Consider the following 72,089-nt stretch of genomic DNA (forward strand, 5'->3'; position numbering starts at 1 on the left):
TCAAACTACCACTGGCATTTTTCACAGAACTAGAACAAAAAATTTCACAATTTGTATGGAAACACAAAAGACCCCGAATAGCCAAAGCAATCTTGAGAACGAAAAATGGAGCTGGAGGAATCAGGCTCCCTGACTTCAGACTATACTACAAAGCTACAGTAATCAAGACAGTATGGTACTGGCACAAAAACAGAAAGATAGATCAATGGAACAGGATAGAAAGCCCAGAGATAAACCCACGGACATATGGTCACCTTATCTTTGATAAAGGAGGCAGGAATGTACAGTGGAGAAAGGACAGTCTCTTCAATAAGTGGTGCTGGGAAAACTGGATAGGGACATGTAAAAGTATGAGATTAGATCACTCCCTAACACCATACACAAAAATAAGCTCAAAATGGATTAAAGACCTAAATGTAAGGCCAGACACTATCAAACTCTTAGAGGAAAACATAGGCAGAACACTCTATGACATAAATCACAGCAAGATCCTTTTTGACCCACCTCCTAGAGAAATGGAAATAAAGACAAAAATAAACACATGGGACCTAATGAAACTGAAAAGCTTTTGCACAGCAAAGGAAACCATAAACAAGACCAAAAGACAACCCTCAGAATGGGAGAAAATATTTGCAAATGAAGCAACTGACAAAGGATTAATCTCCAAAATTTATAAGCAGCTCATGCAGCTCAATAGCAAAAAAACAAACAACCCAATCCAAAAATGGGCAGAAGACCTAAATAGACATTTCTCCACAGAAGATATACAGACTGCCAACAAACACATGAAAGGATGCTCAACATCTTTACTCATTAGAGAAATGCAAATCAAAACTACAATGAGATATCATCTCACACCAGTCAGAATGGCCATCATCAAAAAATCTAGAAACAATAAATGCTGGAGAGGGTGTGGAAAAAAGGGAACACTCTTGCACTGCTGGTGGGAATGTGAATTGGTACAGCCGCTATGGAGAACGGTATGGAGGTTCCTTAAAAAACTACAAATAGAACTACCATATGACCCAGCAATCCCACTACTAGGCATATACCCTGAGAAAACCATAATTCAAAAAGAGACATGTACCAAAATGTTCATAGCAGCCCTATTTACAATAGCCCGGAGATGGAAACAACCTAAGTGTCCATCATCGGATGAATGGATAAAGAAGATGTGGCACATATATACAATGGAATATTACTCAGCCATAAAAAGAAATGAAATTGAGCTATTTGTAATGAGGTGGATAGACCTAGAGTCTGTCATACAGAGTGAAGTAAGTCAGAAAGAGAAAGACAAATACTGTATGCTAACACATATATATGGAATTTAAGAAAAAAAAATGTCATGAAGAACATAGGGGTAAGACAGGAATAAAGACACAGACCTACTAGAGAATGGACTTGAGGATATGGGGAGGGGGATGGGTAAGATGTGACAAAGTGAAAGAGCGGCATGGACATATATACACTACCAAACGTAAGGTAGATAGCTAGTGGGAAGCAGCCGCATAGCACAGGGAGATCAGCTCGGTGCTTTGTGACCGCCTGGAGGGGTGGGATAGGGAGGGTGGGAGGGAGACGCAAAAGGGAGGGGATATGGAAACATATGTATATGTATAACTGATTAAATTTGTTATAAAGCAAAAAATTAAAAAGAAAAAAACTGGATTCTGCAAAAAAAAAAAGAAAGAGAGAGGCATATTATAGGTAATGTAATTATTTGAAAGTAAAGTTATAAAACAGTAAAAAAAAACAAAAACAAAAACAAATGTGCACCCTCCAGTGCCATATAGTGGGTAGTCAACTGATGGTATTTCTTAATATCCATAGTAACAATGCCTTAAGTTTATAAAGCACCAATATCTTTTGAAATGCACCAATATCTGTGAAATGCACCAATATCTTTTATATTTACTATTTTATTTAATGCAAATTCCAGTAGGTCAAAGCTGGGTATATGATTCTTATTTTACAGCTAAGGAAACAGACTCAGATAAGTTAAGAAGTTGCACCAAGTCACAGAGCAGGTATCTGTTAGTGCCTCTGAGGGCTGGCACCAGCTCTTCTATCTCTCAATTGACTCTTTTTTTAAAAAAATTTATTTATTTTTGGCTGCACTGGGTCTTCATTGCTGTACGTAGGCTTTCTCTAGTCGTTGCAAGTGGGGGCTACTCTTTGTTGTGGTGATCGGGCTTCTCACTGCGGTGGCTTCTCTTGTTGCAGAGCACGGGCTCTAGGTGCACAGGCTTCAGTAGTTGTGGCACGTGGGCTTAGTAGTTGTGGCTCACAGGCTCTAGAGCACAGGCTCAGTAGTTGTGGTGCACGGGCTTAGTTGCTCTGCGGCATGTGGGATCTTCCTGGACCAGGGCTTGAACCCATGTGCCCTGCATTGGCAGGCGGATTCTTAACCATTGCACCACCAGGGAAGCTTTCAATTGACTCTTCTTGCTATGCCTCAGCTGCCCTCATTTTTTTGGTAATGTTTGAAAGATATATAAGTGAATGAATGAATGTTGGCCGGGGTAATGTGCCATGCCTCCAGATTGGAGAGGGTATCTTGGCAAGAAGACCCAGACAGAACATCCATCAGGGCCTCCTTGACAAATCCAGGAGTGGATTTTTGGTGTGGGATTGCCATTACAAATGTAGCAGGGAAAACTCAATTTATATTGCACTCCTATGTGCAAATAATCTGTATTTCAATTTTTTTCTATAATTGATTTCATCTTATGGGTCCATAAGTAGCAGGAACCACTACATTAAGTTCAATCTGTTAAGTGCAATTAACTGATCACCTCTAAGAGTCCTGTCTTTCAGGTGCCTCTTCTTCAAGCTCCTCTCCGGGTTGGCCTCCAGAGGTATGGGGAAGGGCCCTTAAATGTGACTTTATGGAGAATGAAATGGGAGGAGTCTCTCAGATTCATGTCTGGGAAGCTATATTGTCTTCTGGCTTCCCTGGTCTCTATGGTAACTTCCCTGTCAACCTAGCCATTTCTTACCCTACTGGCTCCCTCAGTTAACAATCTCCTGGCTTCTTCTCCTTCAGCACAGGCAGGGCACTGTGGTCTTCTCTGTTTTCAGGGCCTCCCCCGGTCATGTTGGTGATGATGGCTTGGGTTACAGAAAGAAGTTCAGAGGTCTGGGAAGGGGCTGGGTGCCTATCAGTTTAGTCCATGGATAGAGTCTGTATCCCTAAGTGTTCAATTCAAGATAGACCTCAGACTATTTCTACTGTCAGACCTAAGAGAGCACCTTCTACTCAACATCCCATTCCTCCTTATCACATCTCTTTCCAAACTAGCTTGCATTGAGTGTGCAGAGTTGAAGGGGAGGAGAAATGATGAAAATTCTTCTGGTTAGTCAAGGGATTTAGAGGGAGTAGCCAGTTCTTCTTGAAAGGGGATTTGATTAGCATCCTAAGAAGTCATCTTAAGGAGGTTGCAGTGTCAGTGGACTCAACCTTCTGCAAAAAGGAATATAAACCTCTCTGCACACCACTCAGCTTCTCAGAATGTGCCCTATATAGGTGAGGTGGTCTCTCTGAGTTAGGCAAACAGTGAGGGCCTTTGTCTCAGGATATTGGCTGTATATTGGCTGGGAAGGAACGTCTAGTTTTGACCCAGAGTTGTGAATCTCAAAGTCTCTTGACCTACCCCAGGGAAATGTTTTGCAAATTCAGAGGCAGAGTGAGTGTACTATGAGAAATTAGAGTAATTAAAATAAAAATGAATACTTATTGAATATCTATGATATACTGACACCATTCTAGACACTGGGGAAAAAGTCAATGGAATGGGAGTTGGGGGTGTTAGGAGAAGAAAAAATACAGACAAAAATATCCAACTCCATGAGGCTTATATTCAGAATGGTTGTCAGACAATAAATAAAATAATGAAATGAAATTTATAGTATGTTAACTGGTGACAAATGTTGCAGAAAAATAAAGCGGTAAAGGAGGATGGGAGGGCTTGCAATTTAAGTTGGTTTGGTCAGAAAACATCTCACTGAGGAGATGACATTTGAGCAAAAACTTGAAGGAGGTGAAGAAGTGAGCCACATGGATATCTGGAAGAGAATTCCAGGTAGAAGTTAGGGCTGTTTCAGGGATATGTTGAAGGAGCCGGAAGGAAGTCAGTGGGGCTCCGAAGTAATGAGTCAAGAGAATAAAAATGGAAAATTAGGTTAGAGGGATAAAGGGTTAGGGCCATGATCATGGAAAGGGCTTTTGGTTGTATTTCAGGTGAGAAGGAAGCCACTGAGTTCTTGAGCAGAAGAGTGACTTGTTCTGATTTCTTTGCTTAAAGAATCACTTGGTCACAGTGCTGAGATCCTACTCTACTACTCTAGGTAAGAAGGTGGAAGCAGAAAAACCAATTAGGAGACTGTCATAATAATCCTGGTGAGAGAGTTATTAGTATCTTGAACCAGAGTGGTAGCAAGGAAAGGAGTGAGAAATAATTGGATATGAATGGAGTATTTTGTAGTAGAACCAATAATATTGATTAATGGATTGGATGTGGGGTGAAAGAGAAGGAAGAAAATCAGGATGACTTCAACATTTTTGGCTTGAGTAACTAGAAAAATGAAAATACTGTTACTCTGTGGAAGTATGTAGATGGATCAGGTTAAGAGGGGATGATCAAGAGTTTGTTTTGGGACATACTAATTTTGAGATGCCTATAAAATATCCAAGAATATTTGTTGAGTAGATGTTTGGAGTCTGTGTTTGGGAAGAGGTCTGCTTGACATATCAAGTTAGGAGTCATCTACATATGATAATGAAATTAGATGAGCTTATCAAGGGAGTGAGTGTAGACAGAAACAAAACTTAACACAGCAGAATCCTTCCCCAGCATTCCAGACCTTTAAATCAAACTTTCTACTGGATACCTCCACTTAGGTATCCTGCAGGCATCTCAAATTTGACATGTCCAAAACTCAGTGCATGTTTTGAGCCCTTCCAAAGCTTGCTAAGTAATCGCAGTGCTAATACTTAGTTCAGTTTATTTTAATAGCAATATTCTTGAGCTCTTATTATGTGTCTGGCATTTTGCTAAGCACTTCACATGCATTATTTAATTTAACTCTCACAATGTCATCTGGAGTAGATATTACTGTTTTCTTTCTATTAAAGATAAAGAAAAATGAGGTTAGAAGGTTTGAATAAATTGCCCAGGGATACACAACTACTTAAGTGGTGAAGTTTGGTGGAGATCCCAGCTCTCTTGAATCCAGAACTCCTATTAATAACCACCAAGTCTTATAGTATCTTAATATTCAGGAAGAATAAATCTGTAGATTTTTATGAATCCTCAAATGCATGACTTATCACACTGTTTTGGATCATGGGGTCCTTTGAAAAATATAATGCAAGCTATAAACAATTCTCTTAGAAATATGCACATATGCAAAGAGATCTGATATTTTGTATTCAGTTTCAAGATTTCAAAGGCACCTTAAAATCCATCTAAAAACTATCACCACTTAAAGATCAAAGACCTCTGAAAAAGAGTTTTTGCATTATGTGCCTCACATTTTCCCTTAGAAACTGCAATAAACACTTATTGAAAAAATTGACTCTTAGACTTTGTTTTATTTACTTTATAGGGTATAGTTTCGTATAGGTCATAAATCAATACATATACCTTATTTCAAACCTCATTCCTACCTCTAGTCCTATCTACTTCTTCTCACCTGCCAGTGCCTCATATTTGTAACAACTTCTCTTACTTTCTTAAGTCTCTATCCAGAGTCTCTTTAATACAAACATAACTATGAATGTATTTGTTAGTCCCCCACCCATTTCTTTCTTATATAAAGGTAACATAATTTGCCATTTGTTCTTCACTTTGCTTTCATTGATATATACTGGGCATCTTTCCATATCACTACATAGAGAGCTTCTTCATTCATTTTTTATTGCAATATATTCCATTATTCTCACACTGATGGACACTTGGGTATTTTCTACTACAAACAGTACTTCAGCAAATAACCGACAAAAGTAATTTTATACACTTGCAGGAATATCTGTCAGATAAAGTCCCAGAAGTGAAATACCATAGTCAAAGAGTAAATGCATTTACAATTTTGATAGATATTACAAAATTTCACTCCTTAGATACTGAAACATTCTGCATACTCACCAGCAATGTAAGCAAGTGTCTGCTTCTCCACAGCTTCCCCAGAAGCTGGTATAGTGTTAAACTTTTGAATTTTTGCCAGTTGAACAGGTGAGAAATGTTATTTCAATATAGTCTTAATTTTCATTTTTCATTTTATGAGAGGTATGAGAACCTTTCATATGTTTAGGGCCGCATTTATATTTCATTTTCTGAGAACTTTCTGTTCTCCATTTTTCAACTGAGGTTTGGTTCCCTTGGAAATTAATAATTGTATAAATATATGACTAAAGTGATCTGTAAAGTTACTAAGATAAATACTACTAAAATTCATTCTACATGGCATTATTCAGGCTTCTTTTTCTTTCTTTCGTTTTTTTTTTTTTTTTTTTTTTGGTACAGCCAACATGCCTGCAGTAAGTTCTTATTGTTACCCTCAGTGCCGGGGGGTTTTCCTGATGGTGGGACAAATCCAGCTTAAGAATAAAGCCTGCAGCATAGCTCCCCTAAAGATGAGTTATTCAACCCTAACCTGCTAACCCCAGAAGCTCATTTTTCCTTGAGTATCTTTGTGTGCCAAAGCATTTCATCTAATACAGGTATATTTTGTCTGTGTTGAGTGTTTATTCTGCTCCACACCTTTTCGACAATGAGCCTTTTCAGCTTTTCAATTTAGAAAAAAATACAAACAATGTTCTTTCTTGGATTAAATTTGCATTAAGTAAGGAAAAACAATTCTTAAAATTCTTCCACCAACCCTTACTCAAGGGTAAACTTTGTTTCGGCAGGTTCACTAGTACCTTTACCATTTATGATTTAAGAATGTGTATTTGCACGGTGTTGACTTTGTCCTGAAGTACATTCTTACCAAGAGGCATTTGTTTCCTGTGTTTATCTTCTCATGACAAGTCGACCACCTTTTCAGCTTTCACTACGGTTGTCTCTCTCACTTGATGAGTAATTTTTTCCCTGGTGAAGTTATTTCACTTACTGAAATAGTTCTGTTAAATACCTCTGTTTCTGTCTAGAGAGTACTTGGACTCATTCACGGTGGAGATGTGACCTATTACTAAATTTGATATTCTGCTTTTGCATTCAAGCAAACTTTTGCTTTCAGTCTGAGAACTCTTACTTTCTCAGATTCTTCACTTCCATCTCCAATACTAGAAGTTGGCTTTCTTTATAGGGGCCTTAAAAAAAAATCATATCTATCTCTCCCCCAAAAAGAGGTATATCTCTTTACATGAGTTACATTATTCAAGATGAACATAAAACAACAAAGCTTCATAAATTATGTGCAGAAGGCTAGGCTCTCTCAGGAGAACCCTCACACAGACAGTGTGATAAAAATTCAGGATACAAGACAATAAAGGTGGCCGCATAGAGTAAGCCTGGCAAGATTGCCTGAGGACCTTGATACCTGTGGGGAGTATGGGTCTGAAGGCCATAAACCTCAAAATACAATGGGTTCATCCTCACAAACCCTCAAATGGCAGCAGGTCTTTTACTTCTATAAACTTCCATCATTCCCGTACTGACACAAAGATGAATTTCATGTTAATCATTTAGGGTTTATACTTGTACCAGGAACATCCTTGTCAGGATATTTCTAACCGGGAGGGTAGAAGCTGCAAATGAACCACAAATTCACACAGCAGAAAATTTTAATTGCAGTAATGAACCTCTTAGGGCGTGGATTGAGATCCAGAGGGGTGCTGCTCCTTCATGAGTCTCCTGCTGCCATTTGCCATTTTGATAGGTCAATGATGCCTTTTTATTTTAAGGCAATTTCGTTTTAACACCTTTTTCATGTGTTAATAGGCATTCATACATCTTTTGTGAACAGCTTGCTTTTTCGGATTTTTTTTAACATCTTTATTGGAGTATAATTGCTTTCCAATGGTGTGTTAGTTTCTGCTTTATAACAAAGTGAATCAGCTATACATACACACATATATCCCCATATCTCCTCTCTTGCTGTCACCCTCCCATCCTCCCTATCCCACCCCTCTAGGTGGTCACAAAGCACCAAGCTGATCTCCCTGTGCTATGTGGCTGCTTCCCACTAGCTACCTATTTTACATTTGGTAGCATATATAAGTCCATGCCTTTTATAAAAAAAATTTCAGATCTTCAAAGGAAGGAAGTGTGGTTTTCGCATTTACCGATGGCCTATCAAATTCAAATTCAAAGTGAATATTCTCCCTCTGTCCTCTCTCTCATTTTCTAGCACTTACAACTTCCAGGAGCCACTCAGTTTTCTACTTTAGAAGGATTTTGCTTTTCATTTCAGCCATCCCATCTCTGACCTCTTTTCTCCTTCCGTACTTCTCCTGTCTGATTCCTGCCTTCTTCATGATGAGCTCCTTACAGGATGTATCATCTCTGGTCCCAGTTCCCTGGAAAGGGTCGTTCATCCTTCACTGGTGGTTTTGTTTGTTTGTTTGTTTTTTTGGCTCCGAGGATCTACTCACACCACTTCTGACTTCTCTTTTATATTTGCAAATAGGCTATGGCTAAATGCTTTGCTTGGGCTGGGGAGCTGAGGAGAGAAGGTTGTAAACCTACATACAATGACTGTTTTTGTCTGTGAGACTCTCATCCTGATCAATCTCTGTACATTCCTGTGGAGGGATGTCCAATACCTAGCTTGCTTCTCTACATCCCCCTTATGGCTCCCTGTGTCTCACAGGGAGGGAGCCAGGGACGTGCAGCCTCCAGCCTGCACCCCGGCTGGCTGTGGGGCTGTGGTGGTGTTTACTCATCTCCACTTGCTGGGGCCCTCCTTAAGTTTCATTCCTCACTTCTCCATCCTATTATGCATGAGATTTGCTTCCCTGTGTTCCCAAGTCATGTCTAGATTCAATTAACAATTGGGTCTTGACAATATGATAACTATAATCGGCACTGCTCTATGATATACAGGAAAATTGCTAAGAGAGTGAATTCTAAAAGTTCTCATCACAAGAAGAAAATTTTCTTTCTTTTCCCTTGTCTTCTTTCTTTTAATGCTACTGTATCTATGTGAGATGATGGCTGTTAGTTGAAACTATTGTGGTCACCATTTCACAGTATATGTAAATCAAATCATCAGGCTGTACACCTTGAAGTTATACAGTGATTTATGCCAATTACTTCTCAATAAAACTGGGAAAAAAACAATTGGCTCTTGGTAGAGGGATAATTCTCAACATTATTTAATAAATCCTCACTGTATATTGTGCAATCAGAAAGTCAGGTCACTTGCCTATGAGCTTCTAAGCATTACTCTAATGTGGTTGGAGAAGGGTGTACTGTAGTGGTTTTTCAAGTCAGGACCTGAATTGCTAACTTGTCATTTGAATCCTAGTTACTGCCCACCCTGATAAACACTGTTTCTATGACAGAGAGTCAGTCTTTCAGAGAAGCAGCAGTTTTAATGGATTTGAATCCATCAACAGCCCTTAGGAAAGGGCCTTGCAAACAAACCACAGACAGAAACGTTTCTGGACATGTATATGTTTGTACTGTCTGCTTTATGTTCTACCCTTGACTCACAATCCTTTCCATTTCAACGGCTGGCAAGTGCACCATGTGAAGTCCTTTAATCTGAGCAGAAAACAATTTATACCAGGGGCTCCAAAGCTTATAGGTGGCTAACCCCAAGAGTATCCAGCCTCAACTTGATTGGCAGGAAGAAAGCATTGATTCTCCCTTTTGTGTCTGATAACTATGTCATTATCGAGGCTGGAGGGAAGATCTACCTCCAGCAGCATAGATGAGAGTGGTCAGCCAGGAGACGGATGTACTTTTTGGATGTACTTAGTGGCAACCAAGTCTGGCCCCAGGAGGAAAAGCAGGTACCAGGCTCAAGTTGTATCCAGTGGCCAAGACTTCAGGGATCTTCTGAGCCCCAACAAGGGCTGAAAGGGAAATGTTTGAATAGGGAGAAGGTAGGGATGAGTCATGGGGATGGAGCCAAAAGATGTTTCCCGTCATTATTTTAACACTTCATTTTTTTTTTATTTTTTATTTTTCTTTATAACAAATTTAATCAGTTATACATATACATATGTTTCCATATCCCCTCCCTTTTGCGTCTCCCTCCCACCCTCCCTATCCCACCCCTCCAGGCCGTCACAAAGCACCGAGCTGATCTCCCTGTGCTATGCGGCTGCTTCCCACTAGCTATCTACCTTACGTTTGGTAGTGTATATATGTCCATGCCGCTCTTTCACTTTGTCACAGCTTACCCTTCCCCCTCCCCATACCTTTAAGTCCATTCTCTAGTAGGTCTGTGTCTTTATTCCTGTCTTACCCCTATGTTCTTCATGACATTTTTTTTCTTAAATTCCATATATATGTGTTAGCATACAGTATTTGCCTTTCTCTTTCTGACTTACTTCACTCTGTATGACAGACTCTAGGTCTATCCACCTCATTACAAATAGCTCAATTTCATTTCTTTTTATGGCTGAGTAATATTCCATTGTATATATGTGCCACATCTTCTTTATCCATTCATCCGATGATGGACACTTAGGTTGTTTCCATCTCCGGGCTATTGTAAATAGGGCTGCTATGAACATTTTGGTACATGTCTCTTTTTGAATTATGGTTTTCTCAGGGTATATGCCCAGTAGTGGGATTGCTGGGTCATATGGTAGTTCTATTTGTAGTTTTTTAAGGAACCTCCATACCGTTCTCCATAGCGGCTGTACCAATTCACATTCCCACCAGCAGTGCAAGAGTGTTCCCTTTTTTCCACACCCTCTCCAGCATTTATTGTTTCTAGATTTTTTGAGATGGCCATTCTGACTGGTGTGAGATGATATCTCATTGTAGTTTTGATTTGCATTTCTCTAATGAGTAAAGATGTTGAGCATCCTTTCATGTGTTTGTTGGCAGTCTGTATATCTTCTGTGGAGAAATGTCTATTTAGGTCTTCTGCCCATTTTTGGATTGGGTTGTTTGTTTTTTTGTTATTGAGCTGCCTGAGCTGCTTATAAATTTTGGAGATTAATCATTTGTCAGTTGCTTCATTTGCAAATATTTTCTCCCATTCTGAGGGTTGTCTTTTGGTCTTGTTTATGGTTTCCTTTGCTGTGCAAAAGCTTTTCAGTTTCATTAGGTCCCATGTGTTTATTTTTGTCTTTATTTCCATTTCTCTAGGAGGTGGGTCAAAAAGGATCTTGCTGTGATTTATGTCATAGAGTGTTCTGCCTATGTTTTCCTCTAAGAGTTTGATAGTGTCTGGCCTTACATTTAGGTCTTTAATCCATTTTGAGCTTATTTTTGTAACACTTCATTTTTAATTGTCCTCTCCTGGTTTGAGGAAGTGCAGGTTATATATGTAAGTACAGAATTAATCTCAGCTGAGCTGTTGCAACTGTATGCTTATTTCAGGGATACCTGGAGCCAAGGTGCTGATCCTGGCTAATCCAGAATGAAATCCACTAGCTAGTGATAAATATTCCTGTGCCAGGGTTTTAGAGAGACATGGTGGGCAGTCTGTGTTAGTTTATTAATGTTGTTCATAAAAAAAAAAACAGATAAATGGTTTGCACCCAGTTTCTGTTATGTTCTCTTGGTTTCTTCTGTTGCTCTTGGTCATGCAGCCTAATTTTGGCCAGCCAGCCTACTCCTTGGACAAGGCTGCGGCTTTCCTGAGTCCGGGTTATCTTGTATGCATCTTGGTAGTTCATGATTCAAATACAAAGAGCATTCTGTGCCCTTGAGGACCTTGGGAGCTGTGTCTGGAAGTCTTGGACCTCGCTGTGCTTTCTTTTTCCTCCTATATTGGAGTCTCATGAAGCATTTCAATTATTCAACCCTGTGTAATTGAAGCTTTATGTTAGTTTTGTAGTCACTCTGGGATATGATACAGTAAGTAGTCTATACATATTTTCAGCTCATGTCTCAAGCAAATCTTAGGTCTAACTGGATGAGGTCAGATGGGCCATTGATGGTCAGCCCTTGAGTAGCCTAAATATCTGACTCTCTGGTCTCCTCTTCCTTTTATACTCCTTTCTCCTCATCCCCCTCAGAATATAATTCCCTCATATTTTTTCCTAACATTCTTCCATTGAAACCTTCAGTGGATTGTTCCTAGAAACCTTCTTAATTCTCCCCTAACCTGTCCCCACTAAATAAAACTAGTTTTCAGTCCTCTGCAGCAGCAAGAGCATGTTTGCATAAAACTGCTATGACACATCACATCCTTTTAAATCCCTGTATCTCCTGATAGACTGTGAAATTTGTGAAGCCAGCAATCCTTTCTTATTCATCTGCATGAATTCCACCGACTTAGCAAGTCTCTTATAGAAGTAAGCACTCATTGAATGATGCACGATCAAAGAAATCGATGAATTAACAAATCACTCTTTAGAGAGAAAAGAGTTCTTTCACTTAGAAGAGTTACTGAGTGTAGACTGGCTGGTAACGAATCTCCCAGGTGTATTTGCATTCCCAATGTAGCAGGTGAATAAAGCCTTAAGCTAAAGTAATGCTATTTAAATCATGCCAAATCAGATATCGCCAGACTGTAGGTGAGTCAACTGGGTGGGTGTTTGCATATCTTCTTAAGCAGTGGGTGCCAGGAACTTTCACAGAGGCTTCAAATAATGCCATGTGGAGTCTTGTGACTGTGAACCCACCTTGGAACCTGGAAAGATCAGTGAACATTCATCTAGTTTAAGTTGGGGTCAATTTTACCCCCAGTAAAATCTCAATATTATTTTTACTGAGGTCATTTAGCCTGGCACCAATGTCCCCTCTGGTCAGCCTGGAACTTTGCCACCAAATAGTTACATGATCATGAGTCACATTGCTTTTGTGAGACCTTCATTTCCTTTTTGTAAAATAAGAAGTTGCATTCTATAATCTCTGGAGTGCCCTTCCGCTAAATATTTTATGTGACCATGGCTAAATCAATTACCCAAATACACTTGACTAGAAAGGCAAGTACTTTATGTGAAATCAGTGAGATAATCACCTTTCATTGTCTTGACAAATGAAAGAAAGTAGCTGTGTCACGGAGGGTTAAGAAGTCACCTTTGAATTGGAAAAAAAATGTGTGATTATAACAGATTTTTAGTTGTCAGTTTATTTGGCCTAAAACCGTATTATACCAAATTTGCTTCTCTTTGAAATCAGCTTTACCAGTTGATACCATCTAACCGTCTGCCCAAATGGCTGGGAAAGAGACTGATTGGCAAGTTAATAGCCATCATAAAGTCTGTGATGTAGTCAGGTGACCATTTATTTCCATCTCTGCAGAGGATGAAAATAAGAGTGTATGTATAAGTAAGCTGAATATTCACCAAAGCAGATTCGTTAATGTTTGAAAGTTAAGTCCACGGACATGAAGTGTCAAGAGAGGAAGCTGAGTGATTGCCCAAAGATCTTACAAAAATGTTTACTTTGGACAGTTCTAGTCCTGGATCTAGTTAGGTTGTCAAGTACAGAATTTTGGTGTCAAGGATAATTGGATTGATGGTTCTGACTTGAACCAAAGACTGTCACAAAAAGATGATACCTAAAAGCCTCCCAAAACTCACAAAAGGATGATACATGAAAGTAGAGTACTCGCTTATGATTTTATCACTAGGTATGCAGGTTCCGCAGACAGCAAAAGTCACATGGCCTTATTCATTCAGGCTCCCTGGAGAATATCTACATTTGTATGTGTGTGTGCATGTGTGTGTGTGTGGGGGGAACATATGCTAGTTTGGAGTTTGCTTGGTGGATATGGAAATGGTTAAGGGAGTTGTAGCTAAAATTTGAATATTTAGCAGCATCTGGTTAAGCTGCCATAAGAATGATAACCCTGAGTTCCTTACCCCATATAATACATTTGGGTAGGAAATTTCACCTTTAGCCTCTGTTTTTAGAGGGTTATGTGTGTGTGTGTGTGTGTGTGGTTGTATTACTGTCCAACTCCTTTCCTAATGAATGTACTCTCTCTTTAGATAAAGTAATCATTTAATCTTATTTCTGTCCAGTGTAACAGATTAGATTTTTCAAAAGTGACTTTGGATATTTTTTTTGTCCTTAATTGTTTTCCACTCACTTATAGTTTTACTCTCAGAATGGGCAACCCTAATTTCCTTCTATTGCCAATATTGTAGTTTTTGGAGGGGAGGATCTGTGGAGGTACAAGTGAGGAGTTTTAATGTTACCCCCATAAACTACTATAAAACACGTATTTTTTTACTTGATAAATACGAGAATAACTTAATGGCTAAATCTTAGAGGCAACGATGCTCTTTAAGTTCTTAAAGGGTTGTTTTTGCATCGGCAAATCAATTAATTACCAATAAAGATTTTAGGAACAAACTTGTGACAGATTCTGTTCTGAGTTGGTAGCAGAGCTCATAATTAGGGATATCTGAAGCTTAATCAGGCAAAGGAGAAACTGTGGTGTGGTCAGGATACTAATGGTGGAGTTGGACGTTCTGTTGTGTTTTTGATTAGGGAGAGGAAAAACATTTCTTGAAAAGACTGGAAATACAGCTGATCTCTTTGTATGTGGATATACTGCCACCTGTTGGTCTTTTCTTGTCATTGACCAGGTTTTGAAGGCTGTTTCAGTGGATTATTTTTTGTTGAAATATAATTGACCTACAATATTATATTACCTTCTGATATACAAATAGTGATTTGACATTTAAATACATTAAGTGATCACCATGTTAAGCCTACTTGCCATCCGTCGCCATACAAAGTTATTACAATATTATATTGACTGTAGTCCCTATGGTGTACATTACAGCCCAGTGATATATTTATTTTATAACTGGAAGTTTGCACCTCTTAATACCCTTCAGCTATTTTTCCCAGTCGACCACCCTCCTCTTCTCTGGTAACCATGAGTTTGTTCTCTCTATATATGAGTCTGTTTTGGTTTTGTTATGCTTGTTTGTTTGTTTTTTTAGATTCCCCATATAAGTGAAATCACATGGTATTTGTCTTTCTCTGTTTGAATTATTTCATTTAGCATAAAACCTACTAGATCCATCCATGATGTTGCAAATGGCAAGATTTCATTATTTTTTATGACTGAGAAATATTCCATTATATATATATATATATATATATATATATATATATATATATATATATATATATGGTTTTCTCAATTGGAAATTAGCCAAAAAATTGATCATGATAATCAAATATTCATTGTATTTACAAAATGACATTTATTAAATATTTATTTTTATTGAAATATAGTTGATATACAATATCATGCTAGTTTCAGACATACTGCATATTGACTGACATTTGCATGCTTTATGAAATGATCACCATGATAGTCTAGTAACCATCTGCCCCTATACAAAGTTATTCCAATATTATTGGCCATACTCCTTATGCTGTATATTACATCCCATGGCCTATTTATTATAAAACTGGAGGTTTGTACCTCTTAATCTCCCTCACCTATTTCACCCACGTCCACATTACCCCCGTCACTTCTAGAAACCACCTTTTTGTTCTCTATATTCATTTTGGTTTGTTTGTTTTGGTTAGATTCCACATATAAGTGAAATCATGCTGCATTTGTCTTTGTCTGTCTTATTTCACTTAGCATAATACTCTTTAGATCCATCCATGTTTTCACAAATGGCAGAATTTTGTTTTGTTGATTACTGTTTTGCTTACTGTAGCTTTGTAGTATAGTCTGAAGTCAGGGAGCCTGATTCCTCCAGTTCTGTTTTTCTTTCTCAAGGTTATTTTGGCTATTTGGGGTCTTTTGTGTCTCCATACAAATTTTAAGATTTTTTGGTTCTAGTTCTGTGAAACATGCCATTGGTAATTTGATAGAGATTGCACTGAATCTGTAGATTGCCTTGGGGAGTATAGTCATTTTGACAATATTGATTCTTCCAATCCAAGAACATGGTATATGTGTGTAGCATTTCTGTAGAAACTCTTTTTTTTAATTGAATTATAGTTGATTTACAATCTGTGCTGTACAGCAAAGTGACTCAGTCATACACATATATACATTCTTTTTTTATATTCTTTTCCACTATGGTTTATTCCAGGATATTGAATATAGTTCCCTGTGGTATACAGTAGGACGTTGTTGTTTATCCATTCTAAGTGTAATAGTTTGCATCTACTAACCCCAAACTCCCAGTCCATCCCTCTCCCTCCCCCACTCCCCCTTGGCAACTACAAGTCTGTTCTCTATGAGTCTGTTTCTGTTTTGTAAATGGGTTCATTTGTGCCATATTTTAGATTCTACAGATAAGTGACATAATATGGTATTCGTCTTTCTCTTTCTGACTTAACTTCACTTAGTATGATAATCTCCAGTTGCATCCATGTTGCTGCAAATGGCATTATTTCATTCTTTTTTATGGCTGAGTAATATTCCATTGTATATATGTACCACACCTTCTTTATCCATTCATTTGTCAATGGACGTTTAGGTTGTTTCCACGTTTTGGCTACTGTGAACAGTACTGCTATGAATGTGGGGTGCATATTTTTTTGAATTATATTTTTTTCTGGGTATATTCCCAGGAGTGGGATTGCTGGATCATATGGTAATTCTATGTTTATTTTTCTGAGGAACCTCCATACTGTTTTCCATAGTGGCTGTACCAGCTTACATTCCCACCAATGGTGTAGGAGTGTTCCCTTTTCTCCATACCCTCTCCAGCATTTGTTATTTGTAGACTTTTTAATGATGGCCATTCTGACCAGTGTGAGGTGGTACCTCATTGTAGTTTTGATTTGCATTTCTCTAATAATTAGCAATATTGAACATCTTTTCAGGTGCCTACTGGCCATCTGTATGTCTTCTTTGGAGAAATGTCTATTAAGGTCTTCTGCCCATTTTTTGATTGGGTGGTTTTTGTTGTTGTTGTTGAGTATTATGAGCTGTTTGTATATTTTGTAGACTAAGCCCTTGTCTGTCACATCATTTGCAAATATTTTCTCCCATTCCGTAGGTTGTCTTTTTTTTTTTTATGGTTTCCTTTGCTGTGCAAAAGCTTGTAAGTTTGATTAGGTTCCATTTGTTTATTTTGTTTTTATTTCTAAGAACATGGTATATGTCTCCATCTGTTTGTATCATCTTTGATTTCTTTCATCAGTGTCTTATAGTCTTCTGAGTACAGGTCTTTTGCCTCCTTAAGTAGGTTTATTCCTAGGTATTTTATTCTTTTTGATGTGATGGTAAATGAGATTGTTTCTTTAATTTCTCTTTCTCATCTTTTGTTGTTAGTGTATAGAAATGCAACAGATTTCTATGTACTTATTTTGTATCCTGCAACTTTACCAAATTAATTGATGAGCTCTAGTAGTTTTCTGGTAGCATTTTTAGGATTTTCTGTGTATAGCATCATGTCATCTGCAAACAGTGACAGTTTTTCTTCTTCCTTTTGAACTCAAATTCCTTTTATTTCTTTTTCTTCTCTGATTGCTGTGGCTAGGACTTCCAAGACTATGTTGAATAAAAGTGGTGAGAGTGGACATCTTGTGTCCTTGTGTCTTGTTCCTGATCTTAGAAGAAATGCTTTCAGCTTTTCACCATTGTATATGTTGTTAGCTGTGAGTTTGTCATATATGGCCTTTATTATGTTGAGGTATGTTCTCTCTATGCCCACTTTCTGGAGAGTTTTTATCATAAACGGATGTTAAATTTTACCAAAAGCTTTTTTCTGCATCAATTGAGATGATCATTTAGTTTTTATTTTTCAATTTGTTAATGTGGTGTGTCACATTTACTGATTTGCAGATGTTGAAAAATCCTTGCATCCCTGGTGTAAATTCCACTTGATCATGGTGTATGATCCTTTTAATGTATTGTTAGATTCAGTTTGCTAGTATTTTTGTTGAGGATTTTTGCATCTATGTTCGTCAGTGATATTGGCCTGTAATTTTCTTTTTTTGTGATATCTTTGTCTGATTTTTGTACCAAGGTGGTGGTCAACTCATAGAATGAGATCAAAAGTGTTCCTTCCTCTGCAATTTTTTGAAATAGTTTCAGAAGGATAGGTCTTAACTCTTCTCTAAATGTTTGGTATAGTATAACTTTTTAATGCCCTGTTTGTGTCTTCATATTTAAAGTAGGTTTTTCTTAGGAGCTGTATTGTTGATCTTGGTTTAGTCACAATAATAAAAATTTTACCTCTTAAATGGTGCTATTTAGAACATTTACACTTAGAGTGATTATTGATGTGCTTGGGCTTAAATCTACCATCTTACTTTTTGTGTTCTTTTTGCCCCATCGGTTCTTTGTTCATTTTTGCCTCATTTTCTCATTTCTTTGAATCAGTATTTAATGAAAATCTACTCCTGAGGGGTGTTCCTTTTGTTTTGTTTTGTTTTGTTTTTTTGGCACATCTGGCATATTGGGTGGTGGAAAAGTAGTGGGAAGAGAAATCCTCAAATAAAGAGCAGGTCGTGGCAGTTAAGGTTGGCTGGTGTGTACTGAAATTGTACAAGTGAGGCACAAGAAAGAGAGTCTGCCATGCTAACCAATGTAACAATGAGAAACAGTGTATGCACTACACTTTCTGTAGTGCCTGAAATTTAACTAAGATACGATTTTAAAGGCAATCTCATGATGTGGTAGGAGTGTCCAATGAGTAAGTGACTAAGGCTCCTTTTAAATTATTGTTTCAGTTCAGAAGAAACTACAAATATGACTCAAATAAACAGCTGGGAATAATAAGATATGGCATTATAGTTTAATTTGTCATGTCAGCAGCACCAGCTTTATAACTGCTACTTGGCTGCATACCAGATTAGATACTGGACAAAAATGGGATTACAGAGCAAAGAATTGAAGATGGTGACGTAATGTGGGAAATCGATAATCAGAGGCACTGCAAGCTAGGACCATCTCTACTAACACCTGTATTATTCCTGTTGAAATACATATACATATTTAGAAAAGTAAATTTCTTGCTTTATGGCTGGTGGCTTACCTGTTACATTTATTTTTGGTAAAGCTGTAGGAAGAAAGTAAAATTATAAGGTTTAGAGTGAAGACATGGGTAAAATAGTAAATATGGATGTAATTCCTTAGATCATGCATATTATACATACTATTCTTATTCTGCTTTTGCAATTAATAAATATATAAATATATTTTCATCTGATTAAATATTACTTCCAACATGATTTTTAGTGTTTGTTCTTTTCCAGTTATAAAGGATGATTGCACATAGCACAAACTTTAAATTGCATAACAGCAAATGTAAAAAAAAATGTTAAGTTTCCCATCCACTTCAAACAGATTCTTATGAAGATATTTTTTATCAAGGGATTTTTCTCTGCATATAAAAGCAGGCTCATATGTACGTTTGTGTGCTTTTATAAATAACATAAATGAAAGCAGACCTTTTACACATATCTACTCCTTCCTTTTTTAAGTCAAATAATCTATAGGATATTGTGTCACATCAATACACATAGCTCTAACTCATTTTAAAAACGATTTAACCTGTCCCTTGTTGATACTAAATTATTTTCATCTTTTGTTATTATAACTGATTATGCTGCAACAGTAAATAAGTTTTGTTTTAGCTGTGCCATTTCATTTTAAAAGCTTTCTGCTTTTAATACTTCTTTTTAAAGATATTTTACTTTATGGTATGAATTTTTCATGTTTTGGGCATAGTAAAGTATGTGAATTTCTTCTGGTAATTTGAAAATTTTACAATTCATTTTTATCCTTTCTGATATTTACCTTTAAAATTGCATGTTTTGAACTCCTATTTCTTGGATTATTACCTTAAGACCATATTGGTATGAAACATATTAATATTAGTACATTTACATTTCTTCTTATTTTCTTTCCATAGCCTGATTTTGATAGATTATATTATTCTGTAACATCTTACAGAAAACCGTAACGAACTTTCTGGTCAACCCAATATTATCCTTAATGCCCCTAGTGGCAAATTTTCTATGTCTTAGAATATACTTACATATAAAATGGTATATGTCACACTTAAGCAATGTTTAATAATTCCCTACACCAAGAGGAGGAGATTGGTGGGCTAAGAGTATCTGTGAAGTCCCCTCTTCTTTTATTTCAAGTTTGTGAAGTTTGATTATATTACTTTAGTATTAGTCTTTATTGATTAAATTATTATTGTCATACCACCATTTCCTATAAACACAGAGTTTTCCAGTCTTGGTTCCATCTATAAGGGTATTCAATGCAATGAATGTAGTGTGGAATGCTATTGTGGAGAATTCTGAGAACAGTTTGAGTTTTGTCCTCTACAATTAAGAAAAAAAATGAAGTCCACACATTTTACCAGAAAAAAACATGAGTTATTTAATTCATACTTCTTTCTTAAAACATTTTGTGTACTTTTACTCCATAGAAATCTTCTTATGTTTTGAAAGTTTTTTTTACATGTTATATCTCTCTTCTTTAGAGATACCAATTATTTGTATGTTAGATCTTCCTTTATGCATATTAATCATTTTCTTTCTAAACACTTTGAAGTTGTAGTTTATTTAAAATTTTAAAAAATTTCTCAAATGTCTTCCATGATTATTTTCAGTAGGGTCTATGCTCCTATTTTGTTTTGTTTCATGTGACTGAAAATTCACATATAATTTTCTTTCTTGGGCTCAGCCAGCTTACTTCCTATTACCTGATATAATTTTGCTATTTCTTTTTTCAACCTTGCTATTCCACAGAGTGGTTGTTACTATTTTTTTAATGTGACAAACAAGAATTTTCCCATAATTTTTAATTAATTGATTACTTTATGTTATTTTTCTTATTCCTTTCTTTGGTAGGTTTAATGTACTGTCATTTTCTTTTTAAAAAAAAATCTGTTTTCATTGTGTTCTCATTGCTTTCAAATGATTTTAAGAAAAATAACAGATAGAAATACTTTTCCCCTGGTATCTTTGATCAAAAGTATATGGCATAAGTTTAATTGCTAAACATTAACCATTATGAATTATATAGACTTTATGGGTTTGTTTCCATGAATTCAACAAATATGTACACAACACAATTATTGACAGCCTTCTGAGATAGATACTTAAGAGGGGTCATAAATGAGCTATGAAGTGTTATGAGGTTCATATCTGCCCTACTTGTGGGGATAAATAATTAGAATTCTCAGAGAAGGTGGTGATTTCGAGAGTTCACCCAATCTCGGCAGACTCTACACTTTCTTCTCTCTCTTGCACCCCTTCTATCCGAAACAACCTCCTTGCCTCTGTTCCTGCATCCCTGCTTCTGTTCATCTCATTAGCACTGCCTGGCGTGCCTTTCCTCTTAACTTCAGTTTAGCTAAATTATACTTGTCTTTTCAGACCAATTTCTTCTTTGAAAATTTCCTCATTTACTCCAGCTTATGGTGATCTGTCCTTCCTTTGGAGTCCAGTGACTGTTTTTTAAAATTTTTTCCTAGAGATAAGCAAGTGCTACTTTGAACTGGTGTTTTATTTTTATATCAGATACTGTCTCCTCAACTGTGCTACAGATGCCTTATAATACTAAATAACATTAATGAACATTGATTCTATGCTGGACACTCTTCTTAATACTTTAAATGTATTACTTCATTAAATCCAACATCTTTGTGAGCTAGAAACCATTTTTCTTTATTTTAGAGATTAAGAGAATGAGGCACAGAGAGATTTAAAAATTTGCTCAAACTGACACAGCCAGTAGGTGATGGGATTAAGATTTACACTCAGGCAATGTGGTTCCAGAACCAGGCAGCAAACTACATCCTCCCAGCTGGTGCTGGGTTCTCAATGCACCCCTCCCCACTGATAGAAAAGAGAGCTCTCTTCTGGCAAATAGAATCCCAAAGGCAGAAAAAAACCTACATTGTTTTCTTAGGAATCTTCTTTTTGAGGAAAGACACAGTTAGGAAAAAAACACTTGGTCCAAATGCCACCAAGATCATGTTAACTTTGTCCGTCCAGGTGTAAGCTCTTGGGGTTTTAGTTCCTTGGGGACCTGGCTCTAAACCACTGAAAACTCCCAAGAAAAAGTCCCTTATTCTGTGCAGTATGTGAATCAGTGTTCAGGTCAGAGTATCTCTTTATGCCCAGAATGTTCAAGATGAAGGATTTGTCTTCTTCACCAAGTACCTAGAAAGTCATGCCTCTTAGAAAAGTTTGCCACCAAGAGGGAAGTTGAATGTTCCACCCTTATATATAGAAAATGATTATTTCCTTGAAGCAGCTAAACAATCTACATAAAGAATACCCTTAAAGAAGTGAGTACATTGCATTTTGGATAATATGAAGTTTTTGAAATATGATGGAGAAACTTCAGGCTGAGTTTGAACTTTGGTAATATAACACTTCCAGCCCAGGTTCTCTAAAGAGAGCAAACTAGCATTTTGTTCGCATTATTATGAGACAAAGCAACTGTTTTTTGTGACTTTTTCCGAACTGATTTTCTTGTTTATTTTTTTATAATATAGAGGTACTGCAAAGTCCATAGGAATTCTAAGCTCACAGAATGTTAGCTATGGAAGTGGCATAGATACCATCTTCCTTGTTTTATAGAGGACTGAAAATTACTTACAGTCAAATAAATAAATAGTGGTTTAACTAAAATCTGAAGCAGTCTCTCCAGCCCCCTACATCTATACACCTATATTGGCATATTTGGATGGACATAAATAAAAGCATTTATGCAATGGAAAATGCTCCTAATCTAAGCCTAGAATTGTCTTTGTGACTGCTGAAAATACACTCCACATAGCATTAGCAAATAATCATAATGATAATCACAAAGCAAAGGATAGTCACTTTCATTTTCCATTTATCAAGCTCCATATATAATGATTATATAATTCAAGAGTAGTATATTGCTTTTGTTTTACTGAAAGAGGACATTAATTGCAGTGACAATAAATGTTATTTAAAATAAGGTATTTTTCATATAAATTATCCTACATAGTGATCTTCTCTTAGGAATTTTAAACAGCTTGGTTTCTAATTCCTTGATTAATGAGTTAGAAAGTAACATATTCTTGAATGTGTTCCCTGCAAAAACGTGTTATGCATTTGGTATGTTACATATATTATTACTATAATTTTATTGCCTGACAGATTTCAAGATAAGTGCCCTAAAAAGAAGTTTATACGAAATATGAGATATCATATAAAATAATTCTTCATTATTTTGGTGCAAAAGATGCTTAATTTTCTATACAATTTACATGACAAGCTGCTGTCCGACATTTGCCAGATCACTTGATCTTATAAGTACAGCCTCCCCATTCCTTCCATGGCATCATATTCTTTTTTTTTTTTTTTTGTGGTACGCGGGCCTCTCACTGTTGTGGCGTCTCCCGTTGCGGAGCACAGGTTCCGGACGCGCAGGCTCAGCGGCCATGGCTCACGGGCCTAGCCGCTCCGCGGCATGTGGGATCTTCCCGGACCAGGGCACGAACCTGTGTCCCCTGCATCGGCAGGTGGACTTTCAACCACTGCGCCACCAGGGAAGCCCCATCATGTTCTTTTATATGAGTAACTTCTTTGTCATTTGTGTATATTATCCTTCTCACATCTTTTTATAAATGGGAGTAGGGAATATACTGATAAACGCATATGTGAATTGTATCTTAATAACATTAGGATGGTTCTGATCACTCAGTAAGATCAACAACTCCCCTGTTTAGCCCTTCCCCAGATGTCATATGTTAAGATCTGAGTATCTCATTGATTTTATAGTATTCCCAGTAGAGGTCCCCTAGCCAGGGTTTTAAATCCAATTATTCAGTAAAATGAAGCATGGAGAGTAATTCATATATAAACTTATAACTTGAAAGAGTTTTCAACAATAGAGTTGGATTCTTTATGGGAGAAAATAGAGATTAAGGATGAACTGCCCAAGTTTACACAGGAACTTTACACAAACTGCCCCAACCTAGTATCTAGGAATATTATTTTCTAGCTCCACAGTATTTCTATAACTGTCTCTTATAGACCTGTTTAAGATAATCTGTTATTGGCTTAAAATATTATTTGTAACTATTTTTTAAACATCTTTATTGGAGTATAATTGTTTTACAATGGTGTGTTAGTTTCTGCTTTATAACAAAGTGAATCAGCTATACATATATATATATCCCCATATCTCCTCCCTCTTGCATCTTCCTCCCTCCCACCCTCCCTATCCCACCCCTCTAGGTCATCACAAAGCATCGAGCTGATCTCCCTGTGCTATGTAGCAGCTTCCCACTAGCTATCTGTTTTACATTTGGTAGTGTATATAAGTCCATGCCACTCTCTCACTTCGTCCCAGGTCTTAATGATAGTTTTTTCATCATAAAATTCTTTCTTTCTTACAACAGATTACAGATGACCAATGGAAGATCAGAATCAAACAGCAGTGACTGACTTTCTTTTCTTGGGCCTCACGGATCATCTCTATCAGCAGATTGTCCTCTTTGTCATTCTCCTCCTTGTCTATCTTGCCACAGTGGGGGGGCAATTTGGGGATGATCATTCTCATATGGGTGGATCCCAGACTCCACACACCTATGTACTTTTTTCTTAGCCATTTGTCCTTTGTGGACATGTGTTCCTCTTCTTCCATTGCCCCCAAGACGCTGTGTGATATCTTTGCAAAGAAAAAGGACATCTCTTTGATGGGTTGTGCTGCACAGATGTGGTTCTTTGGTCTTTTTGTGGCAACCGAATGTTTCCTCCTGGCTTCCATGGCCTATGATCGGTATATGGCCATCTGTAAGCCCTTGTTGTACACACTTGTTATGTCCCAGAGGGTCTGTGTACAGCTGGTTATAGGCCCTTATGCAGTGGCTCTTATAAGCACCATGACTCATACAACTCTCACTTTTTGCTTACCCTTCTGTGGTCCAAATATTATCAATCACTTTTTCTGTGATATTTCACCACTGCTTTCCCTAGCGTGTGCAGACACCTGGACCAATAAGTTGGTGCTTTTCATCTTGGCTGGAGCAATAGGAGTACTCAGTGGCCTGATCATCACGGTCTCCTATGTTTGCATCCTGATGGCCATCCTGAGGATCCAGACTGCTGATGGGAAGAGGAAGGCTTTTTTTACCTGTTCTTCTCACCTGGTAGCTGTCTCCATCCTTTATGGGACTCTTTTCTTCATTTATGTCCGACCTAGCTCAGGTTCCTCCCTACTCATTAATAAAGTGATTTCTCTCTTTTACACTGTGGTGATCCCCATGTTGAACCCCCTCATCTACAGCTTGAGGAACAAGGAGGTGAAAAATGCATTCAGTAGGAAGTTTGAAAGGAAAAATTGTCTAGTAAGTAGGTAAAGTAGAACTCTACTTGTGTTGTACCATAGCTGTTGGTGCAGAATGTTTAGTAAAAGGAACATTAGACTGGAAATCAGAAGCTTCATGTGAGTCTTGTCTCTGTCTGTTCAAGATGATTTAAAAAACAGAACAGTTCTTAAATAATTTTCTCCTCCAGTCTTGTTCTCTGTGACATGAGAGGGGTTTCAAAATAATATACAGATGGATTGAGAATATAAATGTGAAAATATACTAGAAGAAACTTAATATTTGTACAGTAGTGGATGTGTGAATACTGTTTAAACTGGACATGAAAACTAAAAGTTATAATGGAAAATTTAATGTACCACAATCAGTGTTAAAGGGCAAATAATAAAACAAGAGAAAATATTTATGCACATGTGCCAAGTGATGGGATAATTTCCCTAATGTTCAAAGAACAGGCTAAAATTCAGAATCAGAAAACAATAGATAAATAAGCAAACAAAGAAAGAGGCAATTCTCAAATATGGGAATGCAAATTGCCAAAAATATATGGAGAAAACATTCAACGTCATGATTGTCCAAGTATATGAAATGAAATTAAAATGCAATGCCAAGCCTTTCAATGCAGATGTAACATTGATTGTTTTAATGACGATGAAGTTCTTAGTTGGCTATGCCAGACTCATTATTTCTTGTTGATAGTATGAATTGCTCCATTTCCACAAAGCAATTTGGTAGTTTCCATTTAAAATGATAAATTTTATGGCATTTGAACTAGAAATCCCTCCATTAGCAATCTAGACTACAGAAATATAAATGCCAATGCTTAAGATTCCCTACATTTCGGTGTTATGTGTAGTGACAATGAAAAATAAAATAAATAACCTGAATATCCATCACTGAGAGAAAAGTGAACTTTTTTCCATGTAATATTGTGCAGCAAATGAAGACTGAATTAGATATTGCTGGATTGAATTGGAGAGAACTATTGTATACGGGCTACTGTTAGTTGAGGGAAAAAATCACATTGAAGATCAATGTGTAGCACTGGCCATTAAGAAAAAGGGCAAAACCTATATAATGAATAAGATGCAAGTGCAAGTGTAAATGAGCATCGAGAGAACTATAAAGGATATATATGTGCCTGCTGACAATGATATTTCAATGGGAATGGCGTTAGAAGTAGGAAAGGTGAGGTTTTATTCATACACATTTTAATTGTAGCTCATTCATGCTCTCTGATCTTGCTTGGGCTTGATCTAGATGTACCATTTTCATCTTTGAAATATTTTAAATTAATATTTTTGTTCATCTCATATGAATGTAAACTGTTTCAGATCATCTTTTCTGATCAGAATGGAAAAGCATACGTTCCTCAAATCACTGACTGTGTATCATGTCCAGAACTGGAGATCCATTAAATGATCCCACAAAGGAATAAGACTGCTGGTGGGACTGCTTTTGGAATTTGAAACAGTCTACAGGCATTCTTTTCTTTTATTGAAGTATAGTTGATTTACAATGTTGTGTTAGTTTCAGGTGTACAGCAAAGTGACTCAGTTATATTTGTATATACATATACATATAGATGTAATCTTTTTCAGATTCTTTTTCATTATAGGTTGTTATGAGATATTGAATATAGTTCCCTGTGCTATATGGTAGGTCCTTGTTGTTTAGCTGTTTTATATTTGGTAGTGTGTATATGTTAATCCCAAACTCCTAATTTATTCCCCCCACCCCATTTTCCCCTTTGGTAACCATAAGTTTATTTTCTATGTCTGTGAGTCTATTTCTGGTTTGTAAATATGTTCATTTATATCTTTTTATTTTTTTGGATTCCACATATAAGTGATATCATAAGATATTTGTCTTTCTCTGACTTACTTCACTTCATGTGATAATCTCTAGGTCCAACCATGTTGCTGCAAATGCAATATTTCATTCTTTTTTATGGCTGAGTAATATTCCATTATATATGTAAATACCACATCTTCTTCATCCATTCATCTGTCAATGGACATTTAGGTTGCTTCCATGTCTTGGCTATTGTAAACAGTGCTGCAATGAACATTGAAGTGCATGTATCTTTTTGAATTATGGTGTTCTCTGGGTATATGCCCAGGAGTGGGATTGCAGGATCTTATGGTAAGTCTATTTTTAGTTTTTTAAGGAATCTCTGTAATGTTCTTATAGTGGATGTACTAATTTATATTCCCACCAACAGTGTGTGTGGGGGAGTCCTTTTTCTCCACACCCTCTCCAGCATTTATTATTTGTAGCCTTTTTAATGATGGCCATTCTGACTGGTGTGAGGTGATACCTCATTGCAGTTTTGTCTTGCATTTCTCTAATAATTAACAATGTTGAGTATTTTTTTTCATGTGCCTGTTGGCCACGTGTATGTCCTCTTTGGAGAAATGTTTATTTAGGTCTTCTGCCCATGTTTTGACTGCGTTATTTGGGGGGGGGTTGATATATTAAGCTGTATGAGATGTTTGTATATTTTGGAAATTAATTAATCCCTTGTCGGTCACATAATTTGCAAATATTTTCTCCCATTCCGTAGGTGGTCTTTTCATTTTGTTTATGGTTTCCTTTGCCATGCAAAATCTTTTAAGTGTAATTAGGGCCCAATTGTTTATTTTTGCTTTTATTCCCATTACTCTAGGAGACAGATTGAAAAAAATATTGCGGCAATTTATGTCAAAACGTGTTCTGCCTATGTTTTTCTCTAGGAGTTTTAGAATATCCGGTCTTACATTTAGGTCTGTAATTCATTTTGAGTTTATTTGTGTGTATGGTGTTAGAGAATGTTCTAATTTCATTCTTTTACATGTAGCTGTCCAGTTATAGGCATTCTTTAAAAGTCATCTGGTTTCTGGAGGGGCTAGACTGCTGAATTAAATGGATAAATAATGTGACTACTTTTTATGCATCATTTATGTCTTTGGTGGAGGTATTAATTTCTGGATTCAAGTGTCCTAGACTCCTATCATCTCCATTGACTCTAGGAAGGCTAGATCCATAATGGAACTTTATGCCACTGAGCTTCTCATGAAACTGGAGTCCCTTCCACTAGTGCTTTTCTTTATTGCTTTAGTGGAAGGTGTGTCCTCTCAGAAAACAGTCACCTGATACCTTCTCTAGTCTTATATGCTTGAGTTAGAAATTGTCTGGCCTGAGTGTTGTTTTCTCATTCTTTAGCATATTAGTGGCATTTAACAACAACCAACTTCATTGTCCAATAGTTACCACTGCTCCCCATATTTCTCACATGCTAGAGATAATTGCAGAAACCAATGCACATTTTTTAACTGTACTCCACCCCAATTCACTTCAGGTGAGTTTTAGTAATTGCAATCCTTGGGCATGCTAATGGTTATGACCACCCCCTTCCACCAGCAATGTACTCTTGTTGCCGTCTGTCTGGTGAGTGGTCTGATTCCAGAATCCCAGCCGAAGAACCTGCCAAATTCACTGGTCAAACAAGTTACTAAGGTAAGCCTACATTCAAAGATGGGGGAAAAAACTCAATTTTTCAATAGAGGAAGAGCATGCATTTATAAGAAAGGAGGTAATTAATTATGGCATATACAAGATAATCTAACAAAAGTTGTTAGAATTACAAAACCTAAATGAAATTTAGTACATATATTATAAACAAACAAAAACCTTAATATGGTGTTTAATATGGTGAAAGCTTGGATTTTATAATAGTTAATTTGCCACTGCTTTATCTGAATAATTTCAATAATCTGAATTAACTCAATCTATTTACATATATAGTTCAATGAATTTATAATACAAAGAGATATGGGAAACAATTCCCAATAAAATTTTGGAAATCATAATTCAAAAAGATATCATTTGGAAATGGCTTGCCCTAAGAAATTTTAGCCCTCATTTACCTCTTGAAGTCAGGAGAGAACTCCGCTAAGAACAGATCCAACCTCACTAAGACTTGAACTTGTATACAGTCCAGTAGACTGGCTACAAGTCTAAAGGTCAATCCACTTAAGAAATCTGGACCTCAACTATTCATCAGGGAAATGCAAATCACAACCACTATGAGATATCACCTCACATTTGTCATAATGGCTCTGATCAAAAAAGACAACAAATAACAAGTGTTGGCAAGGATGTGGAGAAAGGGAAACACTTGTTTACTGTCGGTGGGATTGTAGCATGGTGCCGTGCTATGGAAAACAGTATGGAGTTTCCTGAAAAAATTAAAAATAGAACTGCCATATGATCCAACAGTTTCACTTCCGGGTATTTACCTGAAGAAAACAAAAACTCTAATATGAAAAGACATATGCACACCAGTATTTATTGCAGCATTATTTACAGTAGCCAACATATGAAAGCGACTTACTTACCCATCAATAGATGAGTGGATAAAGAAGATGTGATATGCACATATATGTGTGTCTATACACAAGGAATTTGGAGATGATCTTGCAATTAAAGCAAATCTGGATGGTTTCAGCCATAAAAAATGAAATTGTCACCATTTGTGACAACATGCATGGATTTGGAGGGTATTATGCTAAGTGAAATAAGTCAGAGAAAGAGAAATACTGCATGATCTCGCTTATACGTGGAAACAAAAAACAAAATGAGCTAACAATATGAAAACAGACTCAGAGATACAGAGAACAAATGGGTGGTTGCCAGAAGGGAGGGGTTGGGGGGAGTGGGCAAAATAGATGAAGGGGATTAAGAGGTACAAACCTCCAGTTATATAATAAATTAGTCATGGGGATGTCATATACAGCATAAGGAATATGCTCAGTAATACTGTAATAACTTTGTATGGGACCAGATGGTTACTAGACTTATTATCATGATGATCATTTCATAATGTATGCAAATGTCAAATTACTATGTCGTACATCTGAACCTAACATAATATTGTACATCAACTATATTTCAATTAAAAAGATCTTCAACTTCCTCATGAAAAAAAAAGAATAAATTTTAGAGGCAAGTTCTTTTACAAAGGCAAAGAGTTAATGACCACCAATTTCTTATTTGCCAAGCCTGGTCTTCTCCTGGGAAGATAACAGAACCCTGAAGAAGCACTAGTGAGTCTGTGCCCTCAAAGCAAGGTTGACCCTTCAGTAGTCTGTAGTTTCACACCCTAAGTTTCTCTGAGCACTTCATTACTATTATTTTTTTTATTTTTATTTTATTTTGGAGTATATTGATTAACAATGTTGTGTTAGTTTCATGTGTAGAGCAAAGCGATTCAGTTATACATATACATGTGTCTATTCTTTTTCAAATTCTTTTCCCATTTAAGTTATTACAGAATATTGAGCAGAGTTCCCTATGTAATACAGTATGTCCCTGTTGGTTATCTATTTTAAATATAATGCTGTGTACGTTTCAATCCCAGACTCCCAATCCATCCTTCCCCCCATCCCTCTGGTAACCATAAGGTTCATTCTCTAAGTCTGTGGGTCTATTTCTGTTTTGTAAATAAGTTCATTTGTATCTTGTTTTTTTAAATTCCCCATATAAGTGATACCATATGATACTTGTCTTTCTCTTTCTGACTTACTTCACTTAGTATGACAGTCTCCAGGTTCATCCATGTTGCTGCAAATGGCATTATTTCATTCTTTTTAATGGCTGAGTAATATTCCGTTGTATATATGTAACACATCTTCTTTATCCATTCATCTGATGATGGACATTTAGGTTGCTTCTGTGTCTTGGTTATTGTAAGCAGTGCTGCAATGAAAAAATTAATCCACTCTCTGAATCTAAGCATTCTATCAAAAATGTGAAAGTCCTTCACTTAACAGTGCAAAACTTGGTATCAAGGGACAAGACTACAAAATTTTAGACTTTCCTTGTAACAGTGAGAAAAAAAATTCTCTGTTATCATTTCTATCTTAATGTCATAAGCTTATATGGCAGAAAAAGACCTGGTTTGTTTCTAGAGGTTTAACATGGAAATTTCTAACAAGAAATCTGTAAAATTCACTCTCCTCAAAAAATGTCTGTAAGGAATTTGGAGAGGATCTTGCAATTAAAGCAAATCTGGATGGTTTCAGGCATTCAATTTCTCCAACAATTAGGAAAATAGTAGAGTAACCACAAAGGCATAACACAAACTAAATAATAACTTAGAGTCTTGACACACGAGAGATGAATTATCATTTTATTTGTTTATATGGAATACTGAATCACCGTGTAAGGATTTCATTTCAGTACATAAATAATTCCAACATAGACATGCATGAATTAGTAAAGAAAGCGTCTGAATGCAGACTAAATCCCTCCCAGAACATTCTTGAGTGAGCATGTTATCACACTAAAATATGTTAAACAATTATTAAATTGATTTTTCGTATGGTTTGATGTTTTGTTTTCTCAGCCATCAACAAATTGATAGTAGAAAATTAGCAGATAAAAAGAGTTTTAAATATTATTAACAAGAAATGATAGCCTGAGAGCAAAGGAAAGAGTGCAGAATTAACAAAAGCAAATATAAGTCAAGGGTTGGAGGGACGAGTTGTTGACGTTATTTCAGTGATAACTAGTGATGACAAGAGACATTGGGTAATATAGAGAAATCTTTTGCTAATGTGGGTTTATTTTGCCATGATAGTTAAAAATTTGATCATTTATCTGCAAAAGATGATGTTTGATTATGCAGAAATATGATGTGCTTATGAAGTGGAGTTCCAAATCCATCAAAACATCAGTTTAATTTCTTAATCACCGTAATGTGCCTCCTTAAGTTCAGAGACTTGATAAACTTTTAAAGGTGTGTGTGTGTGTGTGTGTATGTGTGTGTGCGTGTGCACAGATGAATGAAGTACCAGATGTAGGGTAACTCTTGAGGCATTTTGGAGACATATAGAGAGAGATTCTCATTTCTCCAAATCAGGCAGAAAAACTTAGTTAATTCTATAGTATTAAGAGGAGGAACTGTGCTTTTGTTTTATTTTTCCTTGAAAAGAGACTTTAATATAAACCTCTTTAATGAACTCTCCCAGACATTGTTACAAAATGACCCCTGGAAAAGATGTAACCCTCAGTACTGCCTTTACTGTGCATGAATCATTGAGTAGTAACCAAAGGAGTGGGACAATCATCTTTAAATATTTATTGAAAGGAATTGAAGATTAATTTGATGAGGTGTTTTTAAAAGAAAATGTGTGCTTTTAGTGTTTCTCTCCAAAAAGATTGTATGCTTTTTGAGAGAAGAGATTGTTTAGTAATATTTTTGCTCTCCACAACATGTAGCAAATGTATTACATACGCAATGTGTAAGTAAGTGTTTTCTTTGCTTTTTGTTTGCTTTTGAAAGCACAGTGATGAATTCATTAAGGTCAAGGATTCTAACTTACTCAAGTTTATACCTTTCTTTGGTATTTGGACAGTCCTATGCATATTAGCACTCAAAAAGCATTAGTGTAGTTGAAAATTCTATTTCTGAAATTCTCTCAAAAACATCGATTATGTATATATTAAAAAAGGCTTAGTGATTAACAGATTTCCTTTCAAATGATTTTTTTCCTTCATGGTTAGGATATAGAAATGAGTGTACACAGATTTATACTTTGTTTATATGATTTTGTATCTTTGGAGTCAGCTAGTTAGGCCCTCTCATATATTGTACATCACAAACAAATTTCCTATAAAGATAATCAGTCTCCAGTCTTGGCAGTAGCTGAAGATGATTTATGCAAAGTGATCTGTGTATGCATATGTATATATTCCGTTTTAAATTTTTAATTTTCTTCTTTGATCTGTATTCCTGGTGTCTGACTCCTTCAAACTTCATTTTACAATGGAATATTTTACACTGTAAATTATTGTAAGTGACAGCTTACAAAACAATATGCATTATTTTAGGGACACACTGAGCCTACTGTTTTATCTCATCACTCATTCCTTTAATTAAGCCTACATGAGAATTTTCTTCCTTCTAAGCACAGTGTCTGATTCTGCTTGGTTGCTGTCATTTTTTCACCATCATGATTGAGAATTATTAAACTGATTATACTTCCCTTTCTTTCTTTTTCTACCTGTAATTTTCATTCATGCATTATAACTACAATGCTCAAATTTTTATAATTGTGTGAAACATTATGGCTGTTGAATCTTATTTATATTTACCCTGGTTCTAATTGTATGTATTATTTTTATTTTCATTTGCATTGAATATGTATTCTTCTGTAGATAAATTCAATACATTATATTTATTTAGTATGAATAATTATGTATCTAATTTTTATTTTTATATTTTAATGTTTCCTTGCTAGTCTCTAAGAGGAAAACTGTGCCACACATTTCTTTTTAATCATAAGAGGTAGAAATATATTTTATTTGTTCAGTTATGATTAAATGTCCCATATAATTAAATTTCCCTGTACATTTTTCAATATGCTCTTCATATTTATCCCTCTTGCACTTTCTATCATTCTAGAATAAAGAAAAAAGAAAAAGAAAACTATATATATATATGTATAGCATAGTTATAACTGTAATGAATTAGGGAATGAAACTATATCATCATTAAATCAAGAGAGATTTAAAAACTCTCTGATCAGGTTTTGGATTCTGTTATGACACAGTAAATGGTATAAGAATAGCCTGAAATCATAAATAACACAAAACATGAACAAAATGAGTTTCAATGTTAGAAAATATTAAGCATGAAAAACTTGTTCTTGGTAATTTTGCAGTCACCATGGTTTTTGAGGGCCATGTACATTGAAAATTACCATTAGTCTCTCATTTGACTTAACTCCCAAGGTTACCTATTGTCAACTAGGTTTGTGCTGGCTTTTTAATCTGCAAATAAGCCTGTGTCAATGAAAAATTAACTGGTTGCTCTAAGAAGGAAATGGAAAATTTTATTCAATCCAGGTTGAGGATTATAACCTGGGAACAACCCCTCATAAAGCTCCAAGAAATGTTCTCCCCATTAGAGGTCAAAGGACAGTTATTTAAATTTTGGAAACAGAGGGCTGAACATTAAATGACATATTATTGGCAGTGTACACAATTCAGATCAAAGCAAGTAATGTGTCATGGGTCATCATGGCCCCATATAAAATCAAGAAGGACTGTTATATTTTAAGGAGTTGTCTTGCTGATGCTGGGATAACGTTGTTCTTTATGGTTGAGTAGGTACTTCTGATGATGGGGGAGGTTTTGTCAATGCATAATGCAGATACATAAGGCAGAGTAAAGGGGAGAGAGGAGGTCAAAGCCCAGAGAAAAACTTTTTTGATTAAATTTTTCTCGTCTTGCCATAAAACATGAATTTTATTTCACATCTGTTTTAGCAGCACTTCGTTTTGATGGTCGAGTTGCCCTTCCAAAGTTCATACAATACATACAAAAGTAACTCCATTATCCACACCAACAAATTACCTCCTGAAATTCTGGAGTATGAGTAGGTTTTCCTGTAAGAGTCACTTTTAAATCTACATGAAAATTGGTTTAATTATCATGAATTAATGAAAAATTCACAAGAATATTTTAATCTGATTCGAAGTTAATCCCTTTTTAGAGATTTCCTTTGGTCCCTCATCTTGGATAAACAAGCCTCGATAAAATACTTAAGATCTGATGAACACTCCTAGAGGGAAGTTGGTTATGGGGTATCAGTCAATGGACAATACATGAAATTATGGGTTTTATAAAAGGATAGTATAACATTGGTCATATTACATTATGAAATTATAGTTACAAAATGAGAATGGATACTGAATATGCTGTGTGATAATAATTATGCAAATCTAGAGGCATACAAATAAACATTCCATGAACAAAAAAATTTGGAGAAATTCATTTAAATGTTATACAACAGTGGGCTTCCCTGGTGGCGCAGTGGTTGAGAGTCCGCCTGCCGATGCAGGGGACACGGGTTCGTGCCCCGGTCTCTGAAGATCCCACATGCCGCAAAGCGGCTGGGCCCGTGAACCATGGCCGCTGAGCCTGCGCGTCTGGAGCCTGTGCTTCACAACGGGAGAGGCCACAACAGTGAGAGGCCCGCGTACCGCACACACACAAAAAAATGTTACAACAGTTTTGAATTATTTTTGTATCATTCTTTGAATTTTGTTATATTTTAATTTTCTTTCTAATGAACATTTTTACCCTATAATAGTGTCATACATTTAAATATAAAAGTTTCACTGTGAAAAATGCGCCATTCCATCCCTGATGGTTTCAGTCATAGACTAATTAAGTATTTCTCTAGAAATAGTTTCTCTACCACCCCAGGTATCAATTTAGAGCATCACAAAGGAAGACTAAACAATTAGGCTCTTCATTGTGTGGCTTCTAAGGGAAAAGACAACTAGCTTCTCAAAACCTAGCATAACTGCATTTAGCCCCTGAACTTTTTTCCTTGGAGACATGCCAAGCAATCCTCCTTGGAAACTGGTCCACAGGGATGACCAAATGTTGCATTATTATCAATCCCCAGTATATGAGGTACTCAAATTATCAGGGTGAAAGGCAAGGCATACTCTGCTCTGCTTACATATGTACCCAGAAGATCCCTGAAACTCTTTTTAGACATAACTTCCTGGCAAATTTTACAGTTAATCAGGAGCTGAAGAAAATTTCGATGTTGATTTATTTTTCCCTCAGAATAAAATAAAATGAGTGCTCTAAAATTTAAAAAGAACTTATTTCAAAGAAAATTATATTATACTACAGAATATTATGTTACATAAATCGTCTTCATATTTTATTTGTGAGCAAAATTTGAGGTTGACATACTTATAAACAAATAATATTGGAAGAAAGAGTTTTTTTCACCAACATTGGCTCCCGGTAAGTGTTATTCTCAAAATTAAAAGGTTTTAGTTAAGATCAAATAAAACCGAGACATTATCAGAAGAATATGCATATAGATATCATTTAGACCGTGCCCTAATTAATGCCAGGATTTGTGAAACCTGAAATATAGAGTTGATGTAATCAGGGCCTGCAATCAATGTGCATGTTTTAGCAATATAATTTTAGAAGAAATTTAATTTTGAATGGCCAAGTTTGGAAAACATCATAACTTTGGAAATTAATACTAATATATGGTCTATAATTTTAATACACCCTACTAAAGTCCACTAAGGTTGAAATTTATTTTTCATTAGTATTAAATATTGATTTAAAAGAACAGTACATGGTGCATTAAAACTCTTCTTCTATCATTGTTTTTGTATATCATTTTTTTCCTCAGGTTTGCTGCAATTAATTACAAATGGGAACATAGTATTATGAACATGCTCTATGGAGTCAATCTAAATTGGTAGAATTACAGAGCCAATATTTAATAGCTCTGAATAAGTTACCTAAATTTTCTGTGCCCTTTTTCTCATCTAAAAAAAATAGTGGCTAACAGTACTACATATGGTCTAATAATCTCATGGGGATTAAATGCATTAATAACAGGAAGCATTTAGAACAGTGTTAGGCTTATTCTAATTATTTAATATATTAGCTTTTATTATATTATATCCAAATGTCAATTTATACCTATTTCTATATTTGGCAATCAAATTAAGATTTTTCTCTTCATACACTGTACAGCCCTCATTATCCGCACTTCCTGGAAACATTAAGCTAATATAAATATATCATGTCATTCACAGAAACAAAAAATCTTTTTGAAGTAATTCCTGCTCGGTGTTAAATTTGATTTCTCAACAGTTTAGAGCATTTGAAAAGTATGAGTAGAAGGAATAGCACACATGTGTCTGACTTCATCCTCATGGGATTGACGGATTCTGAAGAGATCCAGTTGGTCCTCTTTACGCTATTTCTCCTGATATACCTGATTACTGTGTTGCTGAATGCAGGGATGATGTTGATAATCCACCTGGATCTGCAGCTTCACATCCCCATGTATTTTTTCCTCAGTCACCTGTCATTTCTTGACCTCAGTTACTCAACTGTCATCACCCCTAAAACCTTACAAAACTTACTGACTTCCACCAAGTGTATTTCATACCTGAACTGCTTCACCCAGATGTATTTCTTTGTCTTCCTTGGTGCCACTGAATGTTTTCTTCTCTCTTCAATGGCTTATGATCGCTATGTAGCTATCTGCAATCCTCTGCATTACCCAGTTGTTATGTCCACAAGACGCTGCTTCTCCCTAGTCTTTGGTTCCTATTTGATTGGCTTTATGGACGCCTTTGTCAATGTGCTTTGCATGAACAGATTGCACTTCTGCAACTCAAATATAATCTATCACTTTTTCTGTGATGCACCCCCAGTTTTAGCCCTGTCCTGCACTGACACACATGACACTGAAATCACGATATCCATTTTCGCTGGCTCCACCCTAATGGTATCTCTTCTCACAATATCTGTGTCATATGTGTCCATCCTGTCTACTATCCTGAAAATTACTTCCACTTCAGGGAAGCAAAAAGCCTTCTCTACTTGTGCTTCCCGTCTGCTAGGAGTTACCATCTTTTATAGCACTCTGACTTTTACTTATTTAAAACCAAGTAAGTCCTACTCCTTGGGAAAAGATCAAGTGGCTTCTGTTTTTTATACTGTTGTCATCCCCATGCTGAATCCACTCGTTTATAGTCTTAGAAACAAAGAAGTAAAAAATGCTCTCATTAGAATTATGCCAAAGAGAAAGGGCTCCAGGCAATTAAAATAACAGTGATACTAAAGTTTAAGTTCATCTTTTTTCTTTTTTTTTCTTCCCTGTAGTGTATTTCTTTGGTCTCTTTCCAGAAACAGTTGAATCCTTTTTCTTCCTTTCTTTCTTTCTTCATTCCTTTCTTTCTTCCTACCTTCCTTTCTTTCTTTCTTTCCTTCCTTCCTTCCTTCCTTCCTTCCTTCCTTCCTTCCTTCTTTCTTTCTTTCTTTCTTTCTTTCTTTCTTTCTTTCTTTCTTTCTTTTCTTTCTTTCTTCTGTTGAACCATTCTTTGCTTGACCAAATATGATCTTGGGCATTTCTAAGAATATGCTTTTAGAAGTCCACATTGTATTTGGAAACCATGAAACATGTTCAATCTATGGTCTAAATATATGTGGTTTTAAAGGCAACTGATTTGCAAATGAAAAATATAGTTGTCACCTTTTAAACTATATCATACACATTCCCATGCATAATCCACTTCAGAGAATTTTATGATGGAAAAGAGTTCCCTTCTGGGAACAATGATAACACTTTTAGAAATCATCGCATTCATTTTGTGGAGAAGCAATATAGCAGAATGATCATAAGTACTTACTTTGGAAACAAACATTCCAGGATGTAGACTCCAGATCTGCTACCCTTCCAGCTGTATAACCCGTTAAAATCACTGAAACTTTAAGCCTCCAGTTTCCTCAACTGCACAAAATAATAAGTACAGGTCCATGGAGTTACTGTAAAGATTAAACCAGATAATAGATGTAAACCATTTAAGGAAGTACTAATAAATGCTGGCCATTATCATTAGAACACTCACATTCCTGAGTATTATTGCACAATGTCTTTTCTTAAAGAATATTCACTTGTGTTTTATAAATTACTTTTGGCTGATTTAAAGGACAAACACACAAACAGCTAAGGAAAAACTCAGCACTTCACAATTTTGGATTTAGAATGGCATATGTTAATATTGGATAAATTTTGAAAAATACTGAAAATTTAAGGAAATAGAAATGCCCTAACAGTTAACAGCTTTGTGTGTGTTCATCTAGATTGATAGTTATGTATGTATAAGCATATGTTATATACATAAGCAATATTTCTGTCATTTCCTACGTACTTTTTTGCAGCTTTCAGTATACACTTGCAAGTTTAACCTTTGATTATTCCCTTGTCATTGGAATCTAAGATGAATGTGTTTTTGGTACATGGGAAAAATCGAGACTCTCATACTGTAATGCCTTGGACATGAAATGTTTGTAAATTCATCAAGTTAAAGATCTGCATGAAGTGATATCACTTTGGTGGCTATCTGAAAACATTAAAAATCCTACCATTCTTTGATGTGTCAACAAGCTTCAGTATATTGCTTTTTTGTTGAAGTTCTGTGTATTTAAAAAAATCATTGCCTTTCTCCTGATTTCTATAGGTTTGTTTTGATCATTGAAAATAAATTCTTGAATTAAATGCTTGACTCACGTGTTTTAAAATTTGTAGCAGAGACAAGTTGTAAAGCTACAAAGTTACAATGAATTCAGATTTTGTGGCAACCCATACACTTTAGTCAGGTAGAGAGCTAAAATATCCTTTCTTTTTAATCTTATCTCACTTTCTTTTCCTATCTCACTTTCTTATCTCACTCTCACTACCTTTCTTGTAAGTATTTTGAAGCAAGTTATTAGGTAAATACAAATTTAGGATCATTTTTCCTTCCTATTTAAGTTCACCACCAACCATACCAAAGGCCGGTCTTCAGCCATAGAAGGTGATGTTGTGTATATGGTGAGATTGGAAGGGAGTCCTCTATTATGAGGTCCTTCCAGAAAACCAAATGATTAATTCCAGCAAGTACTGCTCCCAACTAGACCAACTGAAAGCAGCACTCGAAGAAAAGTGTCCAGAATTAGTCAACAGAAAACACAAAATTTTCCATCAGGATAATGCAAGACCGTGTGTTTCTTTGATGACAAGGCAAAAACTGTTGCAGTTTGCTGGGAAGTTCTGATTCATCCACCATATTCACCAGACATTGTACCTTCAGATTTCCATTTATTTCGATCTTTACAAAGCTCTCTTAATGGAAAATATTTCAATTCCCTGGAATACTGTAAAAGGCAACTGGAACAGTTCTTTGCTCAAAAAGATAAAAAGTTTTGGGAAGATGGAATTATGAAGTTGCCTGAAAAATGGCAGAAGGTAGTGAAACAAAAGTGTGAATATGCTGTTTGGTTAAATTCTTGGTGAGAATAAAAAATGTGTCTTTTATTTTTACTTAAAAACCGAAGGCAATTTTTGGCCAACCCAATATCTTATGCTTTCTCTAATACATGTTAAATCCTTCCTTTGAGCTTTTATTTTCAGCTTTTGTGGGATTTTTTTTCATTTTACAATGCCATTTGTTTCTCTTTTCTTTTAAACAATTTTAATGATGTATAATTGCTATATAAAGCAATGCACATATTGAATACATAGATTTTGATGAATCTGGACATATGCCTACATCCATGAAACCATCACCACAATCTAGGTAATAGACATATCCAACATCTCTAAAAGTATCCTCCTGTCGCTTTGTTTTGTTTGACTTTTTTCTTGTTGTTGTAGGAACACTTAATGTAAGATCTAACCTCTTAACAAAATTTCAAGTACACAAAAGAGTATTGTTAACTATAAGCTGTATGTTATACTACAGATGTCTAGAATTTATTCATCTCCCATAAGAGAAACTTTATGCCCATTGAACAACAGTTCCCCATTTCCCCCTGCCCCCAGAGAGATACCTGCTATCCCATGTCCATTTCAGCATTATTCACAAAAGCCAAATATGAAAACAACACAATGCCCATCATCATTAAAGAGTGTATGAAGAAAATGTAATTATATTCATAAAATGGTGTATTATTCAGCATTAGAAAAGAGAGAAAACCTGCCATTTGCATAACATGGATAATAACATGGATTAAACTGAAAGCCACTATACCTAGTGAAATAAGACAGTCTCCAAAGGACAAATACTGCATGTTTCCCCTTATAAGAGGTATCTAAAATAGCCACTTCATAGATGCTGAGAATAGAATGTTTCCATTTAAATTTATTTCTCTCTTGAAATATTTCATCATAAACATTTTTTCTAAGTTTTTCTCTATTTTCTCTAATGTTAATCATAATATTTTTTGAAGTCTTCTTCTATCTCCAACATTTAGATGTCCTATGGTCCTGCTTTTATTCTGTGCTTTTTTTCACTCTTTTTCTTACTTTCTGGCTTATTGCCTATGAATAAAATGTTCATAGAAACTGGAGACAACATTACTTTCTACACAGGAGGGCTTCACTTTGTTAATTATTAATTGGGCTGGGACTGGACTGGTTTGGAGTCAGAACTCACTTTTCTTCCAGTTTGTCCCTATTCTGGGATATAGAGTTCCCAAGATATTGATTAGGAAACGGGCCCCTCTCTTTCTCTCTCTCTCTCTCCAGCCCTCAAACACTGCAGAAAATCCAGTTTTAACATTATGAAGGCCTCTTCATAATGAAATTAGCCTCTTTCCCTGCACATCTTCAAATTCCAGCAAATATCTTGAGGGGGCTACTGGCCTTGTGTTTGATGCATGCCTCTTGTCTCCGGTGGGATGTTAACAACCAAGCACCTAGAGACTGAGAAAGACTTCACTTTGTCTTTCCAGCTCAGTCTGAGTCTCCAGAGTCTGAATCTCCTTGTGCTTCAGAAAGAAAATTCTAGCCCTCCTGTGCCTGAGTAAAAGCAGGATCAAAATCTGGCAAACATTTTGAGGAGGAGACCTGCACTACCTTTGCTGCCAGCTCTTCCCTCTAGCAGGACGTGGTGTCTTCTGAGCACCACAAGAGTGCAAAAGATGTCAGTCTGCCTCTGTGGCCCAGAACCAGCTTCTGAGACCCTTCTAACCCCCTTCCCATCCCATTTCCTGTGGGGAAAAACAGCTGTGTGGTTAAGCTCCCAGATAACCCAGTTCATCTTGTCAGACCGCAAGACTGTGTAAATCTCCACTGTTTTCTCTTTCCCCAGAGTAGTCATAGGACACAGGTTCAGAATCTGAATCTGTAGCCCTCCCTTTGATGGATTGCAATCTTTAATATTTGTATTATTTGAGACACTGCCAAAAGTTCCTCTCTGCTTTCCAGAAGTTCTCCACTTAAGTCAGTCTTTATACGAATCATTTATCTACCTATCTATCTATCTATCTACCTATGTATCTATCTATCATCTATTGTCTGTCTGTCCCTCTATCTGTTTATTTACTTATTTGGTCTCTGAGCCTGCTCAGGTGCAGAATAGTCTAATGCTGTGAGAGGAAATACAACCACGTGTAGTGAAACCTGCAAAGCATCTGCTGAAACTCCACTGGTTCCTCTGAACACTTGCAGAACCCGCCATGCACCACAAGACTGCATTTTCCAATGTGCTGTGCATCAGTAAGGCAAAAATTAGCTCACTTCTCAAAGTTTACACCTCCCTAAATTCTAAACCACTTCAGTTCTCTTCCTTAACAGCTCTTCACTTTTATCAACAGATAACATATGTATCTTATCTTGCTTTTCTTGTTATTTTTGCATAAATGCTGTTTTAACTACAACCATCCATCCAGAAGTAAAAGTGGTCTCTCATCTTATAAGCACTTTTCCCTATGTTTTCCTCAACTTTTTTTTTGAAACATGTCAAGCTTACAGAAGAGATTCAGGAAAAATACAAATTTCCAAGAATAAACAATCGTTCATGTATCACTTTGCTACAAATACCAATTGCAATTGCTACATTTGTTTTATCCCTCTCTCAACTTCTCTCTCATCTCATCTATATATAGACATAAAATTCTAATGGCATGAAGATCTTATATCTATTTCTTTCCTCTTAACTAATTTATCTTACTAGTGACACATACAAAATCTCCCACTCACATAAACCCTTTCTTTAAAAAAAGTAAATTTTTATAAATTAAAAATAAATTTATACATGTATTTGTTTATGCATTATAATTATATAATATTATTTTATAATATCCAGTACCTATTCATGCTTTCTCAAATTTTGAGATCTAACATTAGGTAACATAGTCATCTCCCCATAATACTCTACAAGTTCTGTTCAGTGTACTGTATCACATAATTGTTTTTTGCAATATTTTGACTCATTATTTAAAGTCCAAGATCCTTGAACTTGACTGAACTATACAACTTTTCATATTGTTTCTCTCTTGTAGAACTTCAGCTCTTAACAGATGCATATCTGTATCTATATTTATATTTGTATAGCTATCTATCTATCTATCATCTATCTAATTCATCTACCTATCTATCTATAAAACTTAGAAGTGGTATGTTTATTCTCTCTTTACAAGTAAACAAATTGTGTTTAGCAAATTTAAGTATCTTGTTCACTGTTATGGAACTAGTATACACTATCCTTTGATGTGTATTCAGACTTTTTCCTGGCCCCACAATATGTTCAAATTGGAAAATATTGTATGTGCTTGAAAAAATATATACATTGTAGGTTTTTGGATGTATTACTGTATTTTGTTTATTTGCCTGTTAAAACAGTCTTGGAGTCATCTTTGACTCCTCTCTTTCCCTCACCATCTTGCCAGGTCTAACATCTGCACAATACCTTGTATTAGTTTTTCTCACAATTTTCACCATGTCAACGCTGGTCTAACACGCCATCAACTCTTTGCTAAATTGTTGTGCATCTTCATTCCTGGACTTCTGTCTTCCACTTCTGCCATGGTATGGTCTATTTATTCTCTATACTTCAGCCAGAATGAGCTTGTTCAGTTGTAAGTTTGATCATGTCACTTTTCTGACTCCCCACTGTGCCTTTTTCTTCACTCAGATTCAAAGCCTGTACATATACCAGACGTAATCTGGGCCTCTTTTCCTCTCTGGTGACATCTCTTGCTTCACCTCTTCTTTCCCTCTTTGTTCCAGTTCTGATCTTTTGTTATTTCTTGAACATTCTAGGAAAACTCTCACCTCTTTGGCATTGTTCTTGGCTACACTCTCTTCACAGAAAGACTTCCTTTAGAAATTCTAATGATGTGCAGATCTTACATCTATATATTTTTTCTCTTAACCAATTTATCTAACTAGTGACACAGGTTCAAAACCTCCCAGTCATGTAAAGCCTTTTCTCTAAAAAAAAAAAAAAAAAAAGAAAGAAAAAAAGAAAAAGAAACCCTAATCATTTCTCTAGTCTTGTGGATGATTTTCATGAAATGTCTCTTGAATTTGTCCCCTTCTCTGTATTGCTCACCTGCAACACTTCTTACCCATATCAGGATAACTTTTCCCTAATTTGTTCTTTGACTTTCCAAAATGTTGATAACAGTAATATCCTGGGAAATTTCTTAAAGCATACTATTTGCATTTCATTGATAGTTTTATTTATTAATGGTTGAGAGAGTCTAAAACATGTTATACTAGCATTAATGGACCTACATACATATGGCCTTAAATAACTTGCCAGGCATACTTTCTACTGCTTTTGCTTTAGAAATATATGCTAGAACTAAATTCGTATATTTTCTTATATTTTAATACTCCTTCCCACTTATCATATTCCTCCATTGTCAATCTTCTAACAGCTATAGCTCCATACCTTAAATCTCTTTAGGTTTGGATCACACAGAGTACAATAAACATAACTCAATAAAAATGTGTTGAATGAACAAATTATAACTAATGAGAGTTTATAATAGACATTTTTCTAAGCCATTTTTCTAAGATACTATTAAGATATGCAATTTAAATGCAAAATTAAAGAATATATTTTTACTTGAGTGATGGCATTTTTAGAACAAAAAATAATGGTATGATCTAAGAAAGCCATGCCAAGGAAACATTTCAGTTTTTCTCTGGCATAGCAATGTATTTGATAAATGCCTACTGTTGGAGTATTCTTTTGATTTGATTAAATGTCAGATTCTTTGAAATCCATGGTGAGCTCTTTCGGAGTTTATCATGAGAATTTGTTAGAAAAAAAATATCAGTTTTTCAAGAATGAAGCTATTAAGTCACCAAAAAAAAACGAATAGTGAAATCGAATGATTTATAGTCTTCTTGTACTCAACACTTGTGTCTCAAATTGCATGAGAGAGTCTTGATTACAGTTGTGTTTGTGATTGTATCTGTGATACAATTTTAAAGAAAGTCTATCTATTTTTAGATTAATGTTAGGTTTGCAAAGCCATAGACAAGATTGAGTCAAGTGGAGGTTCTCTTCTGCCATACTGACCATTTTGCTGCGTCTTTCACATCCTTATTCCTCAGACTATAAATCAGTGGGTTTAGCATGGGGATCAGCAAAATATAAAACACATTAGAGACTTTCTCCTGTTCCAAGGAATACTGAGAGCTTGGCTGGATGTAACTAAAGGTCACAGACCCATAGAGTAAAGTCACAGTAGTCAGCTGGGAGGCACAAGTGGAGAAGGCTTTGAGCCTCCCCTCAGCTGAGTGGATTCTCTAGATGTCAATGATGATGCAAATGTAAGAGACCATGATGATAATAAAAGTGAACATTGCAAGGACCCCAGAGAATATCAAAAGCAGCATTTCATTGTTATGTGCATCTGAACAAGAGAGCCTCAGAAGAGGGTGAATATCATAGAAATAATGATTCACAATGTTAGGACCACAGAAGTCTAGTTTGAGCAAACCTATCGTGTGTGTCAGGGAGCTAATGAGCCCCACCAAGAAACATACAAGAACCATCTGAATACAATTCCTTTGGGTCATAATGGCTGTATACAGCAAGGGGTTGACTATTGCTACACAGTGTTCATAAGCCATCATAGACAGGAGGATGCCTTCTGTGGTTACATACACTGCAAAAAAGAAACTTTGTAGAACACAGCCAGAAAATGTGCTGGACTTGCGTTTTGAAAAGAAGTCAACCAGGATTTTATGTTCCAAGACAGTAGAATAGCAGATATCACAAAAAGAGAGGTTGCTAAGGAAGAAGTACACTGGAGTATGAAGCTGGGCATTTAGCCAGATCAATATGATCATCCCACAGTTACCTACCAGAGTGATAAAATAAATAAGGGTAAACAGCAAGAAGAGAGGGATCTGCAAATTAGAATTTTCAGTTAAACCTACCAGAAGGAATTCCTTCACACCTGAATGATTCCAACCTGCCATGCATTCAGGTTTGTATAGCTCTTTAGCTGCAGAATATGATGGTATCACTCAGATGAAAAACAAATATATACATATATGATTTCTCCATGATCTCGTGTCCATAATAGCAGGGAGCAGTGGACTTAAGCAGTGGACCATGTGTGTACCAGACAATTCATTTATAGTGACTCAAAGTTTTGCAAATAAAGATTATTTTATTCCTTCCTTCTCAGTTTCCACATCATCAACATTGCAATAAGGAATCTCTCTTAGATCATGAAACTCTTAATAGGTAGAACTGACATTCTAAGCCAAATATGCCTCATACCAAACCCCTGACTCAGTCTCTGACACATATAAGTTCTCTGCTTACCTGGGCTACAAACTAAGGCAATCTCAGAAATGATTTCCTTGTCTGTGGCTAACTTATTCTTATTTTTTCATATCCAGTTAACTCATGACACCGTCTTTCACAATATTCAACTCCCTTCCTTTACAAATCTCAAATATCAGAACTTTTTTTGTCTCACCGTATGCTCACATTCCCCACTTGGACAACCAATGGCTGTGCCTTCCAGAAGAGTTGAGTCAGGAGGAAGAAGTAGAGATATCTTTTGATCTACTATTTAGTATTAAAGCCAATCAAAAAATAGCAGTGCAGGTTAACTTGATAATCCTTTCCTATCACACCTTTGTATTTACCTTGACATCTTTGGGTTTTATCAGCATGAAAACAACACACCCAAAAACTTAATGTAAAGAGGCAAGGTGTGAGTGTGAAGGACCAAAACTGTATCGGTCAGATACGTGTTGCTTTAAAAAATGTATGGTTCCAATCAGTTCCACTTGTTTTTTGGCATGATATAATACTAATTCAATAATATTTGTGGTTCAATATCAATAAATTAATCCATTTATGTATTACTTTCATACATTTAATACATATATATTACTTACTACTTTGTGCCAAGAAATGTTATATTTGCTAGAGATGAAGCAGTGAACAAGAAAAATGTCATGCTATCAAGGTGCTTACATGTTATTTGGAAATATGTAAAATAAACATCTACTGGTATTCCATAGCTGAAGAGGGTGAGTACTATGAAGTAAAGTAAAGAAGGAGAGGGTGAATAGAAAGAGATGGTAGATACTTTACTATATACAGTATTAGTTTCCTATTGCTACTGTAACAAGTTACCAAGAATTGGTGGCTTAAAATAACAAACATGCCTTTTATGCAAGGCACTGTATTAAGCGTTAGACATCTCAAGAAAGATATCTGAGCTGTGCTTTCATGGAACTTGAAGTCTACAGAGGTCAGGATTTGGGTAAGCCTGGGATGCAATATTCATGGTACTGTTAAATCAAAATCAAAATCTTCATTCTATTAGCACAGAGGTGCATTGCTCACACACTGAGATTATAAACTACATCCTGTCTATATTTTAGATCAATAAATTTGGGAAGCACAGGAATCGAAGTCTAACTGTATCCAGGGAAAAGAAGAAATAATTTGTTGGACATAACAAGTAATTTTTTTTCCTGTTAATAAAACCCAGATGGTAAAATAAAGAATCAGAGTTTTATAGCCTGGACATAAGTTCAATCAAAGAAAATACTTTGGAGGTGAAGGGACATTTATGTGTATCTTAACAGCAAATTTTTCTTCTGCAAGGCTGCTTAGTGTAATGGTAACATCATATCACTGGAGTATGTTAGGACTAGCATGGCTTGAGTTCCAGTATAGCTCTTTCTTTGACCTGCTGTATATTCTATCTATCTACACAAATCATTAAAAAAAAAGAACACAGCAGAGTTTTTATAAGTTTCCCATTCATGATTTAGAGAAAGAGAAGGAAAAATGGAGTTCCTGTGCCAGTTTAACTAGCATAAGGCTTCACATGGAAGATGTAACAATGACCTGACACGATACGGATGGACAAGTCTCAACACCAGCACACAGAAAAACCAAGTGTGACTCCAGTAACTTAGCAGTATGAGTTCTAGCAACAGCTTTATCTACTGAACTCATAATAGAAAACTGTAAATAGAAAAAAGTGTTACCAGGGATCAAAATATGATTTTCTCTCATGCTATTAGAATTACAAGTAAACACAGATTGATTCTGTTACTAAATTCAGGACTTCTATTACCAGTCAGTATCATGTTCCTGATAAACTGAGTCTGCTTTATTTATTTATTAGAAATATTTTCCCTGCTAAGGGGCTTTTTTTTCTTTTTTTTAACATCTTTATGGATTATAATTGATTTACAATGGTGTGTTAGTTTCTGTTTTATAAAAAATCAGCTATACATATACATATATCCCCATATCCCCTCTCTCTTGCATCTCCCTCACACCCTCTTTCCCACCCCTCTAGGTGGTCACAAAGCACATAACTGACCTCCCTGTGCTGTGCAGCTGCTTCTCACTAGCTAGCTATTTTACATTTGGTAGTGTATATATGTCAATGCTACTCTCTCACTTCATCCCAGCTTACCCTTCCCAGTCCCCGTGTCCTCAAGTTCATTCTCTACGTCTGCTTCTTTATTCCCGTCCTGCCCCTATGTTCTTCAGAACCTTTTTTTTTTTTTTTAGATTCCATATATATGTGTTAGCATACGGTATTTGTTTTTCTCTTTCTGATTTATTTCACTCTGTATGACAGACTCTAGGTCCATCCACCTCACTATAAATAACTCAATTTTGCCTCTTTTTATGGCTGAGTAATATACCCTTGTATATATATGCCACATCTTCTTTATCCATTCAGGTGTCGATGTACACTTAGATTGCTTCCATGTCCTGGCTATTGTAAATAGAGCTGCAATCAACATTGTGGTACAGGACTCTTTTTGAATTATGGTATTCTCAGGGTATATGCCCAATAGTGGGATTGCTGGATCATATGGTAGTTCTATTTTTAGTTTTTGAAGAAACCTCCATACTGTTCCCGATAGTACCTGTATCAATTTACATTCCCACCACCAGTGCAAGAGGGTTCCCTTTTCTCCACACCCTCTCCAGCATTTACTGTTTGTAGATTTTTTGATGATGGCCATTCTGACCAGTGTGAAGTGATACCTCATTGTAGTTTTGATTTGCATTTCTCTAATGGTTAGTGATGTTGAGCACTCTTTCATGTGTTTGTTGGCCATCTGTATATCTTCTTTGGAGAAATGTCTATTTAGGTCTTCTGCCCATTTTTGGATTGGGTTGTTTGTTTTATTGATATTGAGCTGCATGAGCTGCTTGTATATTTTGGAGATTAATCCTTTATCAGTTGCTTTGTTTGCAAATATTTTCTCCATTCTGAGGGTTGTCTTTTCGTCTTGTTTATGGTTTCCTTTGCTGTGCAAAAGCTTTTAAGTTTCATTAGGTCCCATTTGTTTCTTTTTGGTTTTACTTCCATTTCTCTAGGAGGTGGGTCAAAAAGGATCTTGCTGTGATTTATGTCATAGAGTGTTCTGCCTATGTTTTCCTCTGAGAGTTTGATAGTGTCTGGCCTTACATTTAGGTCGTTAATCCATTTTGAGTTTATTTTTGTGTATGGTGTTCTAATTTCATTCTTTTACATGTAGCTGTCCAGTTTTCCCAGCACCATTTATTGAAGAGGCTGTCTTTTCTCTATTGTATATTCTTGCCTCCTTTATCAAAAATAAGGTGACCATATGTGCGAGGGTTTATCTCTGGGCTTTCCATCCTGTTCCATTAATCTATATTTCTGTTTGTGTACCAGTACCATACTGTCTTGATTACTGTAGCTTTGTAGTATAGTCTGAAGTCTGGGAGCCTGATTCCTCCAGCTCCGTTTTTCTTTCTCAGTTTGCTTTGACTATTCAGGGTCTTTCGTGTTTCCATACAAATTGTGAAATTTTTTGTTCTAGTTCTGTGAAAAATGCCATTGGTAGTTTGATAGGGATTGAATTGAATCTGTAGATTGCTCTGGGTAGTACAGTCATTTTCACAATGTTGATTCTTCCAATCCAAGAACATGGTATATCTCTCCATCTGTTTGTATCATCTTTAATTTCTTTCATCATTGTCTTATAGTTTTTTGCATACAGGTCTTTTGTCTCCTTAGGAAGGTTTATTCCTAGGTATTTTATTCTTTTTGTTGCAAAGGTAAATGGGAGTGTTTCCTTAATTTATATTCCAGATTTTTCATCATTAGTGTATAGGAATGTAAGAGATTTCTGTGTATTAATTTTGTATCCTGCTACTTTACCAAATTCATTGATTAGCTCTAATAGTTTTCTGGCAGCATCTTTAGGATTCTCTATGTATAGTATCATGTCATCTGCAAACAGTGACAGCTTTAATTCTTCTTTTCCAATTTGGCTTCCACTTACTTCTTTTTCTTCTCTGATTGCTGTGGCTAAAGCTTCCAAAACCATGCTGAATAATAGTGCTGAGTGTGGGCAACCTTGTCTTGTTCCTGATCTTAGAGGAAATGGTTTCAGTTTTTCACCATTGAGAGCGATGTTGGCTGTGGGTTTGTCATATATGGACTTTATTATGTTGAGATAAGTTCCCTCTGTGTCTACTTTCTGGAGGGTTTTTATCATAAATGGATGTTAAATTTTGTCAAAATTTTTTCCGCCTCTATTGAGATGATCATATTGTTTTTCTCCTTCAGTTTGTTAATATGGTGTATCACATTGGTTGATTTGCATATATTGAAGAATCCTTGCATTCCTGGGATAAACCCCACTTGATCATGGTGTATCATCCTTTTAAAGCACTGTTGGATTCAGTTTGCTAGTATTTTGTTGAGGATTTTGCATCTAAGTTCATCAGTGATATTGGCCTGTAGTTTTCTTTCTTTGTGACATCTTTGCCTGGTTTTGGTATCAGGGTGATGGCAGCCTCGCAGAATGAGTTTGGAAGTGTTCCTCCCTCTGCTATATTTTGGAAGAGTTTGAGGATAGATGTTCGCACTTCTCTAAATGTTTGACAGAATTCTCCTGTGAAGCCATCCTGTCCTGGGTTTTTGTTTGTTGGAAGATTTTTAATTACAGTGTCAATTTCAGTGCTTTTCATTGGTCTGTTTATATTTTCTATTCCTTCCTGCTCAGTCTCAGAAGGTTGTGCTTTTCTAAGAGCTTGTCCATTTCTTCCAGGTTGTCCATTTTATTGGCATAGAGTTGCTTGTAGTAATCTCTCATGATCGTTTGTACTTCTGCAGTGTCAGTTGTTACTTCCCCTTTTTCATTTCTATTTCTATTGATTTGAGTCTTCTTTGTTTTCTTGATGAGTCTGGCTAATGGTTTATCAATTTTATTTATCTCCTCAAAAAACAGCTTTTAACTTATTGATCTGTGCTATAATTCCCTTCATTTCTTTTTCATTTATTTCTTATCTGATCTTTATGATTTCTTTCCTTCTGCTAACTTTGGGGTTTTTTTGTTCTTTCTCTATATGCTTTAGGTGTAAGGTTAAGTTGTTTATTTGAGATGTTTCTTGATCTTGAAGTAGGAATGTATTGCTGTAAACTTCCCTCTTAGAACTGCCTTTGCTGAATCCCATAGGTTTTGGGTCATCGTGTTTTCACTGTCAATTGTTTCTAGGTATTTTTTGATGTCCTCTTTGATTTCTTCAGTGATCTCTTGGTTACTAAGTAGTGTATTGTTTAGCCTCTATGTGTTTGTATTTTTTACAGATTTTTTCCTGTAATTGATATCTAGTCTCGTAGCATTGCTGTCGGAAAATATACTTGGTACAATTTCAATTTCCTTAAATTTACCAAGGCTTGATTTGTGACCCAAGGTAGGATCTATCCTGGAGAATGTTCCATGAGCCCTTGAGAAGAAAGTGTATTCTGTTGTTTTTGGATGGAATGCCTTATAAATTTCAGTTAAGTCCATCTTGTTTAATGTACCATTTAAAGCTTTTGTTTCTTTATTTATTTTCATTTTGGATGATCTGTCCATTGGTGAAAGTGGGGTGTTAAAGTCACCTACTATTATTGTGTTACTGTCAATTTCACCTTTTATGGCTGCTCTCATTTGCATTATGTATTGGGGTTCTCCTATGTTGGGTGCATAAATATTTACAATTGTTATATCTTCTTCTTGGATTGATCCCTTCATCATTATGTAGTGTCCTTCTTTGTGTCTTGTAACTTTATGTTAAGGTCTATTTTGTTTGTTATGAGAATTGTTACTCCAGCTTTCTTTTGACTTCCATTTGCATGGAATATCTCTTTCCGTCCCCTCACTTTCAGTCTGTATGTGTCCCTAGGTCTGAAGTGTGTCTCTTGTACACAGCATATATACAGGTGTGTTTTTGTATACATTCAGTCTATGTCTCTTGGTTGGAGCATTTAATCCATTTACATTTAAGGTAATTATCGACATGTATGTTCCTATTACCATTTTCTTAATTATTGTGGGTTTGTTATTGTAGGTATTTTCCTTCTCTTGTGTTTCCTGCCTAGAGAAGTTCCTTTAGCATTTGTTGTAGAGATGGTTTGGTGGTGCTGAATTCTCTTCACTTTTGCTTGTCTGTAAAGATTTTAATTTCTCCATCAAACTGAATGAGATTCTTGCTGGGTAGAGTAATCTTGGTTGTAAGTTTTTAACTTTCATCACTTTAAATACGTCTTGCCTTTCCCTTCTGGCTTGCACAGTTTCTGCTGAAAGATCAGCTGTTAACCTTATGGGGATTCCCTTGTAGGTTATTTGTTGCTTTACCCTTGCTACTTTTAATTTTTTTTTTGTATTTTATTTTTGATAGTTTGATTAATATGTTTCTTGGTGTGTCTCTCCTTGGATTTATCCTGTATGGGACTTTCTGCACTTCCTGGACTTGACTGACTATTTCCTTTCCCATATTAGGGAAGTTTTCAACTATAATCTCTTCAAATATTTTCTCAGTCCCTTTCTTTTTCTCTTCTTCTTCTGGGACCCCTATAATTCGAATGTTGGTGCATTTAATGTTGTCCCAGAGGTCTCTGAGACTTTCCTCAATTCTTTTCATTCTTTTTCCTTTATTCTGCTCTGCAGTACTTTTTTCCACTATTTTATCTTCCAGGTAACTTATCCGTTCTTCTGCTTCATTTATTGTACTATTGATTCCTTCTAGAGAATTTTTAATTTCATTTATTGTGTTGTTCATCATCGTTTGTTTGCTCTTTAGTTCTTCTGTGTCCTTGTTAAACGTTTCTTGTATTTTCTCCTTTCTATTTCCAAGATTTTGGATCATCTTCACTATCATTTCTCTGAATTATTTTTCAGGTAGAGTGCTTATTTCCTCTTCAGTTGTTTGGTCTGGTGGGTTTTTACCTTGTTCCTTCATCTGCTGTGTGTTTCTCTTTCTTCTCATTTTGCTTAACTTACTGTGTTTGGGATCTCCTTTTCACAGGCTGCAAGTCTGTAGTTCCCATTGTTTTTGGTGTCTGCCCCCAGTGGCTAAGGTTGGTTCAGTGAGTTGTGTAGGCTTCCTGGTGCAGGGGACTAGTGTCTGTGTTCTGATGGATGAGGCTGCATCTTGTCTTTCTGGTGGGCAATACCACATCCAGTTGTGGGTTTTGGGTTGCCTGTGACTTTATTAGGATTTTAGGCAGCCTCTCTGCTAATGGGTGGGGTTGTGTTCCTGTCTTGCTAGTTGTTTGGGGTAGGGTGTCCAGCACTGTAGCTTACTGGTCTTTGAGTGGAGCTGGGTCTTAGCATTGAGATGGAGATCTCTGGGAGAGCTTTTGCTGTTTGATATTATGTGGAGCTGGGAGGTCTCTGGTGGACCAAGGTCCTGAGCTCAGCTCTCCCATGTCAGAGGCACAGACCTGACACCTGGCTGGAGCACCAAGACCCTGTCAGCCACATGGCTCAGAAGAAAAGGAGAAAAAAAGAAATAATAAAAAGAAATAAAGTTATTAAAAAATTATAAAAAATAAAAAATTTAAATAGTAATAAAAAGAAAGAAAGAAAGAAGACAGCAACCCAACCAGAAAACAAATCCACCAATGATAACAAGCACTAAAAACTATACTAAAAATAAATAAATAAATAAATAACGGACAGACAGAACCCTAGGACAAATGGTAAAACTATACAGACAAAATCACGCAAAGAAGCATACACATACACACTCACAAAAAAGAGAAAAAAGATATATATATATATATATATATATATATAAAAGGAAGAGAGCAACCAAATCAATAAACAAATCTACCAATGATAATAAACTCTAAATACTAAACTAATATAAACATAGAACCAAATCCAGTCAGTCGCATCCAGCAAACCTCAAGTCTACACTTGCTCCCAAAGTCTACCACCTCAATTTTGGGATGATTTGTTGTCTATTCAGGTATTCCACAGATTCAGGGTACTTCAAGTTGATTGTGGAGATTTAATCCACTGTTCCTGAGGCTGCTGGGAGAAATTTCCCTTTCTCTTCTTTGTTCACACAGCTCCTGGGGTTCAAATTTGGATTAGTCCTGCCTCTGTGTGTAAGTTGCCTGAGGGCATCTTTTCCTTTTGGGAAGTCTGAGTTCCTCTGCCAGCATTCAGTAAGTGTTCTGTAGGAGTTGTTCCACATGTAGATGTATTTGTGATGTATCTGTGGGGAGGAAGGTGATCTCCACATCTTACTCCTCTGCCATCTTGAAGGTCTCCACCATAAACTTTTCTATAGGACATAATATTTGAATTAAACAAAACTATGCCTAAAAAAGATGAAAGAAATATATCAAAATGTCACACCTGAAAGATTTGTTGTTTTAGTTTTCCCTCTACTGTCTAAATTTTCTTTAATGAATACACCATTTTATAATGAAACAAAAAACCTAATGCTCTCTTTTGATGACATGCTTCTATTTTAGCCTGCAGCCAAATCAGTCAAATCGATTGCCCTTTTCTTCAAAACAAACAGATAATTGACTAATAAAATCCATTTGCGGGCTTCCCTGGTGGCGCAGTGGTTGAGAGTCCGCCTGCCGATGCAGGGGACACGAGTTCGTGCCCCGGTCTGGGAGGATCCCACATGCCGTGGAGTGGCTGGGCCTGTGAGCCATGGCCGCTGAGCCTGCGCGTCCGGAGCCTGTGCTCCGCAACGGGAGAGGCCACAAAAGTGAGAGGACCGCGTACCGCAAAAAAAAAAAAAAAAAAAAAAAATCCATTTTCCAGCACTGGCGATGCTGTTGATAAATAAATGAAACCTTTTATAAATGGAGATAATTAAAAATAAGCTGAATATAATTAGGAACATCAAAAATATCAAGAAATAACTTCCATTTCTGGTTGTGATGTACAGGGTCACAGCAAGCCAGTCTTCCTTCTGAAACCACTAGACAAATTTGGCTAAATTATAAAACTCTTAGTTTGAAGGAATCAGATAACTGTGGGAGAAAAATAAAAAGTAGATTACAGCATCAAAATAAAGGCTCATTAAGTCAGAGAAAGATAGTCCACATGATCATTCACACATGGTGACATCACCTTTCAGAAGTACAAACAATGCTGACAAATGTGAAACTGCATAAAATCATACCCATGCATGTTTATTGATTCAAGGAATAGGTGAAGGAGCCCAATTCTTCTCCATGGGTTTGGGCATTTGCATTCTCACAAGTGTATAAAATGTGTTTTCGTAAGAGATTGCTTGAGGAAGTGTCTTAGACTGTTTTACAAACTACATCCATGCTGTACAAATTTTCATTCCTTTTTCTTGAATGTAACTGAGTATTCCTCCATATGTTTAAAGGATGATTTTCCTCCCTTTCCTGTGAACTGTTCCTTAATCTGTTTGTCTCATTTTTCTAATTTTATTTTAGATTTTTCCTTCATAGTTAAAAAACATCTTATTCATAATGTAAAATAACAGGTTAGCTGAGATATGACATATTTTTTCCAACTTCATCAATGCTAGTTTAACTTTACCTTTGTTGCATGTTCATTTCCACTAAGTAGAATTACCTACCTTTATGTAGTTGATTTTTAAAATTTTTGTATCCTCAATTCTAATTTTGAGCCAAAGTTAATCTTTCCTTGCATCAAAATTATACAAACTAATTTAGAATGCTTTCATTACTTCACTTTGAATACGATATTTAAACCTATGCATCATTTGAAATTTTCCTGTTTTAGTGTGAAATGAAATATTAATAGAAATATATAATTTTTACTCAAAGGGTACTGTGCAATGCCAATAACAATAAAGTCTATATTTTGCAAACTTGTTATGCTATCTTGGTATTGGATGATACATTTGAGTCTTTTTTTCTGAATTTTCTATCCTATGGCATCAGAATATCTCTCTATTCATGCATAGTACTACACTGTGCTAATTATGAGGCTTTAGAACTCCTTTCCAGCACAGCTACATTTTGGATGTGCATCTGCAGTAGCTCAGACCTGGCGGGCTTCTCTCATGACCCACTCCTCACTCACCTTCCGTGATCTCTGCCATGTGTCCCCTGATACTTTGTAATTACTTTGAGTCACTCTCTCTTATCACACTACCATCAGAGTCCCTTCTCTTGAAAATATTTTCTCTTTGTAATCATAAACCCTTAAAAGCCACTATTTACAAAATAACAGGAAGCAAATCTTATTTTTGACAGGAGGAACTGGATCCAAGCCAACATTCTTAAACTAAATGCTGGAAATAATTGTCTTTCCCAGAATTGAAGCCCAGAAGACACAGACTATGTTGCTGGCATCTTTCCCATTATCTCATTTGGGAAATTCAAGTATTTTATTTTATTCTACATGAAGTTTGATATTATTTTCTCTTAACACTGCATACACACTAGAAATGAAATTGAGAAAAGGTAATAAAATGCTACATTAAAAAGAAAACTCTTTCTCCTATTAATATGAGCAGGGGTTCTAAAATTAATTTTTTAATCTAGGTATAATAATCTAACAGTTATCTCTCAGGTTTCCCTGGTGCTCATATAGGAATCAATAACATAAGATTTAGGGATTAAAATTGTACTTATTATCAGGGCATTTACAACTATTACATGTGCAGAACAGTGAATACTGATTAAGAAATCTATTTTAGAGGAGAATATAAGAAAAACGTGCTCAGGAAATTGTGATGCAAGCTCAGTTTAATTGAATAGAGGCTCACTATGGAGTGTTCATAATAGAACATGAATTGGGTGTGTGTCAGTATTGGATGATCTCCAGTTATATTGCTCAGCGTCCTATTCAAGTCTAAGAAATAAAAATGTGCTGTGCACTCTATCCATGGAGAGACTGAAGTGAAAGTATTATAGGTAGAGTGAGAGCTGGCTGGGAAAAATAAAATAAAACAAACGATAGAGTGCCAAATGATGCTTTTAATTGGAAATGTAATGTTATCTGGTCAAAGAGATCCCATGGGGTAGAGAAACTATTAAGAAGCCCTTCATTTTTGGAAAGAACAGACTATTTTAAAGGTAAGTTGAATGTCTTTGATTAAGTAACTGATTTCAGCTCAAGTATTATAAATATTTAAACCCTCTTCAGTGAGAAAATAATCAGCATAAACTCAAATAAGTATGGTAAATATGAACTATTTTATACTCTTATAAGCTTCAATTCTTAATTTTTATTAAAATTAATATTTAATATAGCAAATGTGTCATGTTAAAGTATCTCCATATATTTATGATTCAATTAAATATAATTTATATTTAAATAAAATATTAAATAATGATATTAAATTATTTTGAAACACAAAAACTTGAATCTGATATATTTTGTGTAAGCATAATAAATAATAATGGAGATAAGCTTGGTTTTGAGGCAAGATATTATAAAAAGCATTTTTAAGTTAATTATAGACCTGATGATATTTTTAAAAATAGATTTAATATAAAATGATCTAGTTAATACAATTCCAACTTTGGGGGAATTCAAGGAACATTTATTTTAAAGGTAAAAGTAAATGTTTTTAAATTTAAAATGTATGAAATAATGAAATAATTTTCAGTTCAATGATTTCTAAATTAGTTACAGGGTTTAATTTGCTAATTTATACTAAATGTACAGATGTAGCTGAAATACATAAATATGTTGATATGACCAACATCAGACTGATTTGGAATATTGTCATATATCCCCTTAATCATTTGGATTTTTCCAGGGAATGGAGACTTGAGTTTAAAAATAGCAATATTAGAACATTAAGATTTATTTTCTTTAATTAATAAGTACTTAAACATTTATAAGAAAGATGTATAATATAGACAATTTAGTGAGTGCACAGAGTAAATATTTGCTTTTTCTACTTTTTCCGCTACTGAGAATAACATACACAAATTTTACGTGTTTCATGGTATACGTTGATAATTTAAGTATCAAAAAATTGGACTTATACAATTAGAAATTATAATTTATTTAGTACTGTAAGTGACTATACTCATGTAATAAGAACAAAATTATTTAAATTAAATGTAGCCATTCTTAAAAGTGATACATAAAGATTGGATTTTTTTATTCTCTCATGTATTAATTCTTTTCTCCCTTTTAAGAGTGATGATTTCATTTAAACACCGTCTACTGCTTTAGTTCATCAAAGCATCAAATACTAAGTACCATATTGAGTGTACCGTAATTTTTTGGGGTCTATATTGATCCCAAATAGGAAAATAGTCACTGCCCTTACCCCCCAAATAACTTAGTGCCGGTTAAAAAAAAAAAGGGAACAAAATGAATTGGCCAAATTGCAACACTAAAGCCTTAATGGTGATGCATACTATAGGTATTAGATTTCAGAGTAAAGATAATATTACAAAAAATTTTTTGTCAAAAAATTCATGGAGAATTTGCAACTTGAGAGTTGAATTGTTTGGGAATTTCATAACACTTGATGATTGCATTCAATCACACTCCATTCCCTAGTAATCACATGATACAAAGAAAAGCTAATTACAGAGTATTGTTTCAAGTTGTGTGGAACTCTGATTAAAATTCAGAAGAATAAAACTTAGTTTTTCATTGTAATAATAATAACTAGCACTTATATAGACCTTTATAAGTGCCAGAGCTTCTACAAGTTGTTTCACATACATTAAATGATTTAGTTCACAGAACAATCCGGGTGTTGGAACAACAGCTGGCTCACTTTTAGCTGCGAGGACTGTGGTCCTGAGAGATTGTGTACCTTGCAGGAACTCACACAACTAGCAGATGATAATTCAAGTCAGTCCATCCAGGGAGGACTGTGCTCCTTACTCATGATTCTCTACCTATGCTAAATTTGGTGGACAATGTGCATTCCCACCAGGATGCAGAGATAAAGACAGGCTGGGGCAAGTGGTGAGACAAGAGATGCCCAGGGTGAAATATGGAAGGGAAGACCCATGTGAAAAGCCGTGCAAGTGCAGGATCAGCCCTGAGTAGGACTGAGAGCCTCTGAAATTTTCCTAAGTTCTTCACTCTCCTAACTCTAGACCTGGCTCTGATGAAAGGGAGGAATGGAAAATAATGACTACCAACATGTGACCCAATAATCCTATTACATACAGTTTTGCTAGGTTATGTGCTATAAACCTGGAGAGTACAAAGAATGTAATATAATTGTAGTTATAATTATATAACCTAACTAATAAATAATCAGTTTAAATTTGATAGGTCATAATTTTATCAATATTATCTCATTCAATGCTCACAAATGAGCAAGTAACTCTAATTGCTTAATATCACATGAGTAAACTATCAAGGAAATAGAACTTGAAACTAAGGGGAAAAAAGCACTGGCTTCCAATCACAAAACTATGTGCAATTGGTCAAATTATCCACCTTCAGTGAGTCTCAATATCCTTATCTCTAAAGACGAGTGAGGTTAGAAATGGTTAATAAAGAATTTTTTTTTTGAGGATCAACAAATGTAGTGATGGTGCACACAGCACACAGGGTAATACGAAATAGCCAACATTTTTGTCCCTCTGTCCACATACACACAAAAGTAATGAACACCTTCCATGCTGTCCTTATTTTCCCAGGTTTAAACACTTTCAGTGTTTCTATCTGTGTCTATGTTCTCATGTTAATTTTTCTGAATAAAAATTATGCTTTCCACTTATTACCCTATCAAAAGATATTTAATTCTCAAGAGGACAATAACCATGCTAACAATATTTTAACTGTCTAATAGTATGAACTGAAAAATAGTAACACGTATGCTCAAAATCAAGTGATGAGAGGGGAATGAAGGATTCAAATAGGTAGTTGAAAACGTGTGAGAAAAGATACTTTATGATATAGAGATACTGAGTGGGAAATGTATAGAGAAGTATGATAGGCTTGTCTAGAAGTGAAATTAATTAAATGTATGATGATAAGGCAAAACTCTGGGTCTTCTTCACATTTGTCAATGATGTTCTAGTGACTGTGCTGACTAGGGAAAAAATTGTTTATCCTGGGCTGTATTCAGAAAGTATATGGAATGGCTCTGAAGGAAATTTCAGTGGAGCTTTTACAGTGATAACCTATGGGGTCAAAACTGGAAAGTGGGAAATACATATATAGTAACATTCTTAAATCAGAAACAATTGCGGTGATCATGAAAGCCAGTCTAGTCATCCTGAGACAAACTGAAGAACAAGAAATGTCAGGGAAGGAAAAGTGAAAGCACAGGCTAAATTTCCTCTTTCAACAGATAAAGCACCAAAAAAAAAAAAAGAAAGAAAAAGAAAAAGAAAGAAAGAAAAAAGAAAACAACAACATCAACAACAAAAACACCAGAAGAAAATCTAACTAGATTGATGGAATTTCTTCTCTTGGACTTTGTTGATGTTCCCCATTTCCAGTGGTTTCTATTTGGATTGTCCTTAGTCACATGTATCATTATGCTGATGGGCAATAGCACCATAATTCTAATGACAAAAGTGGGTCTTGACCCACAGATCCCCATGTATTCTTTCCTTGGCAATTTTTCCCTCTTGGAGATCACTATGGATTTGTTACCTTTCTCACAATGCTCATGAATCCTGGGAGTCAAAGCAAACATTTTTTTTTTTTTTTAGTTTAGTCATGTAAACCTTTGAACCTTAGTTTCTTCATCTATAATATAGCATGAGGACATCAACACAATTCAATAATATGTTATTGCAAGCAGTTTACTAGCACAAGTGTAGCTTGGTTAGAATGAGTTTTGTTTTCTGTTTTCCCAGATATTATTTAAAGCTATAATATGCTAATCACCTTTCTTTTTAAATTCCAATAGTTTCCAAGTATATCTCAATACAGGAGAAAGTTGAGTCTCTGTATGTCTCATTAATTACAGACTAAACTGTACTTGCTTACATGCCCTCTAGCTAAAATATATATTCTCTGCTTTTGATATTTTTGACAACTGTCTATTAACCATATTTTAAATAATTTATAGTTTTCAATTTTGATTTTCATGTGTTTCAATTTAGATACATTATTAAAATAATAATTTTTAAATGCAAATGACCGATGGCACATAGCAGGACATTTAAGAATAGATTTACTTGGCAGAGTTTCAGAAATCATATCATCAATGTATTTCCTTCAAGTTTGTCATTATTAATTAAACAACCAATAGGTAAAAAACATTGTCAAACCTAAGTTTCAAGTTTGCATAAGATAAATAAAAGTTCTTACTTTATAATGCCTGATGGCCATGATGTTTATTTTGATAGATAATTGCAATCAGAATGGTCTCAAATAAAGTGTATGCACAAATAGTTAAGAATTATAGCTGCATGATATGGAAGGGAAGGCATGCCTTATTCTTGGGAAAGGTCTAATGGAAGAGTTGAGAAATTCCTGAAAAATACATGTTTGGCGGTGCCCTACCACTGAGAAAGTGGGATGCAAACGTTTCTGCCTCAGAATTCTGTTTGTTAATATGAGGAGTAAAATGGATTGATTTTGTTCTGCACACAAGCAGATCAAAAATGAAAACACATAATTCTCAAACACATCACTTTCATTTAAAGTCAAATGTACAGGGCTTCCCTGGTGGCGCAGTGGTTGAGAGTCCGCCTGCCGTTGCAGGGGACACGGGTTCGTGCCCCGGTCCAGGAAGACCCTACATGCCGCAGAGCGGCTGGGCCCGTGAGCCATGGCCACTGAGCCTGCGCGTCCGGAGCCTGTGCTCCACAACGGGAGAGGCCACAACAGTGAGAGGCCCGCGTACCGCAAAAAAAAAAAAAAAAAAAAAAAAAAAAAAAAAAATCAATAAAGTTAAACCTAGAATTAGATATTATGTTTTTATATTTAGAATTTAGCGTACATCTTCTCCATTAAACTTCAGCTGTGTTGAGTCCAGTACATAAAATGCTAAACATTAATAGAGAATAGAAATCTTATGTACTAATTCCCTCAAATCCCTTTAACTAATAGAATTACAAAACAAGCCCCAAAACAGAAATGTCTAATTGTAACTATTTTCACAGATGGAACCCCAAAAAGACCTAGTGGATGTGAATTTCACTTCAGTGATGGAATTTGATCTTTTGGGATTTTCTGATATTCCCAATCTCCAGATGTTTCTTTTTGTGATGTTTCTGTTTATCTATGTGGTAACTCTGATGGGAAATGGCATCATCATTCTCATAACCAGGACTGACCAGACTCTCCAGACTGCCATGTATTTTTTCCTCAGTAATTTTTCCTTTTTGGAAATCTGTTATGTGTCTGTCACTCTTCCTAGAATGCTCATAAACCTTTGGACTCAGAAAAGGCACATTTCTTTGTCTGCTTGTGCAACACAAATGAGTTGTGTCCTTATATTTGGAAACATAGAGTGCCTGCTTCTTACAGTGGTGGCCTATGACCGCTACATGGCCATCTGTAACCCTCTGCACTATCCTCTAGTCATGAACCACAAAGTATGTGTCCAGCTGGTGGCTGCCTGCTGGATCACTGGAGTTCCAGTTGAGATAGGGCAGAAATGCCAGATTTTCTCTCTGCCCTTTTGTAGATCCAACCAAATCAATCACTACTTCTGTGACATCCCCCCAATACTAAAACTGGCCTGTGGGGACACTTTTCTGAATGAGATGATGGTCTTTACAGTTGCTGTGCTGTTTGTCATGATCCCTTTTCTGTTGATTCTTGACTCCTACATTAAAATCACCTCCACCCTCCTGAAGTTGCCACTGGCAATAGGAAGAGCAAAGGCCTTCTCCACCTGTTCCTCTCATGTCATGGTTGTGACTTTATTTTTTGGATCTGGAATCATTACATATTTACGACCTAAATCCAAAAATTCCTCAAGAACAGACAAGTTTTTCTCTCTTTTCTATACCATTGTCACCCCAATGTTTAACCCCCTGATATACACCCTGAGAAATAAGGAAGTCCTGATGGCGTTGAGAAAATTGTTACCTTAATGTAAAGCATTAGCTGCTTGATTTGAACTCATTTTCTGGTCTCCTGTTTAATTCTGCCATTGTATAATCAGATATAAATGTTTAGTTTGTTTTTTCTACATTACTATAGATTTATCATATTTATTCATACCTGAGCTTATTGGTTTATGCTGGATTTTCTGATAGCAGGAAATCCACAGGGTGTCTTGCTGATAAGAAACTATGTATTTAGGGCCTTTGGAGACCTTTTGTTAAATATCTATGTGCTTATAATTTTAGATATTTTACCTTTCAGCAAACTTAACTTGATTCTTTATGAGTTACAGAACACCTAAGTAAAGATTAGAAACAGAAATTCTGCATAACGACACTTCAAATTTGGCTGTGTGACAATAAATTTTTTACCCTCTGCTTCTCTCTGAATTCTTCCTTGTAGACATGCTTTGTTGATATAACCAAATCATGCTACCGGCATCTCAATAATTTGTCACCTTACTAATGTGAAAAATATGAATTCATGTTTGCTTTTCAGAGATATAATATGTATGGGATTGAACTAATTTGTCCTCATATAGATTCACCCATTCTTTAAGATTTCTTGACTTATTTTTTATTCTTTTGGTTTGAGCATATAGTTGAAATTAAAATAAAAATACTTGCGGGGCTTCCCTGGTGGCGCAGTGGTTGAGAGTCTGCCTGCTAATGCAGGGGACACGGGTTCGTGCCCTGGTCTGGGAAGATCCCACATGCCGCGGAGCGGCTGGGCCCGTGAGCCATGGCCACGGAGCTTGTGTGTCCGGAGCCTGTGCTCCGCAACGGGAGAGGCCACAGCAGTGAGAGGCCCGCGTACAGAAAAAAAAAAAAAATGCTTGGGGTATTTATTTGCCCAAGTTTTCCTGGTTATAAAGGATGATACCTGAGAAGACAGACTCATTCTATTAAATGAAAAAAAGTTACTATTAAAAAAACAAGAGCCTTGTATTTCTTCAGAAGTTTCCTGTTAAAATACAGTCAATCCTTCATATTCACAGGGCGATTCTGGTGCCCCAGGTGTTGAAGGCCACCGACCTTCATCACAGCCCCCTCCCCAAGGCTGATTTTAGCCCAGGGGTCTGGGCCAGAAAAAAAACTCTGTATGTCAGAACTTTGTGATGAACTTAATGGTCCCTCTCTCTAATCCTGAATGTTCTCTCCAACTGAGTTACGTGCCTGCCTCAGCTGCCCCCAGGAAGGGCTCCTTCTCCAGCCCCATCCATTGTTAGGGGGCTAGCAGGTTGTCTTCACTCATGGTCATAGCTGAGGGGTCAGCCTCTGGGAGTTTCATTGTCATCCATCCTGGGAGGTTCCTTGGTCCCACCTGTACATAAACCCCTCTGAGTCTATTCCATCAGCCGTCCAGATATCTCTGGATGTGACTGAATTTGCAACGAGGACCTAACTTAGTCCTGGACTCTGAGATCCCCTCCAGCGGGTCCTCAGTGCTCATAGAATCAGGCCCAGAGTCCTCAGTGTCACATTCCAGGCATCTACAATGGGTGGCATCTAGTCTCCTGGCATTGTGCCTGTACACTTCCTGGCGCTGGGTCTGTGTCCAGCACACTCAACCTCTGATTCTTCCTCAGATGTGATGTGCTTTCAAGCCTTCAGACCTTTGCCTCCAAAATCATCTGGCTTCTCCTGGAATAAATGTGCCTTTGCTGCCTGACCCAGCTCAAACACCATCTCTGCATGAGCTCTCCATAGATTCTTACCAGCCTGGGTTTTGAAGTCAGAGAGACGTGAGTTCAAATTCCAGATCTGCCTCTTCCTTACCACGTGACCTTTCATTTCTCATTTAACCCTTCTGTGGTTTAACCCTTTCCCATCTGCAAAACAGGGCAATGCTTCCTACCTTGGAAGGAAGTTGTCAAAAATCAAGGCAATGGTGTCTTCAGGTCAAGTGCTTTGCACAGATAATCTGCCTAATGCATCATGCCCCCACCCCCGCTCCTTCCTTTCTCTGATTCCTTCAGCATGTTGATTTTACTTCTGTATTGGCTCTAATTTAATTTTTTATTGAAATGCAAATTCATCTTCTGCATTAAGCTGTGAAGTTTATAAGATCAGGAAACAGTTTCTTCATCTCCTGATTCCCCTCTGTGCCTGGTTTAGAGTAGGTGCTCAGTAGATATCTGTTTAGAGAAACTGGAATTTCTCTTGTGATATTTTTTATATATATTATATATGTGTCTTTTATGAATTCACCTTGGAAAGCAATAAACATGAATACAGAAGAGGGAGTTGCTGTTTCAGTTAAAGGCATGATATGGCTAGTATCACAAGCTCTAACTTTTTAAGTGTGCATGGCACCATGCAGAGAAAGAGGAAGTGAAACAGCTTCCTGCCCCACAAGAGCAAAACCAAAAATGAGGCGACAAGGTGGACAGGGCACCTTGGAGGAAAAAGAGCATGCTCTTCAGAGACCTCTCACCTCAAATTATCTCTGCAAAATATCAGCACTGTTCTGGGCAAGGAAAAGACAAGGGTGCCAAGTGGAAACACCACTCTTGCAAGCTTATCTCAGATATTAGAGGGTCTCAAGGAAAACACACACACATGCACACACACACACACACACACAACTGCTGTTCTCGCTTGCAAGACTAGTGACGCTTTGCCCAATGCCTGATTTCCCCAACCATGCTCCTGTGCAATGATCCTCGGCCACACACAAGACTGTCATTGTATATTCATTCATTAGAGATAATGATTTTGAGTTTGTGCACCCACTGACCTGTGGAGAGATGGCTAGCGTGAATGCCACATTTACCTGGACACCAGCTCAGCTCCAGCAGTCCTCCGACCCGTCTGATCACCCAGTGGCCGCTGAATCACCAGCCTCCTCTTTTCTCCTCTCCTCCAGGGGGGGCTGCTTGATGGGGTTGTCCTAAGTGATAAACTTATGCAGAAACGGGCTTTTTAGTCACGACCGATTTTGCTTTCTTTTCATAACCACCTGATAAATGTCAGGACTGCTTAGAGCTAACTAACCATTTCAGATTGGAATAAAAACAATTTGAAGTTCTAAATAAATAAATAAATAAAATACAGGTACTCCACTGGGTCCATTTTCAGTCAAACTGGTTGGGAAATGATGCGATCTGGGTAAGGTTTTTTTTCTTTTAATTTTTTTTAAATCTATATTTCCTTTATCATAATATGTGTTTAATAATTTATTTTTCGTAAAGCCATAATTTATCCACCAGCTAATTCTCTTGTTTAAGTAGGTATCATGGTATCAAGAATGACATCTAAAAAACAAAAAAAAAACCTAAGGCAATCATTTCAGAGGAGATAATATTCAGATGACAGTGACAGATGACAGTTGTGGCTGTAGCATATTATCTGTCTAGAGGAATCATGGAAGAAAGGTAAAAAAGTTGGTTTTGTAACCATTTTGAAGTGCCCTGTGTCAGTTTTCCAGTGCTCCTTAACAAATTATATCCAATGTTTGTGGCTTAGTACAATACCTCTTTATCATATCCCATACACTGTTAGGGATTGAGGCAGGGATCAGCTGCATGATTATTCTCTTCCATGTAGCATTGACTATAGTCACTAAAGAGTATTCACATGGTGACTGGTTTGGTTTTTTTTTTTTTTTTTTTTTTTTGGTTTGGTTTTAATGTCTAAAATAGTTTTGTATTACTATATCATGTAGTTACAATGATGCATTACAGAGAAGAAAAATCCAGTTCTCATGTAATTTGCATACTCTTGGGGGAGAAACTGTTAAATTACTAGATAGATAAATTAATAAAGTAGTTTAGCATAAAATTGTAAAATAAATCATATACAATAAAGTGATCCACATTGAATTTGTAATATTAGAATGGTGTTTAAGTTAGTTTGGGTAATAAGAGGTTAAAGAACATTTTCTGTCAAGGATGACAGTAAAGTACCTTCTTTATCTCACCAATATGGCTAATAAATATAATCAAGTTAAAAAATGCTGAAACGTCTTCTGCAATTTGGACCAAGGGAAGGATTTTCTCTCTTATTTCTCTCTTTTATTCAATATTTTACAAGTGATACTAGTCTATGCAGTGAAAAAAGAGAAAACAGTATATATTTGAGCATCGGAAAGGTAGATATTAATCTAAATATTGGCAGATGTTATAAATGTATACATGGAAAATATTTCATGATCTACAATGAAATTATTAGATGTAATACATTAATTCAACATGTGTGCTGGATACAGAGGCAACAAACAAAATCAATTTATTTTCATATAAAAAAACAAAAGTAAGTGGACATTAAAGACACTATTCAAGTAAGAACAAACATATCAAAACCTTAAAAGTAATTGTAATAGAAAACCTGTAGGAAGTCTATTCAGCAAAACTAGAAAATAATTTGAGAGAAATTTAAGATAAGGAACTAAATGGATTGCTATAACATGTTCATGTACTGCAAATTACATGAACATATTAAATGAATTTGCCAAGGAAGTCTCATTCTTAAGTGAGGATAAAAAGTACTATTTAGACCAAAAAGAGAAAAAGGCCATTGCATAATTATATATATTATTTCCATTATATTTTATGCATATATATGTATACATGAAATATATGTATATGAATTATATAATTACTACAGGTCATCATATATAATGCAATGCTACAACATATATCACTATGCAAAATTTAGTGCCTATTTTGACATTATAGTGAATTTGTATTTTGACAGGACTCATTCCATGAAGATACCACTCAAATGCTAAGTCTACTTGAAAACATTTTCCTGTCCACGTTGAGTGGTTTTTTTTGCTAGTGTAAAGAAGTAGTCGAATATTTGACAGGGTGCCTTAATTGTCATAAATTATTTCTTGCTTCTTACCCACTAAGGTGAGTGGGTCCCATTTACTGTTTCAGTATAGACCTAGTGTATCTTCAACTCATATGTCTGTCCTAGTTACCAGGAGTTGTCAGTGTGTGAGGGAGGTGGTGTCCTTATGTGACTAAGGACCAGTAGATTAGACAAGAGAAGATGATCCTCTTCAAATTCCCAAGCCCATGAAACAAACAATTATATGAAACTTTATGTTATTTTCCCATCTGAACCCTAAATTCTATGAATGAACTGTCTCACTATTCCAGACTCTAAGTCCTGTCTGAGAATGTTTGATATATAAGTATGTACCTGATACAAACATTTTTACTTTGGTCTTCTTCCACTTTTGAAAAATCTTTATTCAATAATTTTTCAATGAAAATATAATTATGGTGATAAAAATCAGGACAACAATCTGAAACAACACTTAAAACAATCATTTTGCAAGTAAATCCAGGCTAGAATTTCTTCATATTTAAATGACAAAATCCTCTCTGTCCTAGATATGCAATTTCTTTTCACTCTGATCCAAGGACCAAGCATCACCTTAAACCTGACAAGAGAAATCATATGGCAAGCAATATCATGAGGTTGACTAAGACTCAGTAGAGAGAGGTGACTCTAAGATGTTACAGTTCAAGTGTTTTTCTTTTTTTTTTTTTTATTGACAGAAGGGAGGTTACCAGGTATAAAATTTTGTCTCATGAATGGAAATTATCACGGTCTTTACCAGATGGCAAAAGACAAATTTGTTAGGGTTAGCTATGAGGATGATAAAATTTCTTAGTATACAACAAATTATGCAAGGTGTCACATCACTAAACAAACTTTATTGCTAAGGGCAGTGTCTAGAGTTACGCCATGAGGATGGCAAGTGAGAAGTTAAAGGTATTATGCCTATCTAAGTATACCATTAGCTATACCAATATAAACACACATCTAAATTAGTGACCTGGTCAGCTGGACATAAGTCAATGTCTTGAGTGCTTGGAAAAGTCAGAGGGAATGTGTTCTTGGTGCTCATATCCTGATATAGGAACTTTAAAATTAATATGTAAAATCTACCAATTAACATGAATGAAGAAGAGTTTGATTCCTAAGTTACTTAACCAGCTTTATCCTGGGATGCAATGTTATATGATGCATCATTGAATAATTTATGGCAATTAGGGAGCCAATCAAATGAAGATCACAGAAGCCAATCAACCTATTTCACTGGGAGACTGTGACAGACATCTCTCCCTGAGAGACGAACCAGAATCCCTGGAAACTGTAAATATTCTACATTACTTGACAAAATGGACTTTACAGACATGATTAATGTCACAAATCATTGAGAAAGGGAAATTATCTGGATAGATCCAATCTGATCACATAAGCACTAAAAAGAGGAAGAGAAAGAAAGAATGGTATTCCAAAGATATGTTATGACAGATGAAGCAGGGAAAAGGAGTGCTCATTTTGTCATTGTTGGCTCTAAACTCTATTGGGGCCAAGAGCCAGAGACTGTTATGATCTCTAGAAGCTGAGAATGACATTTGGCTGGCTGCCAGCAAGGAATCAGTTTTTAGTCTGACAACCTCAAGGAACTAAATTCTGTCAGTAATCTAATTGAACAATAATAACTGAATACCCACTAGAGGATACAGAAAGAAATGCAGTTCTGCCAACACTTTGATTTTTGTTCAATGAGACCCACTTTTGACCTATGATCTAGGGAGCCCCAAGATAATAAATATGTGCTGTTTTAAGCCACTCAATGTCTGGTAATTTATTACAACAACAAGAGAAAACTAATACAGAGATTCACATAAAATGACGTAGGAGAAGTTGTAGACCTGCTCAGATTTACCAGCCCAAATCTTCAATCCCACAACCAGTTTAACTGTAGAGTTTGGGGTTTGAAATATTCAACCCCCCAGGCTACTTTCCAGCTGAGTATGAGGAGGTGACTCAGTTCTTGCTAATGAGATGAAGGTAGACGTCAAGTGCTCTGTCCTTTGCTTCCACTTCCTTTCATTCCTGGACGCTTGCAGCAGTCATATCTAGGAATGGAAAAGCTGGAAGATGTAAGAAACCTGGCCATCTGATGTCTTTATTTTAAAAGCACAGGACTATTCACACCATCCCACCAGAAAATGTGCTGTGCGAAGTAAATAAATGTGTTTTATTGCACAGGCTTAAATATGACTCTAAAGGAGAAAATATCTACATATTAATGTTTCACAATATTTGGTGGTGATAGATAATACCTCTTTAGTGTCTTTTCAACTGGTGCAGAAGTTCTTTTGCAGTAGGAAATGTTTCTGAGGAATGCAAGTTTTGGTATTTTAATGAGTGTGTTATGACTGAACACTTTGGGTGTTCCAAGTGTGCATTCCTTTGCTATGCATGTACTCAACACACCTTCATCTGGTGTATGAAATTCTGTGGACAGCTGTGATACAGATGCATTTCATTAGTACATTGCAAGAATTTAATATACTCCAAGTGTCAATGGGAGCATAGTAAGAAGGGTCTTAGAATGACCTATTGATATTTCAAAGAAAAGAGTTGCATGCGTTTGTAGGTGTGGCTTTCATAAAGTGTGGCTTTCATAATTATGATATTCTGCTAGACATTTGATGATCTGAAAGCAGTTTTTAGACAAATATATTACATTTTCAATAACATTATGCCTTGATAGTCATAAATGATTGCTTGCTTCTTACCTACTAAGATTAATGGGTTTTATTTGATGATATTTCACTATAGGGCTATTAGATCTTAAACTCATATGTCTATCCTAGTCACATGCTAGGAGTTGTGGATGTGCAAAGGAGGTGGTGTCCTTATGCAACTAAGGATCAATGGGTTAATAAAAGAAAATGTGAATCTCTTCACATTCCTAAGCCCATGAAAAACAAGCAAAAGACCCTCAACTATATGAATTTTTATATCGATTACGTATCGGAAGGTCAAATACTATGAATGAACGATTTACCTATTTCTCCCCCTACCTTCAAATCCTGTCTGAGAGTATTGAATATATAATTTTTACCTGATTCAAGCATTTTTACCTTGGTCCTCAGTCTTTCACTTCTGCAAAATCTGTTCAGTAATTTTTCAATGAATACACATTTGTGGTGATAAGAATCAGAACAATAATCTGTAACAACACTTAAAACAATCATTTTGCAAATGAATCCAGGCTAGAATGTTTTTATATTTAAAAGGCAAAATTCTCTCTGCTGTAGAGATACAATTTTTCTTTGTGCAATTCCAAGGACAAATTTTTATCTGAAAGCTGGCAAGAGAAATCACATAGAAGTCAGCAATCATGAGGTTGACTAACTCTCAGAAGACAGAGGTGACTCTCAGATGTTACAGTTCAATTGGGTTTTTCTTTATTGACATAAAGGAGGTTACAAGCTAAATCATTTTGTCTTATAAATTTCAATTTAAAATTCTTTACCAGATGGTCAAAGAGAAATTATGGTAGACTTAAATATGAGAATGATAAAGTTTCTTAGAAACTTTAAGCAATTATGCAAACAGCTGTTAGCAATAAGAAGAAGCATCTAGAGTTATGTTATGAGGAAGGCAACTGAGGATTTAAAGGTGTGATACCAATCTTAATGTATTAGATATGCCAATCCAAACACACATCTAAGGTAGTGACCTGGCAAGCTGAGCAGGAGTCAATGTGTTGAGTGCTTGGAAAAGTCTGAAGGAATTTATTCCTAGTGCTCCTTTCCTGAGATTTGAGCTTTAAACCCAATATATAAAGCCTACCAGTGAACAT

General features: G+C 36.0%; 4 protein-coding genes across 4 annotated transcripts; 3 read left to right on the forward strand and 1 right to left on the reverse strand.

The window, feature by feature from the left end:
- Positions 1-24,438: 24,438 nt before the first annotated feature.
- On the forward strand, positions 24,439-25,384 carry LOC309807524 (olfactory receptor 5G3-like; the record flags this gene model as incomplete). Its single annotated transcript, XM_082627248.1, is given in 2 exon segments — positions 24,439-24,555; positions 24,557-25,384. Coding segments are annotated over 2 exon segments (945 nt in total).
- An 11,677-nt stretch (positions 25,385-37,061) lies between these two features.
- Positions 37,062-38,009, forward strand: LOC309807523 (olfactory receptor 8H1-like; the record flags this gene model as incomplete). The annotated part of the gene is made up of 1 exon (XM_082627247.1): positions 37,062-38,009. The coding sequence occupies one exon, from the start codon at positions 37,062-37,064 to the stop codon at positions 38,007-38,009; it is 948 nt and encodes a 315-aa protein (XP_082483373.1).
- A 7,218-nt stretch (positions 38,010-45,227) lies between these two features.
- Positions 45,228-46,231, reverse strand: LOC309808760 (olfactory receptor 5J3-like; the record flags this gene model as incomplete). Its single annotated transcript, XM_082629353.1, is given in 2 exon segments — positions 45,228-45,488; positions 45,492-46,231. Coding segments are annotated over 2 exon segments (936 nt in total). The 5' UTR covers positions 46,167-46,231.
- Positions 46,232-62,512: 16,281 nt separating this feature from the next.
- Positions 62,513-63,451, forward strand: OR10AG1 (olfactory receptor family 10 subfamily AG member 1; the record flags this gene model as incomplete). Its single annotated transcript, XM_082627249.1, has 1 exon — positions 62,513-63,451. The coding sequence occupies one exon, from the start codon at positions 62,513-62,515 to the stop codon at positions 63,449-63,451; it is 939 nt and encodes a 312-aa protein (XP_082483375.1).
- Positions 63,452-72,089: the final 8,638 nt, after the last annotated feature.

This window comes from Mesoplodon mirus, assembly GCF_964341445.2.
Source record: "Mesoplodon mirus genome assembly, chromosome: 7".
NCBI lineage: Eukaryota > Metazoa > Chordata > Mammalia > Artiodactyla > Ziphiidae > Mesoplodon > Mesoplodon mirus.